Below are 72,089 nucleotides of genomic sequence, written 5' to 3' on the forward strand. Positions count from 1 at the left end.
TTAAGGTCCAGCATGGTAAGCATGGAAGTTCAGTTTAAAGAACAGAACTCACCACTGAGGGTGAAAATTATGAGGTAATGAGACACTGAATCTTGGCAGTCTGATTGATGGAAACGAGAAGTAATTAGGCTTTTCTCATAGCACACCCTTAAGTGGATCAGGAAGAGAGTATAAGGAGGATTAACTGGGGAGGACCAAAAAGGCCACCGATACATTTAGTGGAGCCACCCCAGGGACTGTGAGTCTGAATTGAGTAAAAAGCAGGAAGGAAGACAGCCACATTCAGAGAATCCTGTCTGGCTCTACTCCTGCCTCCTTATATGAATACTTCCACCCTGACCTCCATGTAGTGAACACTGAGACCCCTGACAGAGTAAGAAAAGCATCTCTTTCCATATTACGTTTTTGGGAGGAATTCTCTCTTTGTAGCATGAATTCTAATTGGTCTTAATAATAAAAACTTGGAGTGAACTATTAGGGGATGAAGCTGAAGGATTGGAGAAGCAGAGAAGCCAGCCACTAGAGTTCTTACCTCTACCAATACCCAGATCAAATTGTCAATCCTGTCCTCAGAATGCCACCTGAGACTGCATTCTTAGACTACTGCTCCTCAGACTGTACTGCCATGAGCTCCTGTCTCCTCCCACTTTATTTTCTTCTCTATGCCCAGCCATATCCTTTCCTGTCTCTACCTCCTTAGTGCTCAGATTAAAGATGTGTGACACCCAAATACTGGGATTAAGGTGTGAGCCACACCCCCCTTGGCCCTCTTTCTCTTTTCTACTGGATCAGTTTCATGTAGCCCAGGGTGGTCTTTAACTAATAGAGATCTGTCTGCCTCTATCTCCAGAGTGCTGGAATAAAGCTAACTAGTGTGCCTAGCTCTGTAGTCTGATCTTCAGGCATGTCTATTTATTAGATCACAAAGAAAATATCAACACATGTCTTTACCCTTCTTTTTTCCCATACTGTCTCTATCTGTGTCTCTCTCTGTTCATCTCTCTTTGAATCTTTGTAAGTCTCTCTGTTTGTAATCCTGTATGTGTGCATGTCGGTCTGCATTTGTTTCTATGTGATTCTGTCACACTTTGTTCTCCTGTAATGGTTAGTGACTTTCTCAGGTATGAGGACACTCCCACAGATTAAGACACATGACTCATCTTGTGGGGAACCTGAATCCTTTTGGCTCTCGAAGGTTGTCTGGAGAATCACCTACTTGAAAAACAACCTCCACCTGTCCCATTCCTGGAATGAGAGACTATATAAATAGAACCTTTGCTATCTGCCCCAGGGAGTCTCTGTTCTCCCTTGAGAAGTGGGACCAGCTGTCCAAGTGTATGCTCATGGGAACTCAGGACTCACAAGTAGAACCCTTTTCTTAGAAATGAGGGGTATTTTAGTGATAACCTACCATCATTTAAAATGATGGATTGGACGGAAGGGTACTTACCACCCTGTCTCTCAGCCCACATACATAAGAGTCACTGATACTACCTTTTAGCCACCTGAAAAAGCTTACTATAAGGAAGCGAATATGTAGGGATCAAACCCAATTGATTCATTTATCCCGTATTGGGGGATGAGCAACACTGGAGCCAGAATTTCAGGAGAACTAGGCTGGGTAATGCTGAATGGATTGATTTACTGAAATTATTTTCATGTCTTCTAGTATTAGTGAGTCCCTCAAGACATTATGAATGTGGAGGCCCAAAATTGTGGGCCTATTTCACCTTGCCTGAAGGTCAGAGAGTTTTATCTTGTTCAAAATTGTTGACAACAACCAGGGCTACATATCCTGACCTAGGGTGTGTTTACTTGGAGTTTTTGTCATTAAGATGTCTCATACAGGTAGATCCACTCCGCTCTGACCAAGGTAAGAGAATTCAAGAATACTTCTGCTCCTTCTTTTGAATTAAGAGGTTTGACTGAGGGAGTGGCTGCCTTCAGAATACTTGGTTTAGGGTGGGTTCACTGTCTAAACAATAGAATGTTTTTCTCAAGAATTAATGGCTTGATGGCTCAAAGTATTGAAGCAAGCAACTATTCTAATTTCCTTTGTATCATGTTAGAGCAGTTTTTTGTCTTGTTCCCCATTTTGTATTGGGGTATAAGAGTGCATGGAAAATAAAAGCAGGTGAATTCAGCATTCAGTATTTGCTGAGTTGCCCTCCAATTACTATCCTACATCTTAGTGATTTTTTTTTCTTATCTGTGGTCCTCCTGCTTAACATATTTCTGATCCTCATGCCCCTACCCTGGTAAGTGGTGTACTTGTCAAAGCATGGTCTCTGACACATGGATGATGAATTTGGGGAGCATTTTACAGACCACATTTCAAAGGGGAACTGTATCAAAACCTCTTCTTTGGTAACTGTTGAATATATTGTACCCTTCGGAAACCAGAATGCTCTCTCACTTTTAAAGCCCAGCAGAACAAGCATGGAAGGTCAAAATGTGATGAGGACAGAACTCACCAAAGAAGGACTCAAATCATAAATTATTTAGCTGAATCTTGGGAGTCAACGTAGTTGAATTGAGAAGCACTCAGGATCATAGCACACCCGTAAGTGGACGTGGAAGAGTGATTTCTAAGAGAATTATCCGAGGTGAGGGGGAAGACCACCAATGGAAGTCAATGGAGTCATATTGGGCACTGTGTGTCTGGATGAAATAAAAGGCAGGAAAGAAGACAGCCAATTTCAGAGGGTCCTGACTGGATCTGCTTTCTGCCCATCATATGTGAAGTTTTCCATTATGACCTCCATGTTGAAAACACTGAGAATCCTGACAGGGTAAGGAATACACCTCTTCCCTGATTGTGTTTATGGGAGGTATTAGTGTAACATCATCAGAAGAATAAATAACAGCTGTGTAGAAATGGACACCATCCCTTTGCTTATAGAAGATGAACCACCATATGGGAAATATACTTGTGATGGTGTTCTTGGTTCCCAACTTAACTACATAAGGAAGTTACTAAAATCCAAAAATGGAGGGCATGCCTGTGAGAAAATTTTTGCTTAAATTGAAGAAGGTAGGTACACTACAAATAAGGACTTGGAAGGAGAAAGACATGCATTTAATCCAGATTTTGAAGATAGAAGACACAATTTTAATTGGGCCACACCGTCTGCTACAAGCAGAACATGGAAGAAGGAAGCCATTGATGTCTGCCTGCTTACCCTTATCATGCAGCAAGTCCATTCATTCAAAACAAAATCAAAAAACAGAAAAATAATTGCCTGCATTTTAGAGATATGTAATGAGCTCAGAAATTCGCAGGACATTATGTCGTTTCTCAGTGTCTATCATATGGTTATGTAGGGTCATCTGGACAATCTTTTCCAGTTAATTTTCCTCTGAATTAGACAATACAGTACTGTGTGGCATTTGACTTCTCATGTCTCTTCTACACTGCTCTGAATTTCCTTTCTTAAAAGGGTGTTATCATAATCTTATTCATAGACCTTAGATGATACAGTCTATGAAACCAAGGTTGTCCTTCACTGTGTCTCCTAGAGTCCCTTCCTGGAAAACTCCAGGATAAATCTGAGTCTAAGGTTTCAGTAGTAAGAATAGGTAAAGACAAGCCACATCCAACTGAATTATATTTATCATCACTATCATCATCATCATCATCACCATCATCATCGTCATCAGTATCATCATCATCATCAACAACTATATCATTCTAGAAACTAAAAAAACTTGGCCTTGTGTTTGATGACCAACATGCTTTAGTTCTTTAGATTATGATAGTTCTTGCAAACTCTTTTATAAGTGTGATATCTTTGACAAGTATTTTGAAGGAAATAAAATCTCATATGTGGAAATTCTCAACCTTGGTTTTCATGTCACTAACAGCTCTTCAGACATGACAAATGTACCCATCTCATGTATGATTCCACTAAGACAAATCTTTTAGGAGAGAAAGAACTTATGAAAAGTAAATTTCTATACATGTGTTCGGTTTTTGTATAACCAAAATTCCCTAAACAGCAAAATACACTTCTGTAGGTAAGAGGTCCTGGGAAGTTGGCAGCAGTGCTGTAATATCATGGATATTGAATCTCCCTGGATCCCTCCATGAGAGAACACAAATAGCTTGCTCATGGTCTGATGTGGTCCTTGTTCCCACAGTTCACATGGTGATCTCTAACTCTTAGAGTGATGTTAAGAAAGGTGTGGCCCAACTGGACAATGCACAAAAAGTAAAAGACTTTGAAATGGTGATAAACAAATGAGAAATCTTTATCAAATTCCTTCCCCCCAGATCTAGGGAACCAAGTATAGGAAGAGGAGGAAAGAGTGTGAGAGTCAGAGAATACAAATGACCAGAGGGAACAGTGCCTTCCTAGCTGTCACTGTGGATTAGGTTGTTCTGTCTTTGCCTCATGAATATGACTTACAGAAGCACACCAGCTTCACAGACTGCTGCCTGGTGGTAGATGGCCAGGAATTCCGGGCTCACAAGGCCATCTTAGCTGCTCGCTCTCCAGTTTTCAGGGCCATGTTTGAACATGACACAGAGGAAAGCAAAAAGAATCGCATTGAGATTCATGACCTGGAACCTGAAGTCTGCAAGGCAATGATGGGCTTCATTTACACCGGGAAGGAACTAGACCTCCACAACATTGCAGATGCTGTACTGGCAGCTGCTGACAAGTATGGCCTGGAGAGTTTGTAGGTCATATGCGAGAGTGCCCTCTTCAGGGACCTCACTGTAGAGAATGCTGCCCACACTCTCTTCCTGGCTGACCTCCATAGCACAAGGCACCTGAAAACACAGGTGCTGAATTTTATTACAGCTCATGCTTCCAAGGTCTCTCAGACTGCAAGCTGGAAGACAATGGTGGATTCATACCCTCACTTGGTGGCTGAAGCATACAGCTCCCTGGCATCTGCTCAATGCAATCTACTGGAGCCCCCTCCTAAACGCCTGAAGTAATCCCAGGACCCTGTCCCCTGTATCCTACATGTGTATCCCAGAAGCAGTGGTCACTGATACTACCAATGACTCCTGGGTAGACTATGGGATATTTACAGCAACCCTGGGGAAACACATCATGGTTAGTAGTGTTTTAATACATTTATTAATGAGTTGACTATTGTATTGGTTTATTATTTGTATCTTTTTTTGAAAAAATAAGGAGGGAACTTTATTTAACATATCTGGGAGGGAAGGGAGGAAGGTGGCTTCATTTGGTGATTGTGTTCGCATTCATGCTCTTGCCTCTGCCACTGAGCACGATGTATGGTGTCTTCTGGGCCTTCTGCTTCTCCCGGAGCAGTGCCACAGTGCCCAGGGGCGTATCACTGGAGCTCATCTTTTTCAGGAGCGCCTCCTCATCCAGCTTCTTCATCCGCTGCTCAGTCTTCATCTTGCCTGAAGCCTTCCCGTGGAAGCGGTAGGACAGCTGCCAGCAGGCCTCCTTGGGAGTCAGTTTCCTGCCGGTCTCGTCCACGTACTCAATCTTAACATCAGGCCTGTAGCCTTCCTTCTCCTTGAAGTCCTGGGTGAAGCCCCTGTACTCCTCCCGCCGGCTGTACTTATCATCGATAGCCATCTTATCCTCGATGCAGTACACAGCTGAGGGTAGTGACTTATTGGGAGCCTTCACCCGGGCCACCTTTTGTACTGTGGTCTCCAGAAACCCTTTGTTCTGACACAGAAGCAGGGCAGCAGCCAGCCCTCTGTTCACGATGGGTTCCTCATCCAGGATGGTAGTAGAAGAAGCGGAGAAATCCTGTTGCTGCTCCTCCTCATCGAGGTTGACGGTGCTCCAGCCGATGTTCTCTTCCCCATCTGATTCTGAGCCACCATTAGCCGAGCGATCTTCATCCCTTTCAAAGTCCATGAGCTCCTCCTGGTCCTCCCGGTTGCCAGCCAACCCATAGGTGGGGATCTCCCCTAGCGTGCGGCAGAATTCAGAAGTGGCATTGTACACGATGGCCCCCTTCTGCTCAGGGTCCTCTTCTTCCTCCCAGCCGCGCTGGCGAGACTCCAACTTCTTCACAATCTCCACCACCTTCTCGCCGCGGTCTCGAAGCTGCTGGAGTTGCTGCAGCTGCCGCAGACGCCGCGCCTTCTCCAGCTGCTTCTGCAGCTCCAGCTCTGCTTCATCTTCTTCCAGCACCTCTGGGGACCCTGACGGAAGAGCTCCCCCATCCTCTTCATCACTGATATCCATGTTCTCTACTCTATTATCATCTGATGGTGGGGGCTGGGCCACAGGGTCCTTCTCCTCATCCTCCAGGACATCCTGTTCCACCTCGGGAACCCGACGCCGACCCCGGCCCCGAAGCCTGGATCCAAAGTCCCCATCCTGAGTCTGGTCCCCAAGAGGCAGTAAGTCATCTGCCCGCATTACAACTTCCTTCTCCTTCTTTCGGATTTTCTTCACCCTCCTATTTCTTACTGGAATTTTTATTCATCCCCTATTTCTTACTGGAATTTTTATTCATCCTGTCTATTCCATCATTGAGAATAGTATGGGTTTTTTTACAGTAGGCACTGGACTTTTTAATTTTCTTGGTGAGACTGGTTCTCTAAAGTGACTTGGAATGACCTGACCACGTTTGACATAGGGGCCTGTGAGTGATGCCCCTTCAGGAGTTTCCTAGTGGTATCAGGTTGATTTGTCTGTCTTTTGTCAATCTAAATCATTGGTCCAAGGCCTGTCTTTGCCACACATCCTACATTTTCCAGAAGGCTGAGACCACCTATTCTTGATATTCTCTGAGGAGATATTATTCCTAAGAATTCCCTCTACTATCCCTTTTCTGATGTCTTATTCTACTACATTTGAAACATTTAACATTTGAAAGTTTCCTCATACCTTTGGAACTTGCTGCTACTACACAAGTCTCAGTGTTACAGTCAAATGTCTAAACGTTCTTTGTATTCAGGGTCCATTCATCCATTGGTGCTGATCTAACCTTTAAAGCTTCAAATATCGTTTTGTATTCTAAGTTGGCATTTTCAAAAATCAGAGATTCAATAAGTAGCTTCTGGGTCTCTTACTCCTACTTGTACAGCCTTAGTTTTCTTTGTAAAAAGTCATTAAAGTTTCTCTCTGGTCCTGTTTAACCCTAATATATGATTCATTTCTCTTTCCTAGTTCCTGAATCTTGTCCCAAGAATTTGGTGAGCTCACATGAGATCAGTACCCCTGTCTCAGTGGGTGGATTCACCCCTCGTGGTCCTGACTTCCTTCCTCATGTTCTCCCTCATTTTGCTCCTCATTTGGACCTTGGGAGCTCAGTCCAGTGGTCCAATGTGGGTGTCTGTCTCTAAAATCATAAACACCAATGAGAGCATATGCTGGAGCGGATTTAGAGTAAGGGGAACACTCATCCATTGTTGGTGGGAATGCAAACTTGTGCAGCCACTTTGGAAATCAGTGTGGTGGTTTCTCAGGAAACTGGGAGTCAACATACCTCAGGACCCAACAATTCCACTCTTTGGAATATACCCAAGAGATGCCCAATCATACTACAAAAGCATTTGTTCAACTATGTTCATAGCAGCACTATTTGTAATAGCCAGAACCTGGAAACAACCTAGGTGCCCCTCAATAGAAGAATGGTTAAAGAAGGTGTGGAACTTATACACTTTAGAGATTTACTCAGCTGTATCATTTTTAAAAGTGTCTTATTATTGGCTCTGTTATCAAACCATTTTCTTAAAAATATAATATGAAAAGCAAAACTAATTCTAAAATCAAATAACTGGATATAAGAAAAATCATATAAGCCTTGCAGAATACCATCCATTGTATAAGCAAAGAGGTTATTAAATTCCTAGATGGTAATATTTTTTTTCTTTTTTTCCTTATTTATTTATTTAAAAAATTTCCACTTCCTCCCCTCCTCCCAATACCCTCCCGCTCCCGCTCCTCCCACTCCCTCTCCTCCTCCCTCCCCATTCCCAAGAGCAGTCAGGGTTTCCTGCCCTGTGAAAAATCCAAGTTCCTCCCCCCTTCCTAAGGTCCAGGAAGGTGAGCATCCAAACAGACCAGGATCCCGAAAAGCCAGTCATTGCCAAACTCCTTTTATGAAGCTACAGTTATTTTGATACCAAAACCACACAAAGACCCAACCAAGAAAGAGAATTACAGGCCAATCTCATTCATGAACATTGACGCGAAAATTCTCAATAAAATACTGGCAAACCGAATCCAAGAACACATTAGAAAAATTATCCATTATGATCAAGTAGGCTTCATCCCAGAGATGCAGGGCTGGTTCAACATACGCAAATCTATCAATGTAATCCATTGTATAAATAAACTGAAAGAAAAAAACCATATGATCATTTCACTGGATGCTGAAAAAGCATTTGACAAAATTCAACACCCAGTTATGATAAAGGTGTTGGAGAGACTGGGGATACAAGGATTATACCTAAATATAATAAAGGCAATATACAGCAAGCCGACAGCTAACATCAAATTGAATGGAGAGAAACTCAAAACCTTTCCACTAAAATCAGGAACACGACAAGGCTGTCCACTCTCTCCATACCTCTTCAATATAGTGCTTGAAGTTCTAGCAGTAGCAATAAGACAATATAAGGGATCAAGGGGATTCTAATTGGAAAGGATGAAATTAAACTTTCGTTATTTGCAGACGATATGATAGTGTACATAAGCGACCCTAAAAACTCTACCAAAGAACTCCTACAGCTGATAAACACCTTTAGTAATGTGGCAGGATACAAGAGCAACTCCAAAAAATCAGTTGCCCTCCTATACACAAAGGATAAAGAAGCAGAGAGGGAAATCAGAGAAACATCACCTTTCATGATAGCCACAAATAGCTTAAAATATCTTGGGGTAACTCTAGCCAAGGAAGTGAAAGACCTATTTGACAAGAACTTTAAGTCTTTGAAGAAAGAAATTGAGGAGGATACCAGAAAATGGAAAGACCTCCCCTGCTCTTGGATTGGGAGAATCAACATAGTAAAAATGGCAATTCTACCAAAAGCAATCTATAGATTCAATGCAATTCCCATCAAAATCCCATCAAACTTCTTCACAGACTTTGAGAAAACAATAATCAAGTTTATATGGCAAAACAAAAAAACCCAGGATAGCCAAAACAATCTTATACAATAAAGGAACTTCTGGAGGCATTACCATCCCTGACTTCAAACTCTATTACAGAGAAACGTTATTGAAAACAGCTTGGTATTGGCATAAGAACAGAGAAGTCGACCTATGGAATCGAATAGAAGACCCGGGTATTAACCCACAAACTTATGAACACCTGATTTTTGACAAGGGAGCTAAAGGTATACAATGGAAGAAAGATAGCATCTTTAACAAATGGTGCTGGCATAACTGGATGTCAACCTGTAGAAGAATGAAAGTAGATCCATATCTAACACCATGCACAAAACTCAAGTCCAAATGGATTAAAGACATCAACATTTGTTAGCCTCCGCACTTTTCTGTGAATACCCAGACCTCGAAACAGGCACACGCTTTCCTGACTCGAGTCCACGAGAATGGACGATTGTCCTAAGGGTTTAATCACACAGACACAAAGAGACCTGCTCATTCATCAAAGAGCAAATGGCAACTTTATTAAACTCAAGTCGGGTATATATAGTAGTGGGCAAGAGGGCAAAAGGGCACGGCCCCCTCCCATCAGGAGCAGTGGAAGAAGATGACAGGTGCCCAGCGCCTCAGGCCAGAAGCAGCTGGGGGAGGCAGGTGTGGCAGGCGTATAGGGCCCAGGGCTGGAACCTTGTTCACAGGTGGAATTACCATAACAAAAGAGAACCAAGTTCTTTCTAAGCTATAACCTCAGGCCAGTGCAGAGCAGAGAGGCCAGGGAGCCAGAGGTCAAACAGCCCTGCAAATCTCCACGAAGAAAAGGGAAAAAGGCCTGTGTACCTACAAACATTAATCTGTCCACTTTGAATCTGATAGAAGAGAAAGTGGGAAGTGTTCTACAAGATATAGGCACAGGAGACTACTTCCTAAGTAGAACCCCAGTAGCACAGACAATAAGAGAACCTAGATGGTAATATTGTCTGCAATTATATAACTTTCAAGTTTATTGATTTATATATTAATCAAATAGTTACCTTTGTTATTAGATTTTAGTAAATTGCTGAAGGTGTAATCATCTTTATTACTCAGCAGTTGTTGTATTGTAGCTTCATAGCAAAAATACATGACTGGCTCCTGCTCAAACAAGTCCCGTTCTATTTTGATTCTATGTGTTGGTGCATGTTTAAATACTGATAAAAAAGCTTTTCTTAACAAATTAAGAGCAATTAAATCAATTCCATACATGGAATAAGAAGCCCAGAACTCATAAACAGGGAATATAAATCAGAAGCTGCTCATATGGCTGCATAGCAGGGAAGCCAGCAGGGGGAACCATGCATGAGCCTGGGACACTGCTAAGTCATTGCATGGTAGCTCTGCTGTGACAGGGTTTTGGCAAGATAACACATAGTAGGAGAAATCAAACTAGGTGGTTGGGGATGTGGGACTTTCTGGTTTGTGGACCTTTAGGGCTTTTTTGGTTGATCCACCTGGAAGACAGGGAGTTGGAATTCACATGGGTGCCGTAAGATGGACTGTGTAAAGTAATCCTATATAAGATCAGAATTGAGTATAATAAAGGGTTATTTATTTAGGGGTAGACCCATAGACCACAGTCCTCTGTATGAACAGGGAACAGAAACCAAATTCAGCAGAAGACACAGAGACAACGAGAAAGATCTCTCTCTGCTTTGGGCAGGGGACAAGAAAAAAATCAAGAAAATTTTCGAATATATGGTTTTTAAACATAAATCAAAAAGAACCAGCCTACAAACCACAATCCCAGAGAGACAACAATGAGGACACGAAGAGAGGCTTACATAGATGTAATCTCCATGGGTAGTAGAAAGTAGAAAAAGACAAGATCTCCTGAATAAATTGGGAGCATGGGATCCACGGAGGAGGTTTGAATAGGGGAGGAAAGAGGCAGGGAAGGGAGTAGAGAAAAATGTAGAGGTTAATAAATATCAATTAAAAAAAGAAGTTAAGCTTCCCCCCTCCCCTCTGGAGACACAAGATCTCCCCAGAGCTGCTCCCTTGCACGCTGGGCCTGGACTGTGGGCTCGGTCCGGCAGGGGCAGCTCAGGTGCTTTGAGAGCCTGTCTGAGGACAGGCAAGCCCTGTCTCAGCTCAATCACATTCCTGGCCAGCAAGAAAGAGTGAACTTCTAGCAGACTTCCATTGGAGGAGGGGTGAGCTTTCCCCTGGCCAGAGGGCTTCCTCTAGGAGGAATTCAGCCTTTCCCCGCCCCCCTCGACAATCTGGTCACCAGGCAGAGGCGACTCCTCCCTGCGGAGTTCTCCCGAATCCCATCCCAGCCTTTATCCAGGTACACCTTCCTCTCTTCCCCCCTTCCCTCTGGAGACACAAGATCTCCCCAGAGCTGCTCCCTTGCACGCTGGGCCTGGACTGTGGGCTCGGTCCGGCAGGGGCAGCTCAGGTGCTTTGAGAGCCTGTCTGAAGACAGGCAAGCCCTGTCTCAGCTCAATCACATTCCTGGCCAGCAAGAAAGAGTGAACTTCTAGCAGACTTCCATTGGAGGAGGGGTGAGTTTTCCCCTGGCCAGAGGGCTTCCTCTAGGAGGAATTCAGCCTTTCCCCGCCCCCCTCGACAATTTGGTCACCAGGCAGAGGCGACTCCTCCCTGCGGAGTTCTCCCGAATCCCGTCCCAGCCTTTATCCAGGTACACCTTCCTCTCTTCCCCCCTTCCCTCTGGGGCCACAAAATCTCCCCAGAGCAACTCCCTTGCTCGCTGGACCTGGGTTGTGAGTACAACCCGGTAGTAGGGAGTGCCTGTGTGTCAATAGACTGCCTGAGGAAAGGTAGGCCTTCTGTCAGTGAATTCCCTGCCCAACAAGGGAACCTGACCTGGTACTAGAAGATCCAGTAGAGAGCATTTGAAGGAAGAGATGGGCAGACGCCAAGGCAAGAACTCCTCCAACAATCTAAAAAACAACATGAAAACACCAGAACCCAATGACCCTACAATAGAAGGACTTGAACCTCTTAATTCAGAAGAAGCGGGAAAAATGCCATTATGAAAGCAATAGAGTCCCTTAAACAGGATATGAATAACTCCCTTAAAGAACTGGATGAGAAGTATAACAAAAAGATTGAAGAAATGAGTAAAGAAATGGATGAAAAATATAAAAAAAACATTGAAGAAATGAGTAAATTCATGAATGATATATTGGGAAACCAAGAAAAAACAATCAAACAGGTAATGGAAACAGTTCAAGAATTGAAAACTGAAATGGAGGCAATGAAGAAAACACAAAACGAGGGCCGGCTGGATATGGAAAATCTAGGTAAACGAACAGAGACTACAGAATCAAGCATAACCAATAGGATACAAGAGATGGAAGAACGAATCTCAGAGTCTGAAGATACCATAGAGAAAATAAATGCTCTGATCAAAGAAAACAGCAAATCCAATAAATTCTCATCACAAAACATTCAAGAAATCTGGGACACAATAAAAAAAAACAAATCTAAGAATAATAGGGATTGAAGAAGGAGAAGAACTGCAGATCAAAGGACCAGAAAATATATTCAACAAAATTATAGAAGAAAACTTTCCCAATCTAAAGAATGATATTCCTATGAAGGTTCAAGAAGCATATAGAACACCGAATAGGCTTGATCAAAAAAAAACATCCCCTCGCCATATAATAATCAAAACACAAAACATACAGATTAAAGAAAGAATATTAAGAGCTGCAAGGGAAAAAGGGCAAGTAACTTATGAAGGCAAACCTATCAGACTCACACCTGACTTCTCTATGGAAACCATGAAAGCCAGAAGGTCCTGGATAGAGGTACTGCAGAAACTAAGAGTCCATGGATGCAAGCCCAGACTAATATACCCAGCCAAGCTATCATTCACTATCGATGGAGAAAACAAAATATTCCAGGATAAGAACAAATTTAAACAATTTGCAGTCACAAACCCAGCCTTACAGAAAGTAATAGAAGGAAAATTGCAACCAAAGGAGTCCAACATTGCCAGCACTGCTTACAATAACTCAGACATCTAGCGACCCTTCAAGAGCTTGACTCAAAGAAGGGACACATACAAACTCTATTAATCAAACAAAAAATAATAATAACCGGAGTCAACAACCACTGGTCATTAATATCACTTAATATTAATGGACTCAATTCACCTATAAAAAGGCACAGACTAAGAGACTGGATACGAAAACAGGATCCAACATTCTGCTGTTTACAAGAAACACACCTCAACCACAAAGACAGACACCTACTCAGAGTAAAGGGTTGGGAAAAGGTTTTTCAAGCAAACGGACCTAAGAAACAAGGAGGCGTGGCCATTCTAATCTCCAACAAAATTGACTTCAAACTAAAATCAATCAGAAGAGATGGAGATGGACATTTTATACTCATAACAGGAACAATTCATCAGGAGGAAGTCTCAATCCTGAATATCTACGCCCCTAATATAAAGCCTCCTACTTATGTAAAAGAAACACTTCTAGAACTCAAGGCAGTCATCAAACCACACACACTAATAGTAGGAGACTTCAACACTCCTCTCTCTCCAATGGATTGGTCAATCAGACAGAAACCTAACAGAGAATTAAGAGAATTACTGGAGGTATTGAATCAAATGGACTTAACAGACATCTATAGAACATTCCACCCAAATAGGAAAGAATATACCTTCTTCTCTGCAGCTCATGGAACGTTCTCGAAAATTGACCACATACTGGGTAACAAAGCAAACTTCCACAGATACAAAAAATATTAGTAACCACTTGTATCTTGTCAGACCACCATGGATTAAAATTAGAATTCAAGAACAGTGCTACCCCCAGGAAGCCAACAAATTCATGGAAGTTGAACAGTCAACTACTGAATCACCCCTGGGTCAAGGAAGAAATAAAGAAAGAAATTAAAGTCTTCCTTGAATTTAATGAAAATAAAGACACAACATACTCAAACCTATGGGACACTATGAAAGCAGTGCTAAGAGGAAAGTTCATAGCACTAAGTGCCCAATTAAAGAAAACGGAGAAAGCACACATTGGAGACTTAACAGCACACTTGAAAGCTCTAGAAAAAAAAGAAGCTGATTTACCCAGGAGGAGTAGAAGACTGGAAATAATCAAACTGAGGGCTGAAATCAACAAAATAGAAACACAGAAAACAATCCAAAGAATCAATGAATCAAAAAGCTGGTTCTTGGAGAAAATCAACAAGATCGACAAACCCCTATCCAAATTAATCAAACGGCAGAGAGAGAACATGCAAATTAATAAGATCAGAAATGAAAAGGGGGACATAACCACAGACACAGAGGAAATTCAGAGAATCATTAGATCTTACTACGAAAATTTATATGCCACAAAGTTGGAAAATGTAAAAGAAATGGACATTTTTTTAGATAAGTACCATATATCAAAGTTGAACCAAGAACAGGTGAACAACCTAGATAGACCTGTCAGTCGTGAAGAATTAGAAGCTGTTATTAAAAATCTCCCTACCAAAAAAAGCCCAGGACCAGATGGTTTCAATGCAGAATTCTACCGGAACTTCCAGGAAGAGCTAATACCTATACTCCTTAATGTATTTCACAATATAGAAACAGAAGAATCACTGCCAAACTCTTTTTATGAAGCTACAGTAACCCTGATACCAAAACTACACAAAGACACAACCAGGAAAGAGAATTACAGACCAATATCACTCATGAACATTGACGCAAAAAATACTCAATAAAATACTGGCAAACCGAATTCAAGAATACATTAGAAAAATTATCCATTATGATCAAGTGGGCTTCATCCCAGAGATGCAGGGCTGGTTCAACATATGCAAATCTATCAATGTAATCCATCATATAAATAAACTGAAAGAAAAAACCATATGATCATTTCATTGGATGCGGAAAAAGCATTTGACAAAATTCAACACCCATTTATGATAAAGGTGTTGGAGAGACTGGGGATACAAGGATCATACCTAAATATAATAAAAGCAATATACAGCAAACCGTCAGCTAACATCAAATTGAACGGAGAGAAACTCAAAGCCTTTCCACTAAAATCAGGAACACGACAAGGCTGTCCACTCTCACCATTCCTCTTCAATATAGTGCTTGAAGTTCTAGCAATAGCAATAAGACAACATAAGGGGATCAAGGGGATTCGAATTGGAAAAGATGAAGTTAAACTTTCGTTATTTGCAGACGATATGATAGTGTACATCAGCGACCCCATAAACTCTTCCAAAGAACTCCTACAGTTGATAAACACCTTTAGTAATGTGGCAGGATACAAGAGCAACTCCAAAAAATCGGTTGCCCTCCTATATACAAAGGATAAAGAAGCAGAGAGGGAAATCAGAGAAACATCACCTTTCATGATAGCCACAAATAGCTTAAAATATCTTGGGGTAACTCTAACCAAGGAAGTGAAAGACCTATTTGACAAAAACTTTAAGTCTTTGAAGAAAGACATTGAGGAGGATACCAGAAAATGAAAAGACCTTCCCTGCTCTTGGATTGGGAGAATCAACATAGTAAAAATGGCAATTCTACCAAAAGCAATCTATAGATTCAATGCAATTCCCATCAAAATCCCATCAAACTTCTTTACAGACCTTGAGAAAACAATAATCAAGTTTATATGGAAAAACAAAAAACTCAGGATAGCCAAAACAATCTTATACAATAAAGGAACTTCTGGAGGCATTACCATCCCTGACTTCAAACTGTATTACAGAGCAACAGTATTGAAAACAGCTTGGTATTGGCATAAGAACAGAGAAGTCGACCTATGGAATCGAATAGAAGACCCGGGTATTAACCCACAAACTTATGAACACCTGATTTTTGACAAGGGAGCTAAAGGTATACAATGGAAGAAAGATAGCATCTTTAACAAATGGTGCTGGCATAACTGGATGTCAACCTGTAGAAGAATGAAAATAGATCCATATCTATCACCATGCACAAAACTCAGGTCCAAATGGATAAAAGACATCAACATTAATCCGACCACTTTGAACCTGATAGAAGAGAAAGTGGGAAGTAGTCTACAAGATATAGGCACAGGAGACCACTTCCTAAGCAGAACCCCAGGAGCGCAGACAATAAGAGAAACAATAAATAAATGGGACCTACTGAAACTGAGAAGCTTCTGTAAAGCAAAGGACACTGTCAGTAAGACAAAAAGGCTACCTTCTGACTGGGAAAAGATCTTCACAAACCCTGCAACAGATAAAGGTCTGATCTCCAAAATATACAAAGAACTCAAGAAACTAGACACTAAAACTCTAATTAACCCAATTAAAAAATGGGGTACTGAACTGAACAGAGAATTCACTACAGATGAACTTCGAAGGGCTAAAAAGCATTTAAGGTCATGCTCAACCTCCTTAGCAATCAGGGAAATGCAAATCAAAACCACTTTGAGATATCATCTTACACCTGTCAGAATAGCCAAACTCAAAAACACCAATGATAGCCTATGCTGGAGAGGATGTGGAATGAGGGAAACACTCATCCATTGTTGGTGGGAATGCAAACTTGTGCAGCCACTGTGGAAATCAGTGTGGCGGTTTCTCAGGAAACTGGGAGTCAACCTCCCTCAGGACCCAGCAATTCCACTCTTGGGAATTGCTAGAACCCTAGAGATTCCTTAACATACTACAAAAGCATTTGTTCTACAATGTTCATAGCAGCACTATTTGTAATAGTCAGAACCTGGAAACAGCCTAGGTGCCCCTCAATAGAAGAATGGTTAAAAAAGGTGTGGAACATATACACATTAGAGTTTTACTCAGCGGTAAAAAACAATGACATCTTGAATTTTGCATGCAAATGGATGGAAATAGAAAACGCTTTACTGAGTGAGGTAAGCCAGACCCAAAAAGAGGAACATGGTATGTATTCACTCATAAGTGGATTCTAACCATAATTAAAGGTCTTTGAGCCTATTATTCGGGATCCTAGAGAAGCTAAATAAGAAGATGAACCTGATGAAGATTATTTAGCTATCCGCCAGGAGGTAGGAAATAGACAAGAGTCCCAGGTAACCTCAGGTGCATGGGGGGGTGGGAGGGTTGTCGGAAAGGGAGAGGGTTAGAGAGAAGGGAGTAGGGGAGGATTGGGGAAAGATCGGGGGACTGGGATGGGGGGAGGGAGGAAGGATGGATATGGGATCAGGCAAGTATATACCTCAACTAAGGGAATCATTTTAGGGTTTACAAGAGACTTGATTATAAAGGGGATCCCCGGCCCAAGGAGAGATCCCCAGATGGTTCTCTGGACAGAGTAGAGGGTGCCTGAACCGGCCTTGGCCCACAACCATACTGATGAATATTTTGCATGTCACCATAGAACCCTCATCTGGCGATGGATGGAGATGGAGGCGGAGAACCACGTTGGAACACTGGACCTAGCTCCCTAGGTCCAAATAAGAGACAGAAGGAAAGACAACGTGAGCAAAGAAGGCAAGGGCAGAGGAAACCTTCATCCGACGTTGGATGGCGATACAGATGGAGACCCATAATGGAACACCGAACTGAGCACTCCACAGTCCAAATGAGGAACAGAAAGATGAAGAAAATTAAAAAAGTAATCAGGACTTCGAGGGATACGAGCACCCACTGATACAATGGAACTGATATAATGAGAGTTCACCAAGGCCTGTTGGACTAGGACTGAACGAGGACGTGATCCAACCAGATTCTCTGAATGTGGCTGGCCCGGAGCCTTTTTGAAAAGCCATTGACAATGACACTGGGACTTGCTTCCTCTGCATATACTGGATTTTGGCGCTCCAGTCTGTTTGGACTCTCACCTTTCCTGGACCTGGAGGGAGGGGGGAGGAACTTGAACTTCCCACAGGGCAGGAAACCCTGACTGCTCTAGGGGATGGAGAGGGAGGAGGAGAGGGAATGGGGGGAGTGGGAGGGTGTTGGGAGGAGGGGCTGAAATGGAAACTTTTATAATTTCATAAAAAAAAAATAAAAAAAAAAGAAGTTAAGCATTTCATCGCAGCTCGCAGAAGTCAGACAAAGGCAGCTTTCTATATTTTGAGCCAGCCTGGTCTATAGAGTGAGGTCTATGATAGAAAGTTCTCTGGTTTTGTTTTTTTTTACTCTTTTTAATCCTTTGACTCTTTATGCTTTTGTCTTCTGGGGGTCCTGCCACTCAGCTCCCAAACTAATCATATATAGAGGCTTATTCTTTCTTATAAGTTTAGCCTGGCTTGTTTCTATTCAGCCTTTAAAAAATTATCTCATCTATCTCTTGCCTCTGGGATTTTATCTTTCTTTCCTTTCATGTATCTTACTCCATGGTTGGCTGAGTGGCAAGGTGGCTGGGTGACTCAGGGGCCAGACCCTAGCATCCTCCTTTCTTTACTCTCTTGCTCCTACCCTCTTCTTTATTTATCCTTCTATTTTCCTCTCTGCCCGCCAACTCTGCCTATCTCTCTCCTGCCCCAATATTGGCTGTTCAGTTCTTTATTAGACCATCAGATGTTTTAGATAGGCACAGTAACACAGCTTTCCTGAGTTAAAAATACAACATAAACAAATGTAACACACCTTACAGTAATATTCTACAAGAGCCATAGATAACTAAAACATTTCTATACAAGAAAAGAGTCTCTTTAGGTCTCGTCATTCCTGATTTCAAATTGTACTTCAAAACTATAATAAAAGTAATAAAAAAGCATGGTATTGGCAGGATTGAATGGAAGACTCAGATATAAATCTATATTTAGAAACCACGCTGGTCTCAAACACTGTGCTGTCACTTGGTTCCATGGTGCAGTCTGGGCCCTGACTGTTGCTGAGGCCTATGTCTGGGTGCACGGCACTACTAAGGCCAGGATCATTACCCAAACACGACACATCAGACAGCTAAGCAACACTAAGTAACCTGACAGGTAATTTGTGCTTTCTTCATTTACCTGGTCAACCATACTCAAACAGTATTTCTGTTTGACATTGCCAGATATTCCTTAGCTCTGCAAAAATGAGTTCTCCAGGAAGAGTGTACACATACCCTTTCCATAAACAGTCTATTAGATCTGTCAACTGTTCATTTACTGTATAATACTGTGATCTCACAACAGTCCTGGATATTCTCTTCAAACCGAGACTAGGGAAGAAACCCATTTAGGGAGAAAATAACATTTACATAATTTGATTCACATTATTTAGGCTAGTTGTAATAACACTACCCATATTGGATCTTTATTTGCAGTTGCGATATGTATTTTCATTTCTGGTGTGTTGTCTGAGGTTTTTTTTTAAACTTTTTATTGCTTTATAATTAATACCATTCAAAATTTCCACTTCCGGATTCTAACCGTAATTAAAGGTCTTTGAGCCTATTATTCGTGATCCTAGAGAAGCTAAATAAGAAGGTGAACCTGACGAAAATCATGTAGCTATCCTCCTGGAGATTGGAAATAGACAAGAGTGCCAGGTAACCTCGGGTGCATGGGGGGGGGGGGGGTCGGGGGGCTGTTGGAAGGGGAGAGGGTTAGAGAGAAGGGAGTAGGGGAGGAATGGGGAAAGATCGGGGGACTGGGATGGGGGGGAGGGAGAATGGATAGATATGGGATCAGGGAAGTTTATACCTCAACTAAGGGAGTCATTTTAGGGTTTACAAGAGACTTGAGTATAAAGGGGATCCCAGGTCCAAGGAGAGATCCCCAGATTGTTCTCTGGACAGAGGAGAGGGTGCCTGAACCGGCCTTGGCCCACAACCATACTGATGAACATTTTGCATATCACCATAGAACCCTCATCTGGCGATGGAGGGAGATGGAGGCGGAGACCCAAGTCGAAACACTGGACCTAGCTCCCTAGGTCCAAAGGAGAGGCAGAAGGAAGGAGAATGTGAACAAAGTAGGCAAGAGCAGAGGAAACCTTCATCCGACATTGGATGGCGATACAGACGGAGACCCATATTGGAGCACTGCACGGAGTCCTCCACGGTCCAAATGAGGAGCAGAAGGATGAAGAAAATGAAAAAAGAAATCAGGACTGCAATGGGCGCCATCACCCACTGATACAAGGGGACTGATCTAATGAGAGTTCACCAAGGCCAGCTGGACTGGAATTGAACGAGCACGTGATCTAACCAAATTCTCTGAATGTGGCCGGATTCTCTGGATGTGGCTGGCCCGGAGTCTTTCTGAAAAGCCATTGACAATGACACTGGGACTTGTTTCCTCTGCATATACGGGATTTTTGGGATCCAGTCTGTTTGGATACTCACCTTCCTGGACCTGGAGGGAGGGGGGAGGAACTTGAACTTCCCACAGGGCAGGAAACCCTGACTACTCTTAGGGATGGAGAGGGAGAAGGAAAGGGAGTGGGGGAAGTGGGAGGGTGTTGGGAGGAGGGCAGAAATGGAAACTTTTATAATTTAATAAACTTTAAAAAAAAATTTCCACTTCCTCTCCTCCTCCCATTTCCCTCCCACTCCCCCACTTTCCCTCTCCCCTCCCCCTCCATTCCTAAGAGAGGGCAGTTTCCCCTGCCCTGTGGAAAGTCCAAGGCCCTTCACCCTCCATCCAGGCCTAAGAAGGTATCCATCCAAACAGACTGGGATCCCAAAATTTGGGCATCCATCTTCAGCCCCCAGGCCCATATATCCAACAGAAATTTCTATGAAGCAGAAAAATTTAAAGACAGTTCAATCACTTTTTTGTGTGACCTGCAGAATGTCTCACAGACTCTTTCATGAAACAGGAACCCTGAAGGAACATCTCACTTTTTGGTAAGTTCAGCACTCCTCTCTCTGCAGATTCTTTGTATCCAGTTTATGCAACAGTCCAGGCAAGAAAAGTTTCTTGCCCAAATGGCTTTCTAACTCCATAAGGAACCTCTTCAATACCCATCTTCCTCTTATAGTAGCTGGTGCTGCTAGGAGCAGACATTTCTCATTGTCATGAAAAGTCCTATGTTATTAAAACTTTAAATACCGTATTCTGTAGTCTTTTAAAGATATGAAGAATGCCTATTTAACAAAAACATATCTCTTTATATCTAGAAAATCTAATTAACATGACTACAAGCTTGACTATTATCCATGATTATCCATTAACAATCTATATTGCCTAATTATACATTACATTTTTAAATGATCTACACAATCACAATACCTTAATCAAGAGCAGAAATTCACATATATATATATAAGAAAATTGACCTTAAATTTATATCAATAAAGTAAAATTTCAATCATTGTAAATTATTCATATCTATATCATGTCCCCCTTTAAATGTAAAAGAACATTTATAAACAGTATCTGAGAATATGGATGTAGTTATTTCTCTTCAAACTTCTTTCTGCTTTATAGAGGCACTGTTAATCAGGTCTTTCATGATGTATCCTGTATGCTAGGTTCCTCTCAGTCAGCAGTTGAGCAAAGTAATTTTTTGAAGGTGTTAACAGCAATCTTTCAGAATGGTGTGGTCTATCATACCATATTGGGATAGAAGCAATTCACAGGGTCTCATCCTCTGAGAAAACAAAAGAAGAACTCTTTTCCAAAGTATCATGTCCTTAGATTCAAATTCTGAAGTCAAGATAGCTTTATACAACACATGTTGGATTATCATAGCAGACCACACAATGAAATATCTCTCTGTATTTAGCTCATTCACAGTCAATAAATTGAAAGAAAATACAATATACAGAATCCAAACTCTCTATGAAATTTCCATTTTTATGTGGCTTATTTTTCCTTATTTCTTTTAAAACTATAACTATCTGTACTCTATCTCTTTAAAGACTTTACCCTTTTTTTAATGCATTAACCTTATTCTCTATATTCTTTTTCTTCTCTCTCCAAAGCCTATGTATGCCTATCTAACACTATGTCCCATTTAGAGGTCTTTTATGTCGGAATCTGTCCTATTGCTTTGTCTGTAACTCTTTGAAGTTCAGGAACATTTTTGTTTTGTGATTTTAAATCGCTAAGCACTTAAGAATCTAAACTGTGTGTTTTTGACATTCTTAGGTCAAAAACAGGTACCGTGGGCTTGCCCTACCCAGTCCAACATGGCTGAGCCACTTGTTCCTCTGAATCAGTTGAGCCTCTGAGCTGCAGAATGGCGGGCTGCTCTGGATGTTGGCTCCACCTCTCTCCAATTTCAAAATGGAGGACTTACCATTTCTGCTAGTTCTGAGGCCCCCAGGTAGGAGCCACATTCAGCACTTTAACTCTGAGACTGAGTGTGCGACACAGAAACTCTTTCTATCTGAGTTACAGACAAAGCAGCCATGCAGAGCACTGTGCAGCCTGGAAACATCTCTCTGTATGGTGGCAGGAATGTGCCATGCTCTCGTGTCTGCCGAAGCCTGATTCAGCTGTCTGCCCAGGCAGAAAGAGCTGAGGCATGGGCACGGTCTCAGCTACTCTCCCCTGGATCCCAATTAGACACAGAAATACCCAGGCCCAGAAATGTACCATAGCCGGGGTTTGCACTGGTGGCCAGGCCAAGGAAACCACGTTTTAAAATGGGGTGGCTTTTCTCCTGTTGCTTTTGCTAAATTCGAAAATCTCTCTCTACAGCATGCCCTAGCCAACAGCAGAAAGCTTTGTATACTCTGTTTTTTCTGTGCTTAAAATTAAGTTCTCTCAGGATTTACATGGATCCAGTTCTCCACATTGAGGCCCCAAACTGTAGTAAAAGGTGCAGTGGGCCGCTTCCCATCCTGCCTGGCTCCCAGCTGCCTGGCTAGCTTTACCTGAAATAATTACATGGAAACTGTATTCATTTAAACACTGCTAGGCCCATTAGCTCTAGCCTCTTATTAGCTAACTCTCACATATTGATTCAACCCATTTCTAATAATCTGTATCACCACTTGACTGTGGCTTACCGGCATGATTCTAACCCGTGTCCATCTCAAAAAGGAGATCCATGGCATCTGCCTGACTCTGCTTTCTTTATTCTCACATTCTGTTCAGTCTACTCCACCTATCTAAATTCTGCCCTGTCAAAACGCCAAGGCAGTTTCTTTATTTAACCAATGAAAGTAACACATAGATAGAAGACCCTCTTACACCACTTCCCCTCTTCCCTGAGGTTCTCTGAGCTCTGCCTAATGTTTGACTGTGGATCTCAGTGATCTGTTTCCCATCAGCTGATGGAGAAAACCTAACTGATGATGGCTGGGCAGGTATAGCAATTTCATTAGGTATCATTTCATTGAACCTTTGTATGTATGAGACCATTAGGACCCTGAACAAACTTCAACAGCTGAGAAGAGCTAGATGGGGTAATGGACATCTTTGAACAGAAGCACCACTAGAATGCACAAAGCTGATTTTACTATTTATATCCATTTAATATTTTATTGATGTCAGAGTTTTTTGCTCTAGGCCCTTGATCATATGTTCTATTCAGTTCAATTCAGACAAGTTTTTCTAAAGAAATTTTAGAGGGATGTGCTTGAGGCCTTAAATAAACTGAATCTCTGTAGCCAAGTAATAGACAAAAGTTGAACCAGTACAGCAACAGGGTCAAGGTTGCTTTGATAATACCAGATTCTGGCACTGCCCCTCCCCCAGTCTGACAGTCAATAAATTTACAGTTGTCTTGAAAGGCTATTCCACCAGGCTGTCTTTCCCCAGGTTCACTGTAAATGCTCCACATACCCATAGTCTACCCAGGCGTCATTGGTAACAATGTTGACTGCTGATTCTGGGATACATGTGAAGGTCACAGTTGACAGGATAGTAGAATTTCTTCAGGCTTCAAGAACAGACTCTATTGCAGAGCAGTAAGGAGAAGCCAGGGCACCGTATGCTTCAGCCACCAGTAGGGGTATGAATCTGCAATTGTCTTCCAGCTTGAGGTTTCAGAAACCTCTGAAGCATGAGCTATAATGAAACCCAGGACCTGGATTTACAGCTGCTCCTCACTGTAGAGATCAGTCAGGAAGAGAGTGTGGGCAGCATTCTCCACAGAAGGAACTCTGAAGAGGGCTCTCTCGCACATGACCTTCAAACTCTCCAGATCATACTTGGCAGCAGCTGCCAGCACAGCCTCTGCCATGCTGTGGAGGTCTGGTTCCTTCTGATTATAAATGAAGCCCATCATTGCCTTGAAGACTTGTGGCTCAGGTCAATGGTCTCAACACAGTTCTTTCTGCCCTCCTCCATGTCACATTAAAACATGGTTCTGAAAACTGGGGAGTGAGCAGCTAAGATGACCTTGTGAGCCTGGAATTCCTGGCCAGCTACCACCAGGCAGCAGCCTGAAGTGAGAATTCTCCCAAAGATCTCCTAGCTCACTGGACAGTGCACACCTTGGAACCTTGATCTCTGGCTTTGTGCTCTCCTCAAAAATTCTGTAGGTGTCTGGCATCAGAATCCTTATGCACAGAAGAGTGAGCTCACCTTCAGGGAGAAGCCAATATGCATGGTGAATAGAAAACTTTGAAGGATGAACATTTTTTTATTTATTTATTCAAAATTTCCACCTCTTCCCCACTTCCCTTTTCCCTCCCCCTCCCCACTTCCCCCTCCCTCTCTAGTCCTAAGAGCAGTCAGGGTTCCCTACCTCTTGGGAAGTCCAAGGTCTTCCCCCCTCCATCCAGGTCTATAAAGGATCATTAAAGACAGTGATCATTAAGACAGTGTGTAACCTAAGCAACCTATGAAAACAATGGAAAGAACAAATGAAATAACAAAACATAGCAAAACCTTACACTAAAATGAAGAAAACCAAAAAAACTAATGAATAGATATCCTGAGATATAAACCAAAACAAAACAAGACAATTGAAAACATAACAAAAACAACCAAACAAACAAAATTCCCACTTCCCTTTCATAACCTGGCAAGAACCTGAAAGATTTTAGACTTGGCACAATTTCACTACTTTCTCTTTCAGAGCTGATGATCCAAAACTCGAATTATGTCATAATGGGACTCTTTGGAGAGCTGAGCAACTCTTGGTTAACTGACTGATTGTCTGTGCTTTCTTCATCAAAACTCTTTGTGTGAACTATCAAACACCATGTGTCATTGTCTCCTGTTGAGAAAGTTGAGATTCTAATGCTGTCCTTCATTTGCCCCAGAATAAAGTAAGTTGTAAATGGTCCACCTGCAGAAGAAATTCTGGATGTTGAACATTTGTAGTCTGAGTTCTGGGCTATAGCATCCTGTGGCATTTCTCCTGGAGGCAGCTTGAAGGTTAAGCTGAATCCAAATGAAGACTAGAATTTGTTTTCTCTTCACTCTGTGGGACACAATAATAGGCACGATACAAATTTTAGTTTTTGTTTCTCCTCTATTCCCTCTTCTTTGAGGCTGGAAATTTGAGCCTCTGAAATTATCCAAATTACAATGCTAGTTCATAATAAGTAATCTAGGATACTAGGGACTATTATATCACTTCATTGATTTCTAAGTTGACTATTAGGTCAATTGGTAGCTTATTTGGACACCCATATGCAACTTTTGATAATTTGGAACATATTATAAACTCATATCAAAAATGCAGTTAATCCTCCCTATACAGTCTTCCTGGTCCTCTTATGGGTGTGCTGTGAGAAAATACTAAATACTTCTCCTTTCCTTCATGCAGACTGCCAAGACTCAGCGTCTCAATACCTCCTAAATTTCATCCTCATTGGTGTGTGCTATTGTCTTTAAACTTTGAACATCCATGCTTACTATGCTGGGCCTTAGATATGAGAGAATATTCTGGTTTCCAAAGGATGGAGTATATATTCAACAGTTACTGAAGAAGTGGTTTGGAGGCAGTTCCCCTTAGACTGGTGATCTGTAAAATGCTCCTACATCTATCATCTCTCTCCAGATTAACATGTCTGAATGGACACATTATGCCTTATGTACATGAGCATATGTTTAGTGATTTGATCCACTCAGCAATTCCCAGTCCAGCTCTCCTGAAAATCTGCCTCCAATGCTGCTCATCCCTCAAGATAGGATAAATCAATCAATTGCTTTTGATTTCTGAATATTTGGGTTTTTTCTATAGGAATGTTTTCCAGGTGGCTAGTTAGTAGCATCAGTGACCATTCTATATGTAGGTTTAGGGACAGGGAGGCAGGTAGCCTTTTCCTCCAATGTGTCATTTGAAACAAAGGGACACAGTCAATGCTGGACTCCTCATTTGCAAAACATAAGCTTTGCAATGCCATTTCATTGCTCTCATGAGTATGCTCCTGAAGAGGAGAGCAGCTTCCTATGGGGGAATTTAGACGCCACTGGGGTTCAAGTAGAGTATTTGTTCATATACAGTATCACTCCGAGAATGGGGCAGGTGGGGCTTTTATTTCAGGTAAGTGGTTCTCTGGAGGACCTGGCACAGCCAAAAGGATTCAGGTCCCCAAAAAGAAGAGGCATGGGTCCTAATCAACAGGATTCTCCATATACCAGAGAAAGTCTTGGTCATTACAGCAAATCAAACTGACTGAAACAAATAGAAAGACATGCAAACAGACACAAATACAAAAAAAAACACACAGAGAGAGAAGAGAGAGAGAGAGAGAGAGAGAGAGAGAGAGAGAGAGAGAGACAGAGACAGAGACAGAGACAGAGACAGAGAGAGAGAGAGGGCGAATCAGGTTGCTGGCTCAATTCTGGTCTGCCAGTGTCTCGGGACTGGATTGGCTCCTGGGACTGGATTTACTCCTGGCTTCTGCTCCCTTAGACTGTTAATCTGGAATTGGTGCAAGAAGACACACACCTTTAATCCAGATCTCAAGGCAGGAAGACACACCCTACACTGAGCCACGCCCTCTGCTGTTAGCATATAAAAGGTTGCCTTGCACCAAGTCCTTTACTTCCCAGGCAGTAGAGAATCACCTTTGGAATTTCAGCACAGACTGAGGAATAGCCAACATGTCAGAAATCTGGGACTGAGTAAATACTGGTGAAGCACTTTTCCTTCACAGTTAGCCTTTGTGGGATTAGTAGGACTGCAGCCCTAAATCATTCTAATGAATCACTCTCCTTTATATAGAGAGATTCATTCTATGGGTTCTGTTCCTTTAGAAAACCATAGTACACTTTTCAATATAAGAGTGTATAGAATGCTCCAAATTATCAAAAGTTGTGTGGAATTGTCAAAACTAATCACCTCCTTACTTAATATTTAATCAAGAAAAGATGGAGATTGTCTTCTTTGAATCTCATAGTGCAATATGTGTAGAATTTCAGAAAAACCAAAGTTTCTAACCTCATAGAACAGGAAACAGATGGAAAAACAGAAACTAAAAATCTGAAATATGTCTGTAATTGTGACCCCCAGGTTGAAGAAGAAGACAATCCTGTTCTTTTCTGGCTCCAGGTAAACCATCACACTCACAGCAGCAGATATGTCAGAGGACCTGGCAGCTGAAAGCAGCGGCTACACACAGATCCGAGTCAAGAAATTCTCCTACAGATGGACCATCAGCAACTTCTCTTTTTGCTTGGAGGGAGTCTTGGGGAAAGACTTTAAAAGCCCCACTTTCTCACCAGGAGCCAATGACAAGCAGAAATGGTGTATGAGTGTATACCTGAATGGATTTGATGAGGAAAGCAGAGGTTATCTGTCAGTTTTCCTAGGGTTGCTCAGCTCTCCAAAGAGCCCTGTATGGGCAAAGATCCAATTTGGGATCATAAATGCCAAAGGAGAGGAATCCCGAATCATGAACAGTCAAAGAGTTGTCAGGTTCAACCAAAACGAAGGCTGGGGTATCCCAAAGTTCATTCTTCGGGATTTCCTTTTGTCTACTCCCTGTTTTCTTCTCCCAGATGACAAACTCACACTCTGCTGTGAGGTGAGTGTGGTTCAGGACTGCATCAGCATCTCTGAGCAGAACACACAGCCAGGGATTGACATTCCAAGGTGCACACTTGTAGATGATTTAGGAGAGCTGTGGGACAAATCCAGCTTCACAGACTGCTGCCTGGTGGTAGATGGCCAGGAATTCCGGGCTCACAAGGCCATCTTAGCAGCTCGCTCTCCAGTTTTCAGAGCCATGTTTGAACATGACATGGAGGAGAGCAGAAAGAATCACATTGAGATTCATGACCTGGAACCTGAAGTCTTCAAGGCAATGATGGGCTTCATTTACACCGGGAAGGAACCAGACCTCCACAACATGGCAGATGCTGTGCTGGCAGCTGCTGACAAGTATGGCCTGGAGCGTTTGAAGGTCATGTGCGAGAGGGCCCTCTGCAGGGACCTCTCTGTGGAGAATGCTGCCCACACTCTCTTCCTGGCTGACCTCCACAGCGCAGTGCAGTTGAAAACTCGGGCAATGGATTTCATTACAGCTCGTGCTTCGGAGGTTTTTCAGACCTCGAGCTGGAAGACAGTGGTTGACTCCTATCCCCACTTGGTGGCTGAAGTATGTGTCTCCCTGGCTTCTGCACATTTTCCTTTTCAAGAGCCCCCTAACAAACGCCTGAAGCAATCTTAGGACCCTGTGGGCTGTGACCTACATTTGTGTTCCTGAAAAAGTAGTCAGTATTGTTACTAATGACACCTGTTTAGACTATGGGCTCTGGGGCGCATTTACTGTGAATCTGGGGAATTACAGCTGCCAGACCAAGCTTCAATACATCTGTAAATGAGTTGAAGGGCAGGTAGGGGGAGGAGCAGCCCTGGACTCTAGTATACCCTATGCGACTTCAATCCTGTTGTTAGACTGCTTTGGTTTTTGCCCCATCAGATGGAAACTGGGATTCAAGGTTCTATTGAGTCCAAGATCATCCCAGAATGGTTTCTTGGCAGAAACTGTCTGCATTGGACTGAGCAGACCAAATGATCAAGGGCTCAGAACAAAGAAAAGAAAAAACATGAATGTTTATTTAAAAGAGAAGGGCAACAGGAAGAAGACATTTTCCCTCCAAACTCAGCATGTGTGAGATGGAGAGATGGTGACTCAGTTGACAAATGCAATAGTTATTCTTGCAGGGGACCTTGGTCACTTCCTGACACACATGTGGGGCTTTTCAAACATCTCTAACTGGGGTTACAGAGGATCTGAGTTCCTACTCCATGGGCACAGCCATCTCTGTAGACAAAATCCTACTCAAATAAAATATAAAATGAGTAAAATATTTAAATCAGTTTGTTCGTTCCGCTAGTGTTCTTTTCAGTGAAGCCCATTTTTGTCCCTCCAACTGTGCTGAGCTGTGGAGGTTTGTTTCAGTCCTCACTGCCACATAGGACCACAAGCCCTCAGTCCTCTCTGGGCACTGACATTGGCAGAGGGGATAACAACCCATCATGCTCTTGTGGAAAGTGAGACATGGAAGCCTAGGGGAAAAAGACACCTGCACCTGGCAGTGTGTTGATAGACTCAGCTTTGAAAAATAACATTTATTGGTTCTGAGAAAGGAGATGGGGATTGATTCATTAAGAATTCAAACTTTCTTTTCCTGACCTGTGGTTCTGTCATTAGATATTCAGAATATGATTCATTATTCTCCTCTAATTTCTCTCACCTTCAATGATTGTATATTTTTTGTATTTTAATAAATAAAGTTTGTCTGAAGTTCAGAGGGCAAAGCAGCCATACTATTCCATTATAGAGTCCAGGGAGTGGTGGCACACACCTTTAATCCTAGGACTGAAGAGACAGAGCCAGACAGATCTCTGTGAATTCAAAGTAATCCATGGCTACTTGAGATTGAATCTATCTTTAAAGGAGAAACATAGCTCACTCAAAGGTGATCCCAATGCCTGGGAAACTTATCCGGCAACTTATATTTTGTCAGACTTCTATATATGATCAAAGACCAAAGCTAAGAGTGCATATAAATAGCATTTTAATTGAGGCATTACTAGACATGGGTACGGACATGAGTATCATTATTCCAGCATCATGACTTTCAGATTCGCCTCTTCAAGAGGCAGATGCTAAATTTTATGAATTGAAACCCTTTCTTAAGTGAACCAAAGCATAGCATGGATTGAATGCATAGGGTCAGAGGTAGAGAAAGGAAGGCTGAGTCCATATGTAGCTAATATTGCAGTGAACTTATGGGGTTATGACCTATTGCAGCAATGTAATACCCAGGTTACCCTTCTTGCAGTTTCCAAAACTCATGTTTTTGGGAAGGATATTATAAACAAAGGTCATCAGCCTTCCCCAACATTGCACATCTCCTCATTTTCATTGTGAGGCCAACACATCCTTGAAATACACTGGCTGATTTAATTCAGAAGGTTTTTTCTATTATCCAATGTATCTCTGATGCTGTTGTTCCTTTCCCATTAGCGTTAAGAAAATTCAATGTTAATAAAGAACTTTGTAATCAGTTTCTGGGGGTAGTTTCCATACTGGAAATTGGAAAATTACAGGATTGACTGACAGGGATGGGAGCATTGTGTTGAGGGGACAAGGGAGGGTAAGAGAAGAAGAGGAGGGAAGAGGGGGAGGGGAGAGGAGAATTTGAAGGAAGGGGATGGTTGAGATGGAGGAAGAACAGAGATGAGAGCAAGGAGAGAGATATCTTGATTGAGGGAGCCATTACAGAGTTAGCTGAAACCTGGCTCTAGAGAATTTCCCAGGAATCCAAATCCCAGCCCTGCTAGTATTTTAAGGATGTATTGACCTCACAATGAAAATGAGGAGATGTGCAATATTGGGGAATGGGTTTTGCTTTGTTTCCACAGGAGAAGATATGCCATGGATACCATCAAAACTAATAAAGATTCAGTTTGGAAAAAGAAAACTTCTTGAGAAAGAGAAATGACAGGTTATCCATAGAGGTGACAATCACAAAGGAGGTAAGTAAACCTGATAATGGGTGGGGCAGGGTTTTCTTCTGAAAGTGTTCCTCCAACACTAATCATCAGTGTATATAGTGTAAATTAATCAATTGTTTTTAATCATTTGACTTTTGATTTCTCTGGTAGGTAGATTTTGTGCAGATTGGTAATTAGTAGCATGGGTAAGTTACTCTTCAATAGGAATGTTCAGGGTCAGGGTGGTATGTGCCCCTTTCTCAAATCTGTCCTTTGAAAGGTTTGTAGGTGAATACCCATTGTTCCCAAGAAAGGTGCTGTAGATCTGTGAATTGCTTCTAGGCTTATGTGGTTTGATGCACGAAGATCCCCTGAAAGGTTGCTGTGAGCACCCCCCAACATATTTTTCCAGCAAAGAGCAGAAGCAGTATGGAGAAAACTATGCCCACATTCCCAAATACTGTTTATAAATGTTTGTTTACATTTAAAGGGAGATATGCTATAGGAATATATACTTTGGTATAGATCTTGGTCTATTGATACAAATTCAAGGTCAATTTTGTTATATTATATATATATACACATATGTATGTATATATATATGTATATATCTGCTCTTGATTAAGGTATTGTGTTTGTAAAGCTCATTTAAACATATAATGTGAAACTTTGAATTTCCATGCTTACTATGCTGGGGCTTAAACATGAGAGAATATTCTGATTTCCAAAGGATGCAGAATATATTCAACAGTTACTGAAAAAGGTGTTCGGAGACAGTTCCCCTTAGACTGTGATCTTTAAAATGCTCCTACATCTATCATCTCTCTGCAGATTAGCATGTCTGAATGGACGCATTAAGCCTCAAGTACATGAGCATATCTTTAGTGATGTGATCCACTCAGCAATTCCCAGTCCAGCTCTCCTGAAAATCTGCCTCCAATGCTGCTCATCCCTCAAGATACAGTAAATCAATCAATTGCTTTTGATCTCTGAATTTTTGGGTTTTTCGTACATGAATGTCTTCCAGGTAGCTAGTTAGTAGCATCAGTGACCCTTTTATGAACTCCTTTTATGAAGCTACAGTTACCTTTTATGAAGTTACAGTTACCCTTTTATGAAGTTACAGTTACCCTGATACCAAAACCACACAAAGACTCAACCAAGAAAGAGAATTACAGGCCAATCTCACTCATGAACAACGCTGCAAAAATTCTCAATAAAATACTGGAAAACTGAATACAAGAACACATCCAAAATATTATCCATTTTGATCAATTAGGCTTCATCCAGAGATGCAGGGCTAGTTCAACATACGAAAATCTATTAATGTAATCCATCATATAAATAAACTGAAGGAAAAAAAACATATGATCATTTCATTAGATCCTGGAAAAGCATTTGACTAAATTCAACACCCCTTTATGATAAAGGTCTTGGGGAGATTAGGGATACAAGATTCATTCCTAAAGATAATAAAAGCAATATACAGCAAGCCGACAGCTAACACCAAATTGAATGGAGAGAAACTCAAAGCCATTCCATTAAAACCAGGAACAAGACAAGGCTGTCCACTCTCTCCATATCTCTTCAATATAGTGCTTGAAGTTCTAGCAAAAGCAGTAAGACAGCATAAGGAGATCAAGGGGATTCGAATTGGAAAGGAAGAAGTCAAACTTTCATTATTTGCAGATGATATGATACTGTACACAAGCAACTACAAAAGCTCTACCAAAGACCTCCTACAGCTGAAAAACCCCTTTAGTACTGTGGCAGGATACAATATCAACTCCAAAAATCAGGTACCCTCCTATGCACAAAGAACAAAGAAGCAGAGAGGGACATCAGAGAAGCATCACCTTTCATGATACCCACAAATAGCATAAAGTATCTTGGGATAACTCTAACCAAGGAAGTGAAGATCTATTTGACAAGAACTTTAAGTCTTTGAAGGAAGAAATTGAAGAGGATACCAGAAGATGGAAGGATCTCCCATGCTCTTGGATTGGGGGGTGAACATAGTAAAAATGGTAATTCTATCAAAAGCAATCTATAGATTCAATGCAATCCCCATCAAAATCCCAACAAAATTCTTCACACACCTTGAGAGAACAATAATCAACTTTATATGGAAAAACAAAAAACTAGGATAGTCAAAACAATCCTATAAACTAAAAGTACTTCCAGAGACATTATCATCCCTGACTTCAAACTCTTTTACGGAGCTACAGTAATGAAAACAGCTTGGTATTGGCACAAAAACAGAGAGGTTGACCAATGGAATCGAATCAAAGACCCGGATATTAATCCACAAACCTATGAACACCAGATTTTTGACAAAGGAGCTAAAATTGTACAGTGGAAGAAAGAAAACATCATTCACAAATGGTACTGGAATAAGTGGATGTCAACCTGTAGAAGAATGAAAATAGATCCATATCTATCACCATGCACAAAATTCATATCCAAATGGATTAAAGACCTCAATATTAATCTGACCAAACTGAACCTGATAGAAGAGAAAGCAAGAAGTAGTCTGCAACACATGGGCACAGGAGACCACTTCCTATGTAGAACCCCAGTAACAACAACAATAAGAGCAACAATGAATCAATGGGTCCTCCTGAAACTGAGAAGTTTTTGTAATACAAAGGATACTGTCAGTAAGACAAAAAGGTAACTTACTGAATGGGACCTCTTCACCAACTCCACATCAGACAAAGGTTTAATCTCCAAAATACATAAAGAACTCAAGAAACTAGACATTAAAACTCTAATTAATGACCAGTGGTTGTTGACTCCGGTCATTTTTTTTTTTAGGTAGTAGAGTGTATGTGTTTTCCTTCTTTGATTTGTGCTTGTGAATGGTCGCTAGATGTTTGAGTTATTGGAGGTAGTGTTGGCAATGTTGGATTCCTTTGGTTGTGATTTTCCTTCTAATAGTCTCTGTAAGGCTGGATTAGTAGCTACGTATTGTTTAAATTTGTTTTTATCCTGGAATATTTTGTTTTCTCCGTTGAGACTGAATGATAGCTTAGCTGGGTATAGTAGTCTGGGTTTGCATCCATGCTCTCTTAGTTTCTGCAGTACCTCTACCCAGGATCTTCTGGCTTTCATGGTTTCCATAGAGAAGTCCGGTGTAAGCCTGATAGGTTTACCTTTATAAGTTACTTGACATTTTTCCTTTGCAGCTCTTAAAATTCTTTCTTTAATCTGTATGTTTTGTGTTTTGATTATTATATGGCGAGGAGATGTTTTTTTCTGATCCAGTCTATTCGGTGTTCTGTATGCTTCTTGAATTTTCATAGGAATATTGTCCTTTAGGTTGGGAAAGTTTTCTTCTATAATTTTGTTGAATATATTTTCTGGGCCTTTGATCTGCAGTTCTCCTTCTTCAATCCCTATTATTCTTAGATTTGGTTTTTTTATTGTGTCCCAGATTTCCTGAATGTTTTGTGAAGAGAATTTGTTGGATTTGCCATTTTCTTTGACCAGAGCATTTATTTTCTCTATGGTATCTTCAGAATCTGAGATTCGTTCTTCTATCTCTTGTATTCTATTGGTTATGCTTGATTCTGTAGTCTCCGTTTGTTTACCTAGGTTTTCCATATCCAGCCGGACCTCGTTTTGTGTTTTCTTCATTGTCTCCATTTCAGTTTTCAATTCTTGAACTGTTTCCTTTACCTCTTTGATTGTTTTTTCTTGGTTTCTCAGGGTCTCATTCACAGATTTACTTATTTCTTCAAACTTTTTGTTATATTTCTCATCTATTTCTATACTCATTTCTTCAAACTTTTTGTTATATTTCTCATCCAATTCTTTAAGGGACTCTATTGCTTTCATAATGGCACTTTTTTCCAGGTCTTCTGGGTTAAGGTGTTCAAGTCCTTCTATTGTAGGGTCCTTGGGATCTGGTGTTTTCATGTTGTTTTTCAGATTGTTGGATGAGGTCTTGTCTTGGCGTCTGCCCATCTCTTACTTCAAATGCTCTCTATTTGAACTTCTGGTACCAGGTCAGGTTCCCTTCTTGGGCAGGAACTTCACTGACAGAATGCCCACCTTTCCTCAGGCAGGCTATTGAAGCACAGGCACTCCCTCTTTCCGGGATGCACTTACAATGCAGGCCCAGCTTGCAAGGCAGGTGAGCTGGGGAAATTTTATGGCCCCAGGGGGAAGGGAGAAATATAGGAATTTATACCTGGATGGAAGCTGGGATGGCAGGCGGGAGGGGGGAGCCAGCATTGCAGGGTGACCTGGGTGTCTATGGGGTCGGGGAATGCCCAAGCTCCTCCTCACAGGGATCCTGCCATGGGACGAAGCAAACTCACCCCTCCAATGGCCCTCTGCTAGAAGTCAGGGCCCCAGCTGGTCAGGAATGTGGCTGAGCTGGCACCTGGTCCACCTGTCCTCAGGAAGACCTTTAAGACCCAGGAACTGCCTCCAGCCGGGATGCGCCTACAACCCAGGTCCAGCTCGCAAGGCAGCTGAGCTGGTGAAATTTTATGGTATTGGTATAAGAACAGAGAAGTCGACCTATGGAATCGAATAGAAGACCCAGATATTAACCCACAAACCTATGAACACCTAATTTTCGACAAGTGAGCTAAAGGTATACAATGGAAGAAGGAAAGCATCTTTAACAAATAGTGCTGGCATAACTGGATGTCAACCTGTAAAAGAATGAAAGTAGATCCATATCTATCACCATGCACAAAAATCAAGTCCAAATGGATTAAAGACAGCAACATTAATCTGTCCACTTTGAACCTGATAGAAGAGAAAGTGGGAAGTAGTCTACAAGATATAGGCACAGGAAGCCTCTTCCTAAGTAGGACCCTAGTAGCAAGGACAATAAGAGAAACAATGAAAAAATGGGATCTACTGAAACTGAGAAGCTTCTGTAAAGCAAAGGACACAGTCAGGAAGACAAAAAGGCTGCCTTCTGACTGGGAGAAGATCTTCACCAACCCCTCAACAGACAAAGGTTTGATCTCCAAAATATACAAAGAACTCAAGAAAATAGACATTAAAACTCTAATTAACCCAATTAAAAAATGGGGGTACTGAACTAAACAGAGAATTCACAACAGATGAACTTCGAAGGGCTAAAGAGCACTTAAGGTCTTGCTCAACCTCCTTAGCGATCAGGGAAATGCAAATCAAAACCACTTTGAGATACCATCTTACACCTGTCAGAATAGCTAAAGTCAAAAACACCAATGATAGCCTATGCTGGAGAGGATGTGGAATGAGGGGAACACTTATCCATTGTTGGTGGGAATGCAAACTTGTGTAGCCACTGTGGAAGTCAGTGTGGCGGTTTCTCAGGAAACTGGGAGTCAACCTCCCTCAGGACCCAGCAATTCCACTCTTGGGAATATACCCTAGAGATTCCCTAATATACTACAAAAGCATTTGTTCTACTATGTTCATAGCAACACTATTTGTAATAGCCAGAACCTGGAAACAGCCTAGGTGCCCCTCAATAGAAGAATGGTTAAAAAAGGTGTGGAACATATACACATTAGAGTTTTACTCAGCGGTAAAAAACAATGACATCTTGAATTTTGAATACAAATGGATGGACATAGAAAACGCTTTACTGAGTGAGGTAAGCCAGACCCAAAAAGAGGAACACGGTATGTATTCACTCATGAGTGGATTCTAACCATAATTAAAGGTCTTTGAGCCTATTATTCGTGATCCTAGAGAAGCTAATTAAGAAGATGAACCTGATGAAGATTATTTAGCTATCCGCCAGGAGGTAGGAAATAGACAAGAGTCCCAGGTAACCTCGGGTGCATGGGGGGGGGGGTGGGAGGGTTGTTGGAAGGGGAGAGGGTTAGAGAGAAGGGAGTAGGGGAGGAATGGGGAAAGCTTGGTGGACCGGGATGGGCAGGAGCAACGAAGGATGAATATGGGATCAGGGAAGTATATATTTCAACTAAGGGAGTCATTTTAGGGTTTACAGGAGACTTGATTATATATGGGATCCCAGGTCCAAGGAGAGATCCCCAGATTTTTCTTTGGACAGAGGAGAGGGTACCTGAACCGGCCTTGGCCCATAACCATACTGATGAATATTTTGCTTATCACCATAGATCCTTCATCTGGCGAAGGATGGCGACACAGACGGAGACCCACATTGGAGCACCGGACTGAGCCCCCCAAGGTCCAAATGAGGAGCAGAAGAACGAAGAAAATGAAAAAGGAAATAAGGACTGTGAGGGATGCTATCACCCACTGGTACAAGGGGACGGATCTAATGAGAGTTTACCAAGGTCAGTTGAACTGGGACTGAACGAGGACGTGATCTAACCAGATTCTCTGAATTTGGCCGGATTCTCTGAATGTGGCTGGCCTGAAGTCTTTCTGAAAAGCCATTGACTATGACACTGGGACTTGTTTCCTCTGCATATACTGGATTTTGGGGATCCAGTCTGTTTGGATACTCACCTTTCTGGACCTGGAGGGAGGGGGGAGGAACTTGAACTTCCCACATGGCAGGAAACCCTAACTGCCCTTAGGGACGAAGAGGGAGGAGGATAGGGAGTGGGGGGAGTGGGAGGGTGGAAATGGAAACTTTTATAATTTAATAAAATTACTGTCAAAAAAATCTCTAATTAACTCATTTAAAGAATGGGGTACTGAACTAAACAGAGAATTCTCAACAGAAGAAGTTCAAATGGCCAAAAGATACTTAAGGTCATGCTCAACCTCCTTTGCCATAAGGGAAATGCAAATCAAAACAAGTTTGAGATAACCTCTTAGACCTGTCAGAATGGCTAAAATCAAAAACACCAATGATAGCCTATGCTGGAGAGGATGTAGAGTAAGGGGAACACTCATCATTGTTGGTAGGAATGCAAACTTGTGCAATCACTTTGGAAATCAGTGTGGCAGTTTCTCAGGAAACTGGGAGTCAACCTACCTCAGGATTCAGCAATTCCACTCTTGGGAATATACCCAAGTGATGTCCAATCATACTACAAAAGCATTTGTTCAACTATGTTCATAGCAGCACCATTTGTAATAGCCAGAATCTGGAAACAACCTAGGTGTCCCTTAATAGAGGAATGGGTAAAGAAGGTGTGGCACATATACACCTAGAGTTCTACTCAGTGGTAAAAAAAATCACATCTTGAATTTTGCATGGAAATGGATGGAAATAGAAAACACTTTACTGAGTGAGATAACTCAGATCCAAAAAGAGGAATAGGGCATTTACTCATTCATAAGTGGATTCTAGCCATAAACAAAGGACATTGAGCGTATAGTTTGTGACCCTAGAGAAGCTAAATAAGAAGGTGAACCCAAAGAAAAACATATATCTATCCTCCTGGATATTGGAAGTAGACAAGATCACTGGGCAAAAGTTGGGAGCAAGAGGATGGTGTGTGATGGGGGGAAGGGGAGATGGGTAGAGATAAGGGAGAAGGGGAGGATTGGGGACACCTTGGGAGAATGGGATGGTTGAGATGGAGGAAGGGTGGATAAAGGAGCAGGGAAGAAAATACTATAATTAAGGGAACCATTTTAACGTTTGTAACATGAAGGGTCCTGGTTGTTGGGGGTTTTGGTCTCTACCTGGTACCCCATAGCCAGAAAGCCCCAGAGAAAATCAACCATATAGAAATCAGGCTATTTATTAGTTTTTATGACCATATAGGGGTCAGGCTATTTATTAGTTTTCATGACATATCTTACCCCATTATTTTGATCTATTTTAGCCATGTGGTTCAGTATCTTTTTTGGTGGGGTAGATCATATCCTGCTGTTTTGGTGATCTGGGCAGGAGTGGGAGGAATCAGCTTTCTCCTTCCCAGAATTTTCCTGTTCTCCTTGCATCATTTATACCTTTTGTCTGGTTTTTTTTTTTTTTTTGCCTATAGCTCCTGCCTGGCCAATCAGCATTTATTTAAAACATGATTGACAGAATTCAGATAATTCTCTTGCACCATAATTGTCTATAATCTGTCAATCAAGTTTTAAATAAATGCTGATTGGCCAGGCAGGAGGTGTAAGTGGGAAAACCAGACAGGAAATGGAAATCATGCAAGAGAGCAGAAAAATTTTGGGAAGGAGGAAACTGATTACTCCTACTCCTGCCCAGATCACCGAAGCACCAAGATGTGATCTGCCCCACTGAAAATAGGTACTGAGCCACATGGCTAACATAGATCAAAAAAATGGGTTAATCAAGATGTGAGAGTTAGCCAATGAGAGGCTAGAGCAAATGGAGCAATTGGCTTATAATTTATGGAGACCTATATATGATTTTCTTTAGAGCTAAACAGCTATGGGAACCGGACAGGACCAAAAACCCCAACAAACAAGCCGCCTTCATGTTAAAAAGGTTGGCAAGATACCTGGCTCTAGAGGGGTTCCCAGGTGTTCAAGGAGATGTCCCCAGCTAGGTCCTTGGGCACCAGAGGGGAGGGTACCTGAACTGTCCTTATCCCATAGCCACACTGATGAATATCTTGAATATCACCATAGAACCTTCATCTGGCAATGGATGGAGATAGAGACAGAGACCCACATTGAAGCACGGGACTGAGCTTCCAGGGTACAGATGAGGAGCAGAAAGAGGGAGAACATGAGCAAGGAAGTCAGGACCACGAGGGGTGTGTCCACCCATGGAGACGGTGGGACTGATCTAATGGCAGCTCACCAAGGCCAGCTGGACTGGGACTGAACGAACATGTGGTCAAACTGGACTCTCTGAATGTGGCTGAAAATGAGGGCTGACTGGGAAGCCGAAATTAATGGCACTGAGTTTTGATTCTACTAAATGTACTGGCTTTTTGGGATCTTAATCTGTTTGGACGCACACTTTCCTACACCTGGATGTGGGGGGGAGGGCTTGGATCTCCCACAGAGAAAAAAACAGAGGCTGGTGCTCTCATCACCACTCTGGTGCAGAACTCGAAGTACAGATGGAAACAAACCATCTTTTCCATGGACTTGGGTGACCTGGTCACTCCTTCATCAAATTGCCAGGAACACCTTCCAAGAATTAGAACGGGGGTCTCATGGCACATCTGCTCTTCCCTCTGGTCCCGTTTCAATACAGACCCTGTGCAGGTACAATTTTCAAATTACTGATTCACAATTACACATAAATAGAAACATAATACACAAACAGACAGACATAAAAGTGAGCTCATTTATATCTCCAACTGGGTCTGGAGTGGGTCTGGGAGAGACTTGATTCCCAGTCAGGGAACCAAATGTTAGACCATGAAGTCCAACTACCATAAGGAGTCACACCAAGAGACCATCTCTCATACCACAGTTGATGTAAAAGCATGAGGATTTTCTCAATTCTGTCATGACAGGGTCTTTCAGCATGCGAGAAGACAGAAAGACCCCAAATAGCTGGTACAGGCTATTTTTAAAGCAAAGAGCCACAAAAGGAAGGGTGTGGGGGGGGGCTTGTTTTTTAATTATTATGATTGACTTATTCAAAGGGCTATTACTAATAATTGGCTAGAGAGAGGTTGCCAGCTCAGGTGAGGTAAGAGGAAACATCTGAGGGTCAGTTTTCCTCTTTCCCAGGAACTGAGTCAACACCTAAGGGTTATTTTGCCCATATTCAATAACTGAGTTCTATTTGGTGAACATTTACAAGGACTCAAGGACATGATGAAAAGTTCCCAACATTTTAGTACGTGCATGTGTAGTTGTTATGTCCTTGGTTCCCAGGGGCAGGTACTACTGCTGTGAGGCTTCAAATTGGTCACAGAGTTGTCAGAAAGTCTTTATTAAAACACAAATCATATACCACTATAGAATTTGATAGAATTCAGAGGAGGATAAATTATCATATTCTCAATATCTAATGACAGATCCACAGGTCAAGAAGAGAAAGTTTGAATTCTTAATGAAATAATCCCCTTCTCCTTTTTCAGAACCAATAAATGATATTTTTCAAAGCCGAGTCAATCAACACACTGCCAGGTGCAGTTTTTTCCCCCCTAGGCCTCCATGTCTCACTTTCCACAAAAGCATGATGGTTTCTCATCCACTCTGCCACTGTCAGTGCCTAGAGAAGCTAAATAAGAAGATGAACCTGATGAAGATTATTTAGCTATCCGCCAGGAGGTAGTAAATAGACAAGAGTCCCAGGTAACCTCAGGTGCATGGGAGGGTGGGAGGGTTGTTGGAAGGGGAGAGGGTTAGAGAGAAGGGAGTAGGGGAGGAATGGGGAAAGCTCGGTGGACTGGGATGGGGGGAGGGAGGATGGATAAATATGGGATCAGGGAAGTATATATTTCAACTAAGGGAGTCATTTTAGGGTTTACAGGAGACTTGATTATATATGGGATCCCAGGTCCAAGGAGAGATCCCCAGATTGTTCTCTGGACAGAGGAGAGGGTACATGAACCGGCCTTGGCCCATAACCATACTGATGAATATTTTGCTTATCACCATAGATCCTTCATCTGGCGAAGGATGGTAACACAGACGGAGACCCACATTGGAGCACCGGACTGAGCCCCCCAAGGTCCAAATGAGGAGCAGAAGGACGAAGAAAATGAAAAAGGAAATAAGGACTGTGAGGGATGCTATCACCCACTGGTACAAGGGGACGGATCTAATGAGAGTTTACCAAGGTCAGTTGAACTGGGACTGAACGAGGACGTGATCCAACCAGATTCTCTGAATGTGGCTGGATTCTCTGAATGTGGCTGGTCCGGAGTCTTTCTGAAAAGCCATTGACTATGACACTGGGACTTGTTTCCTCTGCATATACTGGATTTTGGGGATCCAGTCTGTTTGGATACTCACCTTTCTGGACCTGGAGGGAGGGGGGAGGAACTTGAACTTCCCACAGGGCAGGAAACCCTGACTGCCCTTAGGGACGAAGAGGGAGGAGGAGAGGGAGTGGGAGGAGTGGGAGGGTGTTGGGAGGAGGGGCGGAAATGGAAACTTATATAATTTAATAAAATTACTTTCTAAAAAAAAATCCTGGGGGTGAAAGCCCCCTGGCCTCTCTCTACCTCTTGACTTGGCCTGGATCGAGCATTTCCCACGGGTAGGAGTCTGTGTAAGTTTTTCCTTCTGTTTTATTAAAGCTGTATCTTTTGTAAGATAGTCTGGGGACTTTTCATTACCGATCGCCCTGCGGCATCAAATCCCATATTCCATCTGATGGGACAAAAAAATAAATCAAAGCAGTCTAACAACACGGTAGAAGTTGTATAGAGTATAATAGATTCCAGGGGTGCTCCTCCCCCTATCGGCCCTTCAACTCCTTTACAGATGTGTTGAAGCCAGGCCTAGCAGCTTTAATTCCCAAATTCACTGTAAATTCACCCCAGAGCCCACAGTATAAACAGGTGTCATTCATAACAATTCTGACTGCTGCTACCAGAAGACATATGTATGTCGCCCCAACAGGATTCAAAGAGTTCATCAGGCATTTGTTTGTTGTTTCCAGGCTAAGACCATGTGCAGAAGCCAGGGAGACACTTTCTTCAGCCACCAAGTGGGGATAGGAGTCAACCACTGTCTTCCAGCTCGAGGTCTGAAAAACCTCCGAAGCACGAGCTGTAATGAAATCCATTGCCTGAGTTTTCAACTGCACTGCACGGTGGAGGTCAGCCAGGAAGAGAGTGTGGGCAGCATTCTCCAGAGAGGTCCCTGCAGAGGGCCCTCTCACACATGACCTTCAAATGCTCCAGGCCATACCTGTCAGCAGCTGCAAGCACAGCATCTGCCATGTTGTGGAGGTCAGGTTCCTTCCCGGTGTAAATGAAGCCCATCATTGCCTTGAAGACTTCAGGTTCCAGGTCATGAATCTCAATGTGATTCTTTCTGCTCTCCTCCATGTCATGTTCAAACATGGCTCTGAAAACTGGAGAGCGAGCAGCTAAGATGGCCTTGTGAGCCCGGAATTCCTGGCCATCTACCACCAGGCAGCAGTCTGTGAAGCTGGATTTCTCCCACAGCTCTCCTAGATCATCTACCAGTGTGCACCTTGGAATGTCAATCCCTGGCTGCGTGTTCTGCTCAGAGATGCTGATGCAGTCCTGAACCACGCTCACCTCACAGCAGAATGTGAGTTTGTCATCTGGGAGAAGAAAATGTCGATTGTACAAAAGGAAATCTTTAAGGATGAACTTTGTTAAACCGTTTTGGTCAAACTTGGTGACTCTTTGCCTATACATGATTTGTGATTTCTCTCCGTTAGCATTTATGATCCCAAAGTGGAAATTTGCCCATACAGGGCTCTTTGGAGAGCTAAGCAACCCTAGGTAAACTGACAGGCACCCTCTGCTTTCCTCATCGATTCCATTCAGGTATGCTTTCATATACCATTTCTGCTTGTCATTGGCTCCAGGTGAGAAAGTGGGGCTTTTAAAGTCTTTCCCCAAGACTCCCTCCAAGCAAAAAGAGAAGTTGCTGATGGTTCATCTGTAGGAGAATTCCTGACTCGGATCTGTGTGTAGCCGCTGCTCCCAGCTGCCAGGTCTTCTGACATATCTGCTGCTGGGAGTGTGAAGATTTACCTGGAGTCAAAAAGGACAAGGTTATTTTCTTCTTCAACCTGGGGGGGGGGGTCACAATAACAGAAAATATTTTAGATTTTTAGTTTCTGTTTTTCTATCTGTTCCCTCTTCTATGAGGTTAGAAACTTTGGTCTTTCTGAAATTCTATACATATTGATCTATGAGATTCAAAGAAGACAGTCTAGAGTACTAGGCATTCTTTCTTACATCACTCCATCTTTTCTAGATTAAATATTATGTAAGAAGGTGATTAGTTTTGACAATTCTAAACAACTTTTGATAATTTGGAACATTTTATACACTCTTATATCGCAAAGTGTTGTATTACGGTTCTCTAAAGGAACAGAACACATAGAATGAATCTCTCTAATGAAGGAGAGTGATTCATTAAAATGATTTAGGGCTGCAGTCCTACTAATCCCACAAAGGCTATCTGTGAAGGGAAAGTATAAGATCTCAGTACTTACTAAGTCCCAGAGGTCTGACGGGTTGACTATTCCTCAGTCTATGCTGGAATTCCAAAGATGATTCTCTACTGCCAGAGAAGGAAAGGACTTGCTGCAAGGGGAGGGCAAGCAGCAAAGGGCAGCAGCTTCCTTCTTCCCTCTCCTTTTATATGCTTACAACAGATGGTGTGGCCCAGTGTAGGGTGTGTCCTCCTGGCTTGAGATCTGGATTAAAGGTGTGTGTCTTCTGGCATCAATTCCAGATTAAAAGTTTGTATTTTCCTCAGTGGGCCTGAGGAAGCAAGCGCCATGGGAGCAGAAGCCAGGAGCCAATCCAGTCTCAAGAGCCAATCCACTCATGGGACACTGTGGGATCAGAATTGAGCCAGTGACCTGACCCAGAGTCAGTGATCCCCATTGGAATAGGATGGGGACTGGACCAGGTACCTAGGACAGGGTGGGCCTGAGGAATTAAGCTCCATGGGAGCAGAAGACAGGAGCCAATCCAGTCCCAAGACACTGGCAGACCAGGATTGAGCCAGCATCCTGATTCTCTGTCTCTCTGTCTCTCTCTCTCTCTGTCTCTCTATTTCTCTGCATGTGTGTTTGTATTTGTGTCTGTTTGTATGCCTTTCTATTTGTTTCAGTCAGTTTATTTTGCTGTAATGACCAAGACTTTCTCTGGTATGTGGACAATCCTGTTGATTAAGACCCATGCCTCTTCCTGATGGGGACCTGAATCCTTTTGGCTGTGCCAGGTCCTCCAGAGAACCACTTATCTGAAATAAAAGCCCCACCTGCCCCATTTCTGGAATGATGCTGTATAGAAACAAATACTCCTCTTGAGCCCCAGTGGGCTCAAGCCTAGGTTTCCAGTTCTGTCCTGTTTCTATAAATCCTGGTCTGGATCTTCTCCTGTAGAAGTCCCTGGACTGGAGTTGAGCCTGTTCTCATAGAGATCACTGACTCTAGATCTGGTTACTGGGTCAATCCTGATTTGCCAGTGTCCCGGGACTGGGTTGGCTTCTGGGACTGGATTTGGTCCTGGCTTCTGCTCCTGGTTGAGCTATTTGCTCTCTGTCCTAGGAAGCTGGTTCTGTCCCACTCCAGTTCTGGTGGTGATCTCTGACTCTGAGTCAGGTCTCTAGCTCAATTCTGATCCACCAGTGTAGCTGGGACTGGATTTTCCCCAGGCTTCTGCTCCCAGTGAAGCTTATTTCCTCAGGCCCTTTCTGTTACAGGTAGCTCAGCCAGAGCTACTTTTGTGGATTTGTTGCCAAGGGTGGAGTTCCTTGCCTGGGAGCAAATGTGGCCTAGGTTACCTGCTTTGACCTGTAACTGTAAATCCTGGTCTGGATTCCCTCCTGTAGAAGCCCCTGGGTTGGAGTTGGACCTGGAAAATTTTCTGGTTCTGGTCTACTGCCTCGGAGGTCCCAAGTTAGGATGCGCCTGAACCCGAATCCTCAGAGGACCTGCTTACTTCTTCAGAGATCTTAGACTCATGCTCGGACCCACAGGGGTTCCAGGTCCCTACCTATTCCCTTTGATGTCCCAGACCAATGCCCAGACCCACAGAGGTCCTGGCTCAGGCCTACTCTCTCTGACGACCCAGACTCATGCCTGGCCCTACCAAGACCTCTGCTTCCTGCCAATTCCCTCGGAAGTCCCAGGTTTACTCACACCCAGACCAGCAGAGGTCCTGGTTCAGGCCTAGTTCCTGGGAGGTCCTAAATTCATGCCCAGACCCACTGGGGTCCTGGCTTAGGTCTACTCCCTTGAAGATCCCAGATTCACATCCGGACCCTCAGCGATCTCTGGATTTGGCTCACTGGTGAGTGGTTTCTCCCCTCTACCTGTTCCAGTTGAGATCTAGCTGACTCTAGATCTGGTCACTGGCTCAATTCTGATCCACCAGTGTCCCAGGACTGGGTTGGCTTCTGGGCTGGATTTCCTCCTGGCTTCTGCTCCCAGTGGAGCTTGTTTTCTCAGGCCTTCTCTGTCTAAGGTCTTCCTGATTCAGCAGTAGCAAAAAAGAAAAAAGGAAAAAAAAAGAAAATAGAAAACTCATGCAATTTCAAAATGGTGGCTTCCAGGAATGTGCTACCAAGTGTGAACTCTGGGTCTTTCAGGAAGCTGAGCATTTAAATGGGGTTTGTGAACAGTGTGTTACTAACTGCTTAATGGTGTGACATAGACCCACTCTATGCCAGAAACTGGGCAGCATGCATAGCTGGTCAAGAAGTGACACAGATCTGCACCATATTGAATTGGGTGGAACCAAAAGGCAAAGCAGTCTTAGCCCTAGTAATGCAGTTTAGCTTTTTAAGAAGTGTTTGTAGACAGAGAAGGATTTCAGATACCCAATAGGACAGGTTCAGACATAAAAGACCTGTAAATGAGAAACATAGTGTTTTAAAAAAAATGTACAACATAGGCTTGGGAAAGAGAAGAAGAAGAGTAAAGAGACAGAAAATGTACTACAAAAGAGGGCAGGCAGATATAGATTAAAGGAGTAAAGATAATAAAATAAATATGAAAGTTGTAGAAAATAATAGAGTAAGAAAAATAAGCCATGTAAAGATGAAATATACACAGATAGTCTGGATTATGTATATTATTATATTTTATTTAAAGTTTTCGACTGCAGAGAAACATTTGATTCTGGGGACCTCTAAGCTAAACCAACATAAATATTTTAAACGTATCTTGACCTCAGAATTTGAGACTAAGGAGTTGTTCCTGTGGAAAAGAAATTCTTCTTTTGTGGATTTTGCCCAATCTAATGTGGCTTGATGGACTAAGGCTGCCCAAAAAGTCTCTGTAAACACCCCCCAAAATTACTTTTCCCAACAAAAAGCAGGAAGCCTTTGAAGATAACTATTCCCAAATCCCCAAATATTGTTTATAAATTTTTCTTACATTTAGAGGGGGATGTGATATAGAGATTTACATTGGTATGAATCTTGATTTATTGAAACAAATTTAAGTTTAATATTGTTATATGTATATTTCTTCGATTGATTAAGGTATTATGTTTGTAAAGAGTATTTAAAAATGTAATTTATAATTAAGAAATATAGGTTAACAGGGTTATCTATAATAGTCAAGCTTGTAGTCATACTATTTAGGTTTTCTAGATATGTAGAGATACATTTCAGTTAGGTAGGAATTCTTCAAATCTTTCAGAGACCTTCAGAAGATGGCATTTAAAATGTTTTAAGAGCTTAAGACTTTTCATATCAGTGAGACACATGTGCTCATGGCAGCACTAATCTACTTCAAGAGGAAGATGGGCATTAAAGAGGCTTCTTATGAAATATGTTCACCATTTGGTCAAGAAACTGATTTTGACTGGAAAGCTTGATAAACTGGACATATAGAACAGAAAAATGACTACCAAACTTGCATGGTCCTTCGGGGTTTCTGCTTCATGAAAGAGTCTGCTAGACATTCTGCAGGACACAGAAGAAAGTGACTGACAAACTGACAATATAGGTGGAACTGTCTTTGAAATTTCCTGCTTCATGAAAAAGTCTGCAGTGTCTGTGGGCCACTAGACTGATGATTGGTGCCCATAATGTTACAGAAGAACTTTGAGTGACTGTGAAGACAGTGAGATGTCTCTGTCAATTCTAAAGTTTTGGACATTTCTTACCATGCGAGGGTCTGTTTACTTAGGCAAACACTTAGGTGACACTGCAGTGTCAGAGGTCTTTCTTCCTTCTTAGTCGTTACTATTCGCAGAGTAGAACATGACCCATCATGTTTTTATGAAAATTGGGAAGAACGAGGGAAGTGGGTTGTCATAGTCCATCTGACAGAGAATTGGTTTTGGTCCAGGTGGGCAAATGTCTCATTTGTAGTGAAAATTTTTCAGAGGATTGATGCATGAAGAATTCACATTCTCTAGGGCATGGAATCTCAATCTTCCTAATTCTGGGACCCTTTAATAGAGTTCCTCATGTTGTGATGATCCCCTACCATAAAATTATTTTCTTGCTCCACAGAACTGTAATTTTGCTACTATTATGAATCATAATGAAGATATCTGACATCCATGATATCTGATATTCCAACTTTGAAAGTATCCTTAGACCTCCATAGAGCTAAGAACTCACATGTTACAAACTGTAAGCTTCCGCACTTTTCTGTGGACACCCGAACCTCGAAACAGGCGCGTGCTTTTCTGACTCGAGCCCACGAGAACGGACGCATGTCCTAGGGGTTTGAACAGACGACATACACACAAAGAGACCGGCTCATCTGCCAAAGAGCAAGTGGCAAATGGCAGCTTTATTAAGCATAAGTCAGATATATATACTGTGGGGCAAAAATCCCCCATCAGGATCAAGGAAAGAGAAAAGTCAGGGGGCCGCACCCAAGGTCGGAGAGCAGCTGAACAGAGAAGAGAGGAACCTTTCCTTCTCTGACCAGGGAACCTTGCCTGCAGGCGAGAACCTTGCTTGCAGGTGGAATTACCATGACAGTAGAGGGAGAGTTCTCTCTAAGCTACACCCTTGGGCCGTAGGTGAAATTAACATAACAGGAGAGGGCAGTTCTATGCTACACCCTCAAGCTGATGCAGTGGAACCAGGAAGCAGAACAGCCCTGCAAAGCGCCTCGGGAAAAGTGGGGAACTTGTGTACCTACAAGTCTCCCCTTAAATATATATAAATATGATGACTAGCAGCTGTCTTAGGCATGTCGGTCGTTGGGTTAGGTCCCTAAACCCGTCTACGGGAATGTGTTCAGGTCCAAACGCACCCCCTGTCTTAGGCGAGACCGCCCCCCCGTGCAATAAACCCGTCATTGCTTACTAGTCATACATTGAATCCAGCCATATTTATGCTGAAAGATGCTCCGAGACGAATGCCTGCTAGGGCCAGGCCGTGGCGGACCTGAAGCCATTGGCCAAGTCAAGATGTTCCAGCATACACATGAGCAATCCTGGAAGAGACTGTGCTTGCACAGTGTCTGAAATGTTTCGCTCTGAATAGAGCCCTTTTGAGTAAGGCTACGGCACCAGCAAATGGGACCCCTGGAATGACCAACCATACTAAATTAAAGCCAATTAGCAATTTTGTATTCCGGGGTCCGAGAAAAGCAGCAAAATCCTAACCAGCGACCAGCAGAGGTCAAAATCCACACCCAGTTTGTAAAGATCAACAAAAGCATCCAATCGAGAATTTAAATTAATTCGAATGTCCATGGTATTTCTGTCTGACCTGCAAGGTTCCGCCGTGAGTACTCAATGCTGCAATCTAGGGTAGGGGAAGTAGCTGCTTCCCCTCAGGGGGTAGAGCAGCCTTGGCTAAACAGGCAGATCAAGGCAGAGCAAAGATGGGAAGCTGGGAAAGGGGCAAAGGCAGGCGCTGGATCATCTCTCAGGAATCTGTCATCTTCCTCGCTGCCTCTGCCGCACCCGCGGGGTCTCTTGATCTCGCCTTGTCCTCAGGTCTCTGAATAGCGGAATCCACGGTCCGCACCAGACATTTAGGGACCCAAATGGATTGTTTTGCATCCTGTGGAAACACATAAACAGCTCCTCTACCCCAAATTAATGCATGAACTGGACCATGTTACATATTGGGAGTAACAAATACTCAGAACAAAACTTAGCTCAGCCAGTATTGACGTTGGCTGGTCTTGAACTTAGAGACCTGTAGGTCTCTGCTCCAAAGAGCAAACTTCATTGGCCTGTGCCATTGCAACCGGCCTAAATATTGGACTGCATAGCGAACCCCAAAACATCCTTTAGAATTAGTTTTGCCTGGAACTTTTCCAGGGGCAGAAAATAATTATCTGATCCAGTATGTGAGCACTTATACAACTGGATAGGATTATTAAAATTGTTATCTTTATGGGGGCACATTGTCTCCCGCCAACATTTTGAGAAATAATTAATAGGATCGACATATCTGCTTACAGATGTGGAAATCTTTGTCAGTCATCAATCCATACAGAAAACATTAGGACTCCAGAAATAGTCCTCCAAAGAACAATTAAATAAATTAAAATATACGCAATAAATCTAAACTGAAAACTCTCAATGGACAAACTTAAAAATGACTGAAAGACATTTTGAAAAATCCTTAAGCATGACATCTTTAATCATTGGAGAAATGTGAATCAAAATAACTTTTGAGACTATCTTATTTTAAATGACATGACCAAGATCAAACATTGTTCACAGTTTATACTTAAGAGAAACCTGTTTTCCTGCTCCTAGCCTGGAGCCCTCTAAAAACGTGTAAGCAACCTTTCTTTAGAAAGGAAAACGTTAGATTTAAAACCAGACAACTGTTTCTTACAACAACCTCTTTAACTCTGATTTACCCGGGGTATTCACCATTTTTTAATTATCTCTTATTTAATTATATCTCAATCCACAATGCATCCTGGCCACACAACAGGATGACCCAGTCCACGATCCTCATCTTTCCGATCTCGTCTATGAGTCTCGGCGGAGGGTGTCCAGGTTGAATGAAATCCATAGAGCATGAGGTTGAGGAGAAACAGCAGCTTGCTTATTGCTCTGCTGGGGCTAGCTTTTTACCATGGCACCAAATGGAGAGCCACGGAGGGACTCTCACCTGACCCCAGCAGGGATCAAGGAATAATCACCTGCACTCAAACTTCCTCATCCAACTCCAGGAGTGGAGGGAAGTTATGATTCTTTGTAGATAAGCTCCTCAAACGTATATCTTTGTCCTGGAATAACTCTGTAGACCAGGCTGTCCGTGAACTCATAGAGTCCCACAGTCTCTGCTTCCCCAATGCTGGAATTAAAGGCGTGTGCTACAACACCTTGAACTCATAGAGATGTCTCTGCTTCCCAGGCATTGGGATTAAAGGTGTGTACTACCACACCCAACTACTTTTTAAAGAACTTTAACTTTTAGCCTGCTTACATTTTTAACACATTGTAAACCAGTTAGAGGTTTTCTTCCTCTTAGAATCTCTCTTTACTGTATATTTCTCCTTTTTTGACTACATAAGTCTTTAATTTACTAAGCAATATGGAGACCCGTGGCTTTGACGGCTAGATCCAACCCGTTTTTTAGCTTTCTGTTGAGATGGAAAATCCTTGAGCTAGCAGCCTTAACGTTGTTTGCCGTTGCCCCAGGCTATTGGTTCGTCTTTGTTATCTAGAACATGGGCAACCTGCTGAAGCGGCGACCTGCTGAAGCAACTCTCCAGCTATGGCGCGCTTTTTGAGCTAGCCCAAAGGTAGCAACTGCCTGCCAGAAAACTGTAGGCTCGTGGCCTCTGTCAGCTTAAAGGCATTTGTGTCTGGCCCAGCCTTTGTCATGGGCGTGCGCAGCCTTTGCTCTGTAGGCGTTGTTCCGAGCCTCACATAAAGCTACATACAGCCTCTGATGTTAACCTGCCCTTAGCCCGCCCACTTGTGGCAGGCACCTTTTGGCACCGCGGCGTTCCGCGCCTTGGCCGCCAGTTTCCTGGGACTCCTAGAGTTGCCAGCCGCAGTTGCGCAGCCTGCCGGAGTCCTGTGTACAGACCCCGTATGGTCTATGGCCTCCGTGCAGGTGGATCACATTCCGCCTAGCATGTAGCTCATTAGCTGCGGGTAATACCCAGCTCCATCTACGGCTTGGGGCTTAAGGCTGCTGCGCTCTCTTATTTTGTCAAAACTCTCTCTCTTTTGCTCTTTTGCCTCAGAAACTTTTAATAGAATTGTTAGACACACCTTTGAATATTTTCTCAGCCCGAGGTCCGCAATTACATGGCCATCGGCTATTGCTAGCGTGCTTGCTTAAGCTGGGTCCTGGGTCCTGTAACCTTGGGAACGGATTCCAGCCCTGAGCTAGCTGTGCCCAGCCTGTTCTCTTTGGCAAAAATTAAAGTTCCCTGCATGTGAGAGTCAGGGACTGAGTTTTAAAATAGTCTAAACAGTCTCTTGAGCTGTGTCATCTAATCCTGGTACCTAGTCTCTTTACGAATTTTAGCAGCTGATTTGCCCACTGGCCTTCAGCTCTGGATCAGACCTTTCGGCACCCATACTTCTAAAAATCAAACTCATTCACCCCCTTATCACACGTGCACAACCGCACATCACAACACTGGCCAGATTCCGGATCGTGGGGGAACCCCTACCTCTTTGGGTTTCTCGTAGTAGATCCACAGACGGCAGAACGCTGTTCTTCAGTCCTTATTCAAAGCTAAGCCCACTCGAGGGATGCCATCTGTAAGCTTCCGCACTTTTCTGTGGACACCCGAACCTCGAAACAGGCGCGCGCTTTCCTGACTCGAGCCCACGAGAACGGACACATGTCCTAGGGGTTTGAACAGACGACACACACACAAAGAGACCGGCTCATCTGCCAAAGAGCAAGTGGCAAATGGCAGCTTTATTAAGCATAAGTCGGATATATATACTGTGGGGCAAAAATCCCCCATCAGGATCAAGGAAAGAGAAAAGTCAGGGGGCCGCACCCAAGGTCGGAGAGCAGCTGAACAGAGAAGAGAGGAACCTTTCCTTCTCTGACCAGGGAACCTTGCCTGCAGGTGAGAACCTTGCTTGCAGGTGGAATTACCATGACAGTAGAGGGAGAGTTCTCTCTAAGCTACACCCTTGGGCCGTAGGTGAAATTAACATAACAGGAGAGGGCAGTTCTATGCTACACCCTCAAGATGATGCAGTGGAACCAGGAAGCAGAACAGCCCTGCAAAACGCCTCGGGAAAAGTGGGGAACTTGTGTACCTACAAGAAACCACAAGCCTAAGTCATGCCTGCCAGAAAACCAGGTAAGATTTTTGCCTCTCTTCTCTTCTCCCTATGTTCGCTGAGACCCAATCTTCCAGTCTCATCTCCAGCTCTGCAGCAGAACACCTGGGAGCCTTCCCTGCACCCCTGTGTGTAGATACCACAGACTTCCCCTTCTAATAACCCTATCCCAGACTCCTTGCTTTGTTCCAGCTCCCAACCCAGGCAGGTGCCCTCTGCTAAGCCAGTGAACACCCTTCCCCGGGCAAAAAGTAGGCTGAAGTCAAATCCATGTCTCTGATTTTGCTCCTCCTCTTCCACCTTTCTTGGTCTCATCGCCTGCTCTGTAGAAGAAAATCTGCTGTGTTCTTTCCTGTTAGACTTATTCCCACAGGCTCATAAAGATCTTTTCCTGCAATCTTCCTTCCCCTACCTCATCCCATCATCCCAGACTCCAACACCACCAGGCATTTACTAAGAACACACCAGCAGAACAAAAAGGGAAATAGGTTAGCCAACTGAAGAACTTCATCCCTAATTCTTCCCCTCCAAATCTAAACACCCCAGTTCATCTGTAGAGTTGCCACAGAACACCAGGTGCAGCTATATTCTCCTACCCACCCATACTGCCAACATCTCCTGTGGATTCCAGCAAAATTCCCCTTCTGTTTTTTTTCATGACTTTTTTTGTAATTAGGAAATTTCACTTTATGTAACCTGAGCACCATTGCTTCCCAGTCACACAAATTGTGACTCCCTGCCTTTGGGCTTTCTCCTCCTAGAGAAAAATAGAAGGAAAAATGAACACGTCCAATTTATGTTGCTCTGGAACTTGGTCAAACTCCTGGTATCCAACTCCTTAAAGAAAACCAAGTCTTTCCCATTCAATTCTGGAGAATTTCACTTCCACCTCCTTATCACCCTTTTTAAAATTTCTCTTCAGTGACTTTCTGTCTAGGCTCTTGCCTTTTGGGGGAGGGACAAAGTAGTGGTTTTTACAGAAGCCTCTATGTCCCTCTTTCTCAACTCTGAGGCTGCAGTCATCAATACCATGACAATAAAAGCCTACTTGCCATAACAATAATCAGGAGCATAGATCATGGACTTCTATATGGTTTCTGAAGATAGCACAGACCGTGGGCATCTATATGGTTCTTGGCAACAGCATGTGCCACTGACTTAAGTACGGTCTCTTGTGACAATACAGACCACAGACAGCAACCCAGTCCTCTGAAGATGCATGGGCCATGGACACCATCACACTCTTCTATGACAGCACAGGCCAAGTAAATCATCATGGCCACAGGTGGACATACTGGCCACTCACATCAATATGGCCCTTGGAGGTAGCACAGTCCTTAGACATCAACTTAGGTTCACACATGCACATCCTCATAGCCTTTGTTTGTAACACACACACTCCATGGACATCAAATACTCCTGCTGCTTTAGACTATGGAAGCCAACATTGCATCACAGTATATTTGTGAATAATGGCATCACAAGAGTCTGTCTATATAAATGGGAAAGAAAAATACAAAGAAGCATAGAAAAAATGACAGCAGGAGAGACTTTCACGAGTCTGAAAACCCACATCACACTCAGTGTAGTGCCATCTGAGGTCTGAACAAGGCTAGAGCCTCCATTATACTACTGATGGGTTCATGAGAGCTCTTCTAACTTCTTGGCATTTCTGTCCTGTGCATTAATGCATTATAAGAAAATATATGCCTCTTGGCTCCTCAGCACAGCAGCATCAATCTAGCTTGTGCTCTTTTTCTGTTTCCGATTCAAGTAACATTTGGTGAGAATGTATTCATCCAAATAATCAACAAATTTTGTGGCTTTACCTTTGTGTTTAAATAGTGACATCATCATAATAATAGGATTTTCAAAGAAAGGAAATCAACAGCTTTGAAAATGAAAATAAAATACATGAAGGTTTTAATGACTCAAATGTCAGTTATACTCAAGCACACACATGGGGCAGTGAAAGTCAGCTTTCTTTCAGTCTTCTGTTGCCTTGAATACACCTGTGCATCATCTAGTGAGTGGTCACTGAGTTCCTTTACAAGTCCACCCTTTGTCAATGTGACACACAATCATGTATCCTAATGCCATGATTAATTTCCAAATGAAAAAAATAGCCAGGACATAATTATACCTAAACATAATTTAATTTTTCAATATATAATTGTAAATGCAGTATATATTTAACCAGGTTAAAATTTTGCTTAGCATGCTATAACTGTCTCCCATACAACAACAAATTATTAGAATCCGTGATGATGACCTGTGGGGAACATTCTCTTACTCTCTGAAACTTAAATATGAAAACCATTTGTACTCTCTTATTGGATTACCTAATAAAGACAAAGAAAGAAAACTCAAATATCTTTATGAATGCATTCTTAACAAAATACAACAGAATCACTCCTGTCAACTGTAATCATCTTTTCTGTAATTATTTATATTTTATGTCCTGCCCCTCACCAGGAGCAGTGCTCAGGAGAACTGGCCCTATATAACATTAGAACAACACAGTAGATCTGAACTTTTTGGCAGGTTTGTGTGTGCGTGTGTGTGTGTGTGTGTGTGTGTGTGTGTGTGTGTGTGTGTGTGTTGAGATGGACTGAGGGTATGAGGGCAGGAGAGGCAACTGTACTACTTGCTGCCTGCTGAGTGGATCAGCTAGCAATGGCAATGCCAGAGAGCTCGCCCTGCTATTGTCCATGAGGGAAAGCTGACAGGCTGACACACCCAGCTACCACCCAGGCCCAGAAACAAGCCTATGAGTTGGCCCAGCCCAGCATTCACCTCACCTATGAACTGCTGAAGCATATGAAGGGGCTGGAGCTGCAGATCCAAAATGGCAGGACCTATGAAACAAGGTGAAAACGAAGGATATGGGGAAAAATCCCAGTGAGGCCAGAGCAGCAGAAGCCAGACACCTTGACCTAGAGCAATAACACATTGCAGCAAACACTTACAACTGAAGACGTAATGACTAAAGGATGTACTGTGTGACTCACTGCTGCGCACTCCAGCATCTACTCTGAGACATCTTACTTGATATTTATTTGGTTGTCTGTGTTTTGTTTTGCTTTTGTTTCTGTTTTGAATTTTCTTTTACTTTGTGGGAGAGATTGCAAGGGTGGAGGGGAGATATGAAGGGATAGGAGAGGGAAGGGATCGGAATTTATGATGTGAAACCCACAAAGAATCAATAAAATCATTAATAAAAAAAGAAGTCACGCACTTAATCCCAGTCCTCGGAAGGCTGAAGTAGGCAGATCTCTGCGCTTTTGAGTCCAGCTTGCTCTTTAGACTGAGTTCCAACACAGCTAAGGTTGTGAAAAGACACCGCCTCTCAACATGAGAGAGAAGCCAAATAAAGCTGAAAGTTGTTTTTCATCGTGTGTGTTGGGTAATGACTGAACCTCAAGATACCCTTGAGACTGGCTCAGGAGGATTGCTAAAATACAGACAGACCATTGTAAGCACTGATCCATGATCCCATCTAGAAATATATCAAAATAACTATGCTTTATCTGTGTATGTACTACATGTGATATTCTAAGTTGCCCTGCTTGGCTAAGGCCTGCATTGGAAAACTGAGGCAGCAGGAATCCCAGGTGATTGATAGGTGTGTCTGAGCATACCAAATGAAATCTTGTCTCTAACACCAAAACAAACTAAATAAGATGCCCTCCAAGTCCTTAAAAATGACTCCCTCCCCTAAGAACTGATTCTTAACCTGGTAACAGTGGTGTGCTTCTGTAACCTATATTCAAGAGGCAAAGATAGAACAACCTAATCCACAGTGGCAGCTAAGAAGGCACTGTTCCCTCTGGTCATCCATGCTCTCTGGCTCTCACACTCTTTCCTCCTTTCCTATACTTAGAAGAGAATTAAGTGTGATTGAGAATCCAGATAGCCCAACATAACATTATTATACACACTGAGAAACAAAATAGTGTCCTGTGAATTCCTGGGTTCATTATATTTCTCTAAAATGAAGGCCGTTGCTTTCCTCTTTTGATTTTGTTTTGAATGAATGGACTTTCTTCAAGATGAGGGCAAGCAGACAGAGGTAATACCTCCCTTCTTACATGTCCTTTATATATAGACTTACAATAGAAGGTGTGGTTCAATTAAAAGTGTGTCTTCCAGCCTCAAGATCTGTATTCAATGCTTGTCTTCCTACTTCCAAGTCCTTATTTGAAGTGGATCTACCTACTTAAACTTAAGCAAAAATTTTCTCACAGGTATGCCCTCCTTTTTTGGATTTTAGTAACTTCCTGATGTAGTCAAGTTGGGAATGAAGAACAAACATCACCACATCACTTATGGTGGTTTATCTTCTATAAGAGAAGGGATAGTGTCCATTTCTACAGAGCTGTTATTTACTCTTCTGATGATGTTACACTAATACCTCCCATAAACATGATCAGGGAAGAGGTGTCAGGAGTCCCAGTGTTTTCAACATGGAGGTCTTAGTGGAGGAATTCATGTGTGGGGGCAGGAAGCAGAGCCAGGTAGGACCCTCTCAAAGTGATGGTCTTCTTTCTGTCTTTATTCCATCCAGACACACAGAGCCCAATATGACTCCATCAACTTTCATTGGTGGTCTTCCCAAACCCTCAGATAATTCTCCTAGAAAACACTCTTCCATGTCCACGTAAGGATGTGCTGTGAGAGGATCCTGAGTGCTTCTCAATTCAACTATGCTGAATGCCAAGATTCATTGGCACTGGAAATGGTACAGGTGGAGGTTATGTTTCAAGTAGGTGATTCTCCAGTCTGCCTCCTAGAGCCAAAAAGATTCAGGTCCCTCACAAGATGAGTCACGGGTCTTAAGCTGCAAGAGTGTTCTAATACCAGAGTAAGTAATGACCACATTATGGGAGAACAAACTGTCAGAATCACATAGAAACAAATATGGAGAAACATGTACACATACAGGGGTACAGATAGAGAGACACAGAGATAGACAGACAGAGACACAAGAAGAAATGAACAGAGAGAGACACCGAGAAAGACAGTGAGAGAGAAAAAGAGAAAGAAAAGAAGATGTGGTTTTTTTGTGTGATCTAGCAAATAAAACTTGCCTGAAAATCAGAGTAGAGAACTAAACACACTAGTTCTCCCTAGAGACCATGCAGTGATGGCACACTCCTTTAATCACAGTACTCGGGAGACAGAGGCTGTGAAAGACCTCCAGAGCTCAAGTTTCGGGGTAACAGAAGCCCCCAGGAACTCACGAGAGAACGTCCTTGCTGGACTCATATGAGGTTTATTGACAGGACAGGAACCAGTGCACTGGGGCTGAAACTCATTTCCCATGCAGGGGTAGAAAGTTCTGACCCGAGTAGCTGGAAGAAGGAGTATTTAAGGGAAGAAACATTAACACAATAATCCAAAGCGGGTTGGGAGGGCATCATTGAAAAATTCTAAAAATACCAGTGATAATCACAAGGCGGTAACTCCCTGTTTCTCAAGATTATAATCTAACTTTATCTTCAGCTAGTTCCTGAAACAGACTCATTGAATCAGCTAATCTAGATTTTTGATTCTTCTCTCCCTGCTTAGATTTTTGGCTCTATTTTTTCTGCTAGAGGGATCTAGATTTATCTGAGTCTTTCAGCTGATAGATCTTTGTTAGTTCAAGGCCACCATGGGCTATGTGAAATTGATCAAGTTTAAAAGAGAAACAGAGTCAAGTGAGTGTGGCTCACACCTTTAATCCCTGTATTTGGGAGTCACACACTTTGAATCCCAGCACTAAGGAGGTAGAGAAAGGAAGGGATATGGTTGGGTGGAGAGAGGAGTATAAGGTGACAAGAGACAGGAGCTCATGGCAGTGCAGTCTAAGGCACAGTCAGTGTACGGCAGTCAGTCTGTGGTGGCAGTCTGACAAGGAATTCTGAGGACAGGATCACCACTTTGGTCTAAGAATTAGTAGAGGTAAAAGCTCTAGTGGCTGACTTCTCTCCTTCTCTGATTCTTCAGCTTTCACCCCAGTAGTGGACTCTGAGTTATTATTAAAACCAATTAGAATCCATGCTACAGAGAGAGACACACAGTGACACACAAAATGAGAAATACAGAGAGAGAACGAGAAAGAGAGACGTACATAAGATAGATGGGAAGATGAGAGAGTGACAAGGAGCGAGGTACACAGAGAGGTGTTCTCTAAACAAACTCTCACACAGGAGAGAGATTGATAGATAGACAGACAGAGAGATGATAGATAGATAGATAGATAGATAGATAGATAGATAGATAGATAGATAGATAGATAGAGACACATAGCTATACACAGAAAGATATAGAGACAGAGAGAGACAGTGAGGGAGTGAGACAAAAAAGAGGGAAAACTGACACAGTGACACACAGAGACATTGAGTAAGAGAATGATAGAGAATCATAGAGAAACAAGGTAACAGAAACACAGAGAGAGACGAAGAGAGAAACTCATTATAAACTATTAAAGGAATGCTTAGAATTTTTCCCTGTAGGAAGAGCAGCTATAATTCAGCCACTATGCATTCTCATACTCATGAGCAAGTCATTGTGGACAAAGGAGGTCAACTGAGTTGGGAATGCTCTATTATATCGGGGACCAGTCTTGACAAAATTACCTTTTTTCCAAAGTGAAGGTGTGGGAATTTAGAAATATAGTGAAGAATACAAAGATATAAACCAAAATAATAAAACGCCGAAACAAATAGGATAGTATGGGAAGGAACTTCAGTGAGTATTAAAATTCATCCGTGTTTAATTTCCAACAGCTTAATATACCCCTGACTTCAAAATGTAGGAGCAGAACAAAAGGACTGCATTAACATACAATTAAAAGTCACGGGGTACATTCATCACTCACGCCCTTAATTCTGAAAGACTTTGCAACATCTCAGCATTACTGCATCCCCCCTTCCTGGGAACCAGGGGATCCTGGTAACCAACCATGTGTGCACTGGAGCTTTTACTATTTTCCATCCACTTTGTAGTTTTTCTTCAATAGATCCAGACCCTGGAACTGGGGTGAGATGACCTGCAGATGACCTGCAAGTGTTTCTCCTTGCTCAACCAACCCAGCAACCACCACATCATTGATCAATTAGAGTTAACTGACCATTGAATGAACTAGTCAAAATAGTTGACAAATAATTTTTGGACTCTCCCTTTTGATTCTGTACTACCCCCCTTGATTCTGTGGTTTTCTCCTTTAAAAGAGCCTGTAATATACAAAGCAGGGATCTTTCTCCTCTCAAGGCTGAGGGACCTCTGCCGCAGCAACAAAATAAAAATTCCTCTTGCTATTGCATCAACCATAGTAAGAGGGTCTCTTGGGGCGAGCTCCTCCTTGGTGGGGCTTTAGGGCCCAACATTTCATGCCCTAGACCAAACACTCTGTAGGCGAACCACTCCCTGGGTAGAATCCCAAGTTATTTCATTAAAGGGAACTAGAATTTAGTTGGATCCTTAGACTTTTGATTTAGGTAGGAACCAACTACTTCTCTATTTCAGGAGCACAAGGTCTGGCAACTAGCCACACCTGTTTACAATAGCCTTGAGAAAGCAGAACTCTGATTTACAACTACACGGGACCTTTGAGCTAGAAGCATAATAATCTCAAACTAAATCTCAAACCTCTCCTACCTTTGGCCTCTTTGAGACGTCACACTATCACAATGCAACAGTAAAATATTCACCATTTATTTATTTATTTATTTAGTTAGTTAGTTTATCTGCCTTTTAAATTTGCTTTAAATAAAAGTGTTCAAAATAAATGCTCTCAGTCTCCTGTAAAACAACTTACAAACATTGAAAAATAGCCAGGGAAAGCAATTTATTTCGGCAAAATGGGTGTGATTTGAAACTAACCTGTCTACCAAAACACACATTAACACATTTTCTTCAATTTTTGATGCCTAAATCAACAGGGAGCTTGGCTGGGATTAAACTGTAAATCTACTACTCCATACTAATCTGGAAAGAGTTGTAGAAGAAAAACAAGAAGAGTCAGACAAAGAAGTGGGGAGAGAGAGATACCCAGGCATTGAACCTGTTTCTAAGAGAGAATGAATTTCTGACAATTGCACAGAAAGAAGCAGAGACAGAGGGCAAAGCAGCCATACTATTCAGTTATATAGGTCAGGGACTGGTGGCACAGACCTTTAGTCCCAGGACTCTTGAGACAGAGCCAGACGGATCTCAGTGAGTTCAAAGCCATCATGGGCTACTTGAGATTGAATCTGTCTTAAAGGAGAAACAAAGCTCAAACAAAGGTGATCCCAATGCCTGGAATCACATGCCTTTAATTCCAGCACTAGGGAGTTTTAGGCAGGAGTTATATACCTGGGTGGAGAAAGGCACATAAAGGGAAAGAGAGTAACTCAGTGGACTGTAGAGTATGGAGACATGTAAAGACAGCAGCCCTGGCTCACCCTGCAGCCTCAAAAGCCCAGGAGGCACCAGAACTGGATTACACTCGGAGCCAAACACCATCCCGAGCTGCTTACAGGTTTCACAAAGAACAACAGGTCCCAGCTTCCCAGACCACAGCTGTGGGAAACTTGGGGTACAACAAACAAAATTCTGTATTTACCTGCCCAGGCAGAGCTGATTTTGGTAGCTCACACCTGTAGGATTTGCTGAAGAAGGAGGGGTAGCAATGGTGGCTGAGCTGAGCAGCCTTCTTAAAGGGACATCGGCTCTTTTGATACAAACTCTATGGATGGTGAGAAGCTTTTCTTACCAGGACTGAGATGGCTAATGTGGTGGCTAAAAAGATCAGAGAAGAACTCTTTCTGAGTTTTGGCCTGGCCAAGGTAATTGAGACTGATGGTAAAACTGCCTTGTTGCCCAGGTAAGTCAGGGACTGGCCACCCAACTGGGGATCAATTGACACTGTGCTCCCGACCCCAGAGCTCAGGTCAGAGAGAAAACCCTAAAAAAAGAGACCCTGAAAAAATTGGTCTGAGAGATCGGTGGAAATAACTGGACAGTCCTCCCTTCCTTTGTCTTGTTCTGGGTTCAAATCTCGCTTTTTTCAAGATCATATGTAAAAGCCATCGCTTACTAAGGTGGGTAACCTATATAATCCTAATGCTGTTCTTCCCAGACTGTTATCTATCCATCTAAAGGCCCTTCAGATCTCCAACCCCTGGCCACCCAGACACCTGGAAATCTCACGTCCATTCCAGAATTGATGCCTGGGGTATATATTGGCAAGACGTGAGGAAAGCGCAGCTCTGCACACCCAGAACAGCAGCCACCTGCTCACACCTGTTTGTGCTGCAACCCAGGCCTCCTCAAGCCCTTGCTTTGATACCCCTGCCCATCCATAGTAATCCCCATGCACCCCAGAAACTGACTTAGCAGGTTTCCTCACAAACCAGGGAGGTGGTTGGATCACCTCCAAAATAGCCCCTCCAGGTACTTGGTGGCCCACCTCACCCCTGATTTCTGTCAATTAGAGGTCAGACTAGATTCCTGGGATATTCCGGATTCATAGCTCCAACAGCTGCGTTTAGACACTGAAAAAGGACTTAGGTACCACCTTCACCATTAAGCTAAAGGTAGAGATTCCTCCAAGCTAACCAATAGGACCCAATCAAGTACTATCTGACCAGGGTCAGCTAGCCCCGGCTGGACTAGGCCCCCTAAAGGGGCCCTAGCTATCCCTTCTGCTTCCGGCCGGACTAGCCCCCCCCCCCTACCAGGGCTCTAGCTATCCCTGATGCTGCAGGCTGGTCTACTCCCCCTGCTTCTGTGCCGGCACCTCCCAACACCAGCCAACGACTATTCAACCTTGTGCAGGGAGCCTTTTCCTTGCTAAATAGTACTGACTCCAGCTTGACACAATCTTGCTGGCTATTCCTGTCAGCAGGACCTCCCTATTATGAGGGAATAGCCTCATCTGGCAGTTTCAACAATATCACCTCTCATACGTCCTGTAGTTGGGGGCAACAGAAAAAGTTAACCTTAACAAAAGTATCAAAAAAAAAAAGGCTTATGTTTGGGGACTCCAACACCTCAATATCAACACCTGTGTAACCTAAATCTCCCAAGTTCCAGGAAGACAGGAAACTGGTCCCTGGTGCCCTCTATTGATAGATGATGGACCTGCAACACTGGTTTAACCCCTTGTGATTCTACTTCTGTCTCTGATGATTCTGCTAATTTCTGTGTACTGATCCAATTAGGCCCCCAAATTTACTAAAATACCAGGATTGGAATTTTGGTCAAATAAGAGGAGGCAATGTAGAACTCTAAAATAACTTTAAAGCCATTTCTGACAACTCTGAGGCCAATTTTGAGGCCTCTCAGCAGTAGTGCCCCACCCCAGGAAACAAGGACCTTTCAGCTACACATGCATGTACTAAAATGTTGGGAACATTTTTTAAAAATATATTTCTTTATTAAAACTTTCCACCTCGTCCCATTTCCCTTTCACTCCCCTCCCCCTCCTTCTCCATTCTGAAGAGAAGTCATGGTACCCTGCCATGTGGGAAGACCAAGACCCTCCCCCCTCCATCCAGGTCTAGGAAGGTGTGTATCCAAACAGACTAGGCTCCCAAAATGCCAGTACATGCAGTAGGCACAATCCAGTGCCATTATCATTGGTTTCTCGGTCAGCCCACATTGTCAGCCACATTCAGAGAGTCAAGTAAATGTTGGGAACTTTCCATTATCTCCCTGAGTCCTTGTAAATGTTCTCCAAATAGAACTCAGGTATTGAATAGGGGCAAGACAACCCTTAGGTGTTGACTCAGTTCCTGGTGTTTTGACTCAGTTCCTGGGAAAGGGGCAAAGTGACCCTCAGATGTTCCCTGTAACCTCACCTGAGCTGGCAACCACTCTCCAGCCAATTATCAGTAATAGCCCTTTGAATAAGCCAATCATAATAGTTAAAAAAACACACACACACAGATACCCCCTTCCTTTTGTGGCTTTTTGCTTTAAAAGTAGCCTGTACCAGCTATTCAGGGTCTTTCTGGTTCTCGAATGCTGAAAGACCCTGTCATGACAGAATTAATAAAATCCCCATGCTTTTACATCAACTGTGGTGTGAGAGATGGTATCTCAGGGTGACTCCTCCTGGTAGTTGGACTTCAGGTTTCAACACTTTCACATTTCAAACGTGGTCAAGTCATTCTCAGTCATTGTGGAGAACATGTCTCCCCAGGAAAACTTAAAAACTGCAGTGCCTACTGAAAAAAAGCCATAGTGTTCTGGATGATGGAATAGACAGGGAGATGATTTAAAAACTCCAGCAGGAAATAGGAAACATATATTTTGTCATACTTCTATATATGATTAAAGACCAAATCGAAGAGTACATATAAATATCATTTTAATTGAGGGATTACTAGACATGGGTGAACACATGAGTATCATTACTCTAGAATCTTGGCATTTAGATTGGCCTCTTCAAGAGGAAAATGCTCAATTTCTAGGAATTGAAACCCTATCTTAAGTGAAACAAAGCACAGTGATGCTGTATCATCTACATGGTAAAAATTGATTATCTGACATGGATAAACCTCTAAGCAAAAATCAGAGCTTGCTTTATATTTGGACCTAAGCTATTCTTTTCCAACTCCAATCATGTCATTAAAAGAAAAATTCAGAATTTCTGTCTCAAGTCAGGTGCTATCTGGTATGGGAGAGAAAAAGATAAGTTTTAAGGAAATATTTTAGTTTTCTCCATGCCCATTTTGTCTTTATCATATCTTTCATTGAATATATGTCTATATGAATAATGTTTAAGTTTTCAATAATTATCAGTAGATTTTCCTGCAGTAATCTTTGAAGTGTCCAGGAAGTAAAAGGGGTCCCACAACAATGACTCCAACTGATGACATCATGATGCTGATAGCACTACTATAAGACCAGTTTTTGGGTACCAGCTGCAGAAATGATGTATCTTCTTACAATGTTCTGGCCAGAACTCCAAATAAGAACTTCAGAAAAATCCTATTGACTACTAAGAAACCATTTGTAATTATATGAAACAGCAATCTTGAGAGTTAATCATTTTATTTATACAGGATCTCATAAAAAGAACATTGCCCCCATGACAGCTGGAAGCAATTCTAGAAGACGATCTCCCCACTCCCAAGAAAGTTTGTCCTCGTGGTTATGGACACTATTTAGGGAGTGATCATTACTTTTATGGGGTTAGATGTTGGGTGGAAATTATGTAGGCCCAGAGATCTCAAAAAAGTGCAAATTAAATGGGGTAATAGGTAGATTAGTGTGAACTTACACTAATAATAATGATAGTGAGTAATAGAATGAATACTTGTGAGTTATTATTTACATTGGTATCGACTTTTGCATATTGATACAAGTTCAAATTATATTTGTTATATTGAATATGCTTCTATTTCTGTTTACAATATTTTCACACCTATGCAAAGTTATTTTGTCAGACTGTGTGCATGTATGTTTCTACCTCTGTTTAAGACATTTCATATATTGATAAAATTTTAGGATATATTTATCATATTGAATTATATATTTCTACCTCTGATCGAGATATTTATACATTGTTTACATTTTGAAGTCATTGTCCTACTTTACTGCACAGTTATTAAAGGTTGTTTAATATTCTGATATGAAGCCTTAATCTTTAAGTTATATAGGTATTAAGTATTTTAGGTCAATAGTTATTCATGTTTGTTATACTTTTAGTCAGACTAACTAGGTTCTTTAGATATATAGAGATTGTATTCTGCATTAATAGGTAAACTTCAACTACTTCAAAGATTTGTAATACATGACATTTAAATTACTTAGGGTTCTGCTGAGGTGAGACACAATTGCTCCTGGCAACACTGATCTATTTCTGAGAGAGTGTTGATCACCAAAGATACTCCACTTGGAGTTTTTTTTTTTTTTATTCTTGACACAACTGGCCTTTGGGCAAGGTACTGCTAATGCCTCGACCACTGACAAAGTGCACGATGTCCAGACAGGACAAGCAGGATACAAGAAAAATGACTGCTAAACCTTGCCAATACAGAGTAAGACTGTTCTGAAAAATTTCCTGCCTCTGAAAATGGTCTGTCAAGTACTCTAGGCCTTAAACAAAGTTGGTTGCTTCAACATTGCAAATGAGACTTTGGATGATTGCTCAGACAGTCGGTTGTCTCTGTCATGTACTACACATTTTGGAAGCTGCTTGATTGTACTTTCTGCCCACTCAAGTAATGCTATCTCTCTTCTCAGGCCTTCCATGGGGTTAAAGATTAGATAGTCAGTCGTAGTTAACATCCTCTTATAATCTAGCCAAGCCATTTTCAATACAAGTTGTAGACTCCTTGGGATAGAATGTGTATTTAAAACATTAAAATATTTTCCTTGCTTACTATTGTTTATGCTAGTTGTATTTCCAACTTTACCCTTGATATCTGTTCCTAGTGTGCTGTGTGACAATGATTTTACCCTGTAAAGATTAGTTTCTTCTATTTGTTTAATAAAATGCTGAATGGCCAGTAGCCAGGCAGAAAGTATAGGTGGTGCAACCAGACAGGAAGCAGAAGTGGGACAAGGATAAGAGGAGAATTCTGGAAGAGAAAGAATCAGTCTACAATGGTCACCAAGACACAGAGGAAACCAGACACAGAGCAAGCAAGATGTGACTGCCTCGCCGATAAAGGTACCAAACTTCATGGCTAACGTAGACAAGAATTATGGACTAATATAAATTATAAGAGTTAATAAGAAGCCTAAGCTAAGAGGCCAACCAGTTTATAATTAATGTAGAACTCTGTGTGTTTCTTTGGGATGAAATGGCTGTGCAAATGGGTAAGACAGAAACTTCTGTCAACACTAGTGTACATAGTTTTGTATTGAGTTTGGGACTCTCTTATCTAAACAAAAGGGGAAGGTGCTGTGGGAGCTCCTTCAGCCACAAGCCTTTAAGATACCAACCCACTTGGGCATGATATCTTATACTATAAATGCAGCTGTAAAGCATGTACTCACTCTCTTGCTTCCAGTTTTCTCTTCCTGCTGCTAGATTTGTTTCCTGTTCCCTGTTTGTGCAGAGGATTGTGATCTAGGACTATGATCTGTGAGTCTACCCCTAAATAAATAACCCTTTAATATATATAATTTTGAACTAGTGTGGAGTTATTTTGTAACTTTCAGCATCACCTGTCTACCTGAAATATATCTCTGTACATCTAGAATACCTAACATGTCTATAACCTTGATTATTATAGATGACTCTCTATTAACCTATGTTTCTTAATTATAGATTGTATTTTCATATAAGCTGCACAAACACAATACGTTAATAAAGAGCAGAAACATGTGTGTGTATACTAATGAGATTTCTATAGCATATCCCCCTTTAAATATAAACAAACATTTATAAACAATCATTTAGTTAATTTGGGCATAGTTCTCTCCAAATGCTTCCTGCCTTTTGTTTGATGAATTAATTTTTAGGGGTGTTCGTGGCAACCTATCAGGAAGTCTTGTTGCATCCAACCACATTAGTCTGGAAGGATTCCACAGCTTCTCATCCTCCGTGGAAACAAAAGAAGAACCTCTTTTCCAAAGCAATATATCCTTAGACCCACGATTTGAAGACATATGCCATTAAAATATATGTTGGTTACTTAGTTCCTTCACAGTCAAAAAATTCAAAGAAAGCACAATAATATATATAATCCAGACTTTCTGTATATATTACATCTTTATATAACTTATTTTTCTTACTCTATTACTTTTTCTACAAGTTTAATATTCATTTTAATATATTTACTCTTTTAATTTATGACTATCTGTACTATTTTATCTTACATTTATTGTTTCTTTATTCTTTTTCCTCTCTCTCTCCCAAGCCTACATATATATTTTTTAATTTATTTATTTGTTTATAAAAATTTCCACTTCCTCCCCTCCTCCCCATACCCTCCCATTTCCCCTACTTCTTCTCCTCCTCCCCCCCAACTCCCTCCCCTCCTTCCTCTCCAGTCCTAAGAGCAGTCAGGGTTTCCTGCCCTGTGGGAAGTTCAAGTTCCTCCCCTCTCCCTCCAGGTGTAGGAAGGTGAGCATCCAAACAGACTAGGATCCCAGAAAGCTAGTACAGGCAGACAAAACAAGACCCAGTGCCATTGACAATGGCTTCTAAGTCAGCTCCCATGTCAGTCATATTTAGAGACTCCAGTTTGATCACATGCTTGTTCAGTCCCAGTCCAGCTGGCTTTGGTGAGCTCTCATTCGTTTAGTCCCCTTGTATCCGAGGGTGAACGCACCCCACATGGTTCTGATTTCCTTTTTCATGATCTCTTTCCTTCTGCTCCTCATTTGGACCTTGGGGGCTCAGTCCAGTGCTCCGATGTGGGTCTCTGTCTCTATCTCCATCTATCGTCAGATGAACGTAGCCTCTAGTCCTGCCTTTCTTGCTCACGTTCTCCAAATGAGAAGCAGAAGGAGGGAGAACGTGAGCCTACATACATTTTTAAACACACTTCTCATTTGAAATCTTTTATGTCTGAATTTGTACTATTGTATATCTGAAATCCTTTTCTGTCCTAGAGAGCTTTTAAAATGCTAAGCTACTTGGTTGCAGTAACCCTGGATGCTGACTCTATCTTTATTTGCTTTGCAAAATGACAGAGGTACCATTACTGCCAGCTCTGGGACTGCCAGGTAGGAGTTGCACTCACCACTTTAACTCTGAGAAAGAGCATACAGCACATAAACCATTTTTGTTTGAGTAATAGCTAAATCTGCCATGCAACACACTGCATGGCCTGTAAATATCTCTCTGTATGGTGGCAGAAATCTGCCATGCTCTCTTGCTTGTGCACACATAGTAGACCTGATTCTGCTGCCTGCCCAGGAAGGGAGCACTGAGTCATGGGCATTGTCCCAGCTACTTTCCTTCAGATCCCGTGTGAGTATACAAGAACCCAGGCCCACAAAGCCCATTCAAGTGCTTGGCCTCCTGAAAGTGCCAGAGCAGTGTGTGATGCTGTTTTGAAACTGTGTGGCTTTTTTTGTCTCTTCTGCTGAATCAGGAAGACCTCTCTTAAAGGAACTGCAGCATGCCACCAGCAGGCAGAGTCCATTAGAAAAACATGTGGCTAAACTTTCTTTCTTACTGTCTAGAGTTCCTTTTCAAGACCTTTCAGGTTTTATGTGGATTGAGCTAGAACACATTGGAGCACCAATCTGTTATAGGAGGCCACTTGTTTTTTCCTAGTTTTCCAGATTCCTGAAATAACCACTCAGAAAGTGTATTAATTAAATCGCTGCTTGGCCTATTAGCTCTAATTTTTTTATTGGCTAACTCTTACATCTTAATTTAACCCATTTCTATAAATCTGTTTATTACCACGTGACTGTGTCTTACTGGCGGTTCCATGTGGTGTCTGTCTCTGGTGGGGTTACATGGCTTCTCACTGACTCTCCCTACTCTCTCTCTCTCTATGTCTTTCAGCCTGGCTTTACTCTGTTAAGTCAATGACTGAAAGCAGCTTCTTTATTAACCCAGGGCAATAAAACTTATTCACAGCATACACCACCTCCCCTTTTCTGTTTAAATAAATAGCAAGCTTTTAACTTTAACATAGTAAAATTACATAGAAGAATTACAGTTATAATATTTATGTCTACTTTATCTTTTATCATGACTAAGGAAAATTATAACTATACCTATTTATTCTTCAAGTCCATCAAAGACCCTATAAGGATATCATGTTACCTAAGTAAACAGGAAGTGCATTGTAAGAAACATCCAAAATTCTAGAATTGACAGAGACATCTCACTATCTGGACAGTCACCCAAAGATCTTCTGTAACATTGCGGGCACCCATTATCAGCCTGCTGGTCCATAGTATCCTGCAGACTTTTCCACGAAGCAAGAAATTTCAAAGACAATTCCACCTATATTGGCAGTTTGTTAGTCACTTTCTTCTGTTTCCTGCAGAATGTCTGGCAGACTCTTTCATGAAGCAGGAACCCTGAAGGACTGTCTCACCTTTAAACAAGTTCAGCAGTCATTTCTCTGTGGGTCCTACATGTTTAATTCATCAAGCATTCCAGTGAAGAGCAGGTTTTGCCCAAATGATGAACAATTCCATACTGAGATTCCCAGTGGGCTGGTGGGTAGTCAGAACAGATTATATGAGTCTGGTCAGAGTCTGAGGGTCTGAGTGGAGGGAAAGTGCTTTGGAGGTCCCTCCCTGGTCCCTTTTGGATGTCCCTCCCCTGTCCCCACATAGATGCTGAGTGCTGAAGTTTTCAGGGCTAGAGGCCTGATCAGTGGGCTTCAGGAAGGGGCATGGGAAATGCTTTCTCCTCCTCCTCCTCCCCTTCCACCTCCGGAGGAGAGAGAAGGTCATTTTAGGTATCAGGAAGAACTGGAGGTGCTTGAATTCTGGGTTTTTTCGCTCCAGTACAGGAAAGAGAGAAGACAAAAGGCTTTGAGGAGGGACAGCTGCCTTTGTTGCCTTCACTTTCAGAATCAGGAGAGCTGATGATGGCCATGGGGCTGGTACCAGGTTTCAAATTCCTGCAAGTGGTAATATATTGTTTTATTTTATCAAAGACAAACCGACATACAAAAACAAAAATACAAAGAGACAGACACAAATTCAAATCCAGAGGCTGGTGCTCTCACCACCACTCTGGTGCAGAACTGAAAGTACAGTTGGAAACAAATCATGTTTCCCATGGACTAGGGGGACCTGGTCACCCCCCTCTTCAAACTGCCAGGAATACCTTCCAAGACTATGGACTGGGGTCTCAGGACACATCTGCTTCCTACCTCTGGTCCTGTTTCAATGAAGAACCTGCACAGGTACAATTTTAAATTACTGATTCACAATTACACAGTAACATAATACACAAGCAGACAGACATAAAAGTGAACTCATTCATACCTCCAACTGGGTCTTGAGTGGGTCTGGGAGAGACTTAATTCCCAGTCAGGGAACCAAATGTTGGACCATGAAGTCCAACTACCAGGAGGAGTAGCCCCAAGAGACCAGCTCTCACACCACAGTTGATGTAAAAGCATGAGGATTTTATTAATTCTGTCATGATAGGGTCTTTCAGCATTTGAGAAGCCAGAAAGACCCTGAATTGCTGGTGCAGGCTACTTTTAAAGCAAAAAAACCACAAAAGGAAGGGGGTGTCTGTGGGTTGTTTTTTTTAACTGTTATGATTGGCTTATTCAAAGGGCTTTTACTTATAATTGGCTGGAGAGTTGATGGGTATGGTCAATCGGTAGTTAGAATTAACTAGACTAGCTTATTATAAAAGTTTTAACTTTAATAAATGGAAGAAAGGAAACTTCAAAAACCAGGGTTCCAGCAATCCAGGAGCTCAGGAAACAAAAGGACAGAGGCAAGTGTACCTGGATGTTTTTCTGTTTTCTTTGGAACCAGGGAGACACACCCTAAACAGAATGTGATTGGCAGATCTTCCCCATCAGAGAGCAGATGCCAGATCAGGTGAGGTAAGAGGGAACATCTGAGGGTCGCTTTGCCCCTTTCCCAGGGACTGAGTCAAAACACCAGGAACCTAAGGGTTATCTTGCCCCTATTCAATAACTGAGTTCTATTTGGAGAACATTTACAAGGACTCTGGGACATGATGGAAAGTTCCCAACATTTTAGTACGTGCATGTGTCATTGTTAGGTTCTTGGTTCCCGGGGGCAGTCACTACTTCTGTGAGGCCTCAAAATTGGCCACAGAGTTGTCAGAAAGGCTTTAGAGTTATTTTAGCGTTCTACAAAAGCAATTTCTTTCGACAAAATGGATGAGATTTGACACTAACCTGACTTCCAACATACACATGAACATGGTGTCTTCAATCTTTGATGCCTAAATCAACAGGGAGCTAGGCTGGGATTAAACTGTAAATCTACTACTCCACACTAATATGGAAAGAGTTGTAGAAGAAAAACAAGCAGAGTCAAACAAAGAGTGGGGAGAGAGGGATACCCAGGCATTGAACCTGTTTCTAAGAGAGAATGAATTTCTGACAATTGCACTGAAGGAAGATTTACCACAATTAATGAAAACCCAGAGACAGATGTTGTGGTAAACCTGAATAACAGAAAAGAAAAGGAGTCAGCCACTCTGTCTTACCTCTACTTCAGAAAGAAAATGGGTGAGATCCTGTCTCCATGAATGCTGAAGTGTCCACACTCCATAGTCCACTGTGTTCCTCTCTTTCCCTATATATGCCTTTCTCCATGCAGTCATACAACTCCTGTCTCAACCTCCCTAGTACTGGAATTTAAGTCATGTGATACCAGGCTTTGGGATCACCTTTATGTGAGCTTTGTTTCTCCTTTAAGACAGATTCAATCTCAAGTAGTACAGGATGGCTTTGATCTGTCATTTGATCAGATGACTGAGATCTGTCTGGCTCTGTCTCCCGAGTCCTGGGATTAAAGGTGTGTGCCACCAGATCCTGACCTGTATAACTGAACAGTATGGCTGCTTTTTCCTCTTACCTTCAGGCAAACTTTATTTATTAAAACACAAATCATATACCACTATAGAAGATGATAGAAATCATGGAAGAATAAAGCATCATATTCATAATATCTAGAGACAGTACCACAGGTCAGG

The 72,089-nt window shown here is 42.3% G+C and overlaps 5 pseudogenes; 2 read left to right on the forward strand and 3 right to left on the reverse strand.

Annotated features, from left to right (window-relative positions):
- The first annotated feature begins 2,989 nt into the window (after positions 1–2,989).
- LOC148119480 (speckle-type POZ protein-like) lies at positions 2,990–4,948 on the forward strand (annotated as a pseudogene).
- A 197-nt stretch (positions 4,949–5,145) lies between these two features.
- LOC148119481 (U4/U6.U5 tri-snRNP-associated protein 1 pseudogene) lies at positions 5,146–6,403 on the reverse strand (annotated as a pseudogene).
- A 17,408-nt stretch (positions 6,404–23,811) lies between these two features.
- On the reverse strand, positions 23,812–27,395 carry LOC148119482 (speckle-type POZ protein-like; annotated as a pseudogene).
- Positions 27,396–27,414: 19 nt separating this feature from the next.
- LOC148119483 (speckle-type POZ protein pseudogene) lies at positions 27,415–28,506 on the forward strand (annotated as a pseudogene).
- Positions 28,507–42,021: 13,515 nt separating this feature from the next.
- LOC146891310 (speckle-type POZ protein-like) lies at positions 42,022–43,269 on the reverse strand (annotated as a pseudogene).
- Between the last annotated feature and the right edge of the window lie 28,820 nt (positions 43,270–72,089).

This window comes from Myodes glareolus, chromosome 17, assembly GCF_982192425.1.
Source record: "Myodes glareolus chromosome 17, mMyoGla1.1, whole genome shotgun sequence".
NCBI classification, from domain to species: Eukaryota; Metazoa; Chordata; class Mammalia; order Rodentia; family Cricetidae; genus Myodes; species Myodes glareolus.